The sequence below is a fragment of the Neomonachus schauinslandi genome, chromosome 12 (genome assembly GCF_002201575.2).
Source record: "Neomonachus schauinslandi chromosome 12, ASM220157v2, whole genome shotgun sequence".
NCBI classification, from domain to species: Eukaryota; Metazoa; Chordata; class Mammalia; order Carnivora; family Phocidae; genus Neomonachus; species Neomonachus schauinslandi.
The window spans coordinates 28,991,953-29,064,041 of record NC_058414.1 but is presented as its reverse complement, the minus strand read 5'-3'; positions in this window follow the sequence as shown (position 1 = coordinate 29,064,041).

Here is a 72,089-nt window from a genome sequence, read left to right as displayed (position 1 = left end):
ATATTTAGATTGGGTGTCAGGCCTCTTGTTTCTAGACCAACTCTGTAGTGCATGCTTCCTATACTAATCACATGTGACTAAGCTTCAACTGATCTAATACAAAAATTATATTATTTGAACTCTAAGGCCCTATTATGTATTAAAATTCTAGACAGCTATGGTTTTAAGTTAATAAATAACTGTGACTTAGGCTGATACAACCCAAATTTATGTAATTTTGACCACACCATTTCCCTTTTATATCTGATAGATTTTTGGATTAAAGAAATTGAACTCACCCTAGACAGTTACTAAAATATCATTAACATTCACATCAATTCTGTCCCCAAAATAGTGAGAATAAACCTAACATGATTAATATAATTTGAAGTAACTAGAACATTCTTTGCTACATGTAAAAGAACTAGACCTGGGCCTATGGAAGTGGGTCCTATCACTTCTCTTCTCATTTTTAGATAATAAGAGAATTGCCATTCCTTTATGTTATAAATACAGTTTTCATTAGTGATTTGAAATATCAAATTCCGTTTATTTATTGATATTTTAATCTTTTTTAAAGGGTAAAACTTCTCCCTAATCAGGGTCAGAAACAGGAGGAATGTAGAAAATGCTGGGGTATTCTTTCCTCTTTCCCTGCTTACCTATCCCCAGTTAGACATCACCATTTGAGACTCTGCCAAGGTCAAAAGGAGAGGGGGAAACAAGGTGATGAGGGATTTATCTGTGGATTCTTAATTTAAATTATGTTCCGGTTATTGATAACTTGTTTACCTTCAGTCTCTAAATTTACTATTTAGTCTTTTTTGGGGGTTTAGTTTTATTATTTTTGAAGTATGTTTTGGAAGAGGAAGTCTACTACAGACCCTGAGCATCCCTGCATGCTCTTGATTGTGTCAGCCTGCAAGGCTTGTCTTCATGCAGAGAAGTTTCATACAGAAACATAGTCACATAGGTACCTAAGTAGGTTAAGAAGATCACGGAGTGACTACGTGTATCTGTTTGCTCCAAAAGGGGAGGCAGCTGGTTTGGTTATGGCTTACTATAATGTTTGCTGCTTGAGAAAAGGAAGACCTGGCCATTGGCCCCAGGTTTCTTTCCTGTAAAGCAACTCACTGTGTGTGCAGGTATCCTCTTTCTCTCCATGTACATGGGCCTGTGGGAACTGGGGCTCTAAAGACCCACAAATATGCTGACGTGAGGAATGCTGCTTTGGTCTCCTTTCTGATTCAAGAATTCCCTGTCTTTTGTCAGTTTCCATGAAACTGTGGCAAATTAGCTTAGTATCTTGCAAGTAGGGAAAATCCCACAGTTTTTCACAATTCTTTTTTTTTTTAAGATTTTATTTATTTATTTGACAGAGAGATAGAGAGCACAAGTAGGCAGAGAGGCAGGCAGAGGGGGAGGGAGAAGCAGGCTCTCCGCCGAGCAGGGAGCCCGACGTGGGACTAGATCCCAGGACCCTGGGATCATGGCCTGCTGACAGAGACATAGCTTTCTGGAAAAGGAGAAGATCTGGGTCCTGTTGGCCAATTGATGGATTTAAGGGAAGTTCTTGGGAATGTGCAGTAAGTTTATTGACTGAATGGTATGGTCAGATGAACAATAAATGTTTCTGAACCATGTTGTTGCCTTCAATGACAAGCAATTAAGCAGTTCTTAACAGTCTATTTCTTAAATATTTAATTGGCTGTGATTAAAAATCTTCAAAAAAAAGTTAATAAGGAAAAGGGAGTAGCTAATTTTAATTACGCATTGCTTGAATAAATATATATTTGAGAAGAGATAGCAACTATATTCTAGATTATCTCTCATTAATTAATTAGCATTTCATATCCATATACTCATTATCAAAATTGTTACCCTAAGAAAACCAGTATCTGATTAAATACTTTCCTATACTAATGACTAATTAATGAGCTAGTTTAAGATTAAAAACCAAAGATCCTAGGAATTATTTACGAATTATTATTTACAATCTCAATTACATAAATTAATTTTAATCTCTGTATTTTTCATCACATCATCTGCCCCATTTTCCCAACTACTTCACTATATATTAATAACAGGGTTACTGTAACCTGTAATAAAAGATAATTTTGCCCCTCACAAAGTGCCTATTTGAAAAGTATCATAAATGTCTTCATTAAACACTGCAAGAGAGAAAACGTGCTAGAAAAGATTAAGAGAATGCACTTGAGTAAAGACCTGAGTAGGACTTGGAATTTCCATAGCAGAGGTCATTCTTAACGAGTGGTTACTTTGTAACCGATATTGTTCTAAGCATTTCACATTCACTTATTTACTACAATGATGCCATGGTTAGGCTTCACCAATAACTACATTTTACAAAAAAAGGAAAATAAGAAACAGAATTCCAGTAAGAAATAGAGTTCCAGTTCCTGTTTTAGAATCAGGTTTTTAGCTGCTATGCTAGGTCAGGTAAGCTTAGGTCTGAGTTTTTCTAGGTCTGAGTTTCCTCATTCTGTGAAAATGTGGACAGGTTAACATTGAAGATGCCTTTCACGGATAAGAATTTTTACATCATCAGAGGAGAAATTACATTTACGTGATTAAATTTTATTAGGAATGTAATTAACTTTCTGATTATAAGCTTGAAGTTCCTGAAATTTCATAACTGCTTGCAGACTTTATATTCCAAGTTTTTGTTTTAATTTCAGATACAGTGTTATATTAGTGTCAGTTGTACAATACAATTCCATACATCACCCAGTGCTCATCATGACAAGTGCATTCCTTAATACCCATCACCTATTTCCCCCATCCCCCCCACCCCCACCCCTCTGGTAACCTTCAGTTTGTTCTCTATAGTTAAAAGTCTGTTTCTTGGTTTCTCTCTCTCTTTCCTTTTGCTCATTTGTTTTATTTCTTACAGAATTTTTATTCTTACCATATTAGAGTAGACAGAGTCTGGGTGATCATATTTTCAAATATGATCTAAGATTCACTATTAGTAATTCAAATGTTTCCTTTGCTATGCAGAAGCTTTTTCACAGCAAAGGAAACAGTCAACAAAACAAAGAGGCAACCCACGGAATGGGAGAAGATATTTGCAAATGACACTACAGATAAAGGGCTGGTATCCAAGATCTATAAACAACTTCTCAAACTCAACACCCAAAAAACAAAGAATCAAATCAAAAAATGGGCAGAAGACATGAACAGACATTTCTCCAAAGAAGACATACAAATGGCCAACAGACACATTAAAAAATGTTCAACACCATTAGCCATCAGGGAAATTCAAATCAAAACCATGCTGAAATGCCACCTTACACCAGTTAGAATGGCAAAAATGGACAAGGCAAGAAACGACAAATGTTGGAGAGGTTTTGGAGAAAGGGGAACCCTCTTACACTGTTGGTGAGAATGCAAGTTGGTACAGCCACTTTGGAAAACAGTGTAGAAATTCCTCAAAAAGTTAAAAATAGAGCTACCCTATGACCCAGCAATTGCACTACTGGGCATTTACCCCAAAGATACAGATGTAGTGAAAAGAAGGGTGACATGCACCCCAATGTTTATAGCAGCAATGTCCACAATAGCCAAACTGTGCAAGGAGCTGAGATGCCCTTCAACACGTGAATGGGTAAAGAAGATGTGGTCCATATACACAATGGAATATTACTCAGCCATCAGAAAGGATGAATACCCAACTTTTACATCAACATGGATGGGACTGGAGGAGATTATGCTAAGTGAAGTAAGTCAAGCAGAGAAAGACAATTATCATATGGTTTCAATTATTTGTGGTACATAAGGAATAGCATGGAGGGCATTAGGAGAAGGAAGGGAAAAATGAAGGGGGGAAATCGGAGGGGGAGACGAACCGTGAGACACTATGGACTCTGGGAAACAAACGGAGGGTTTTAGAGGGGAGGGTCATGGGAGGATGGGTTAGTCTGGTGATGGGTAGTAAGGAGGGCACGTACTGCATGGAGCACTGGGTGTTATGCACAAACAATGAATCACGGAACACTACATCAAAAACTAATGATATACTGTATGATGACTAACATAATAAAAAATTTTAAAAAATAATAATTCAAATGTCAATGACTTGGGAAGTACTAAGTACAAAAAAATTAATGTTCTCCAAATAAGACACTTTCATATACATTTTCTTAAAGATGCCATCTTTACTAAAATCTTGTCAGAGCAAAGACTACTCAAGGTCGTGGTATCTCTTTTCCTTAAACAAAATTTAAGTACCCCTCCCTCCAAATTCCTCACTTTAAATATATATTAACAAAACCTATTTATTATTATCTTTTGGGGCAAAAGCAAAGACTCACATCTCAGATCTTGAACTAAGATATAAACTACAGAGTATTGTTTGGCCAACAGTCAAATACTACGGCATTTAACCCTTAACCTTTCCTGTCTCTAAGACATTTTCTCTTTTTATCAGAATATTAATCACTCCATGTTAGCTACTTCTGCCTTCTCGGCATAGTTAACCTTAATTCATGGTGATCTTGTCAAAATAATTCTATTTCACCTTTTAGAGCAATTCCAGCTGTTTTTTTTTTTTTTAATATTATTATGTTATGTTAATCGCCATACATTATATCATTAGTTTTTGATGTAGTGTTCCATGATTCACTGTTTGCATATAACACCCCATGCTCCATTCAATATGTGCCCTCCTTAATACCCATCACCAGGCTAACCCATCCCCCCACCCGACTCCCCTCTAGAAGCCTCAGTTTGTTTCTCAGAGTCCATAGTCTCTCATGTTTCCTCAGCTGTTTCTTTTTGTAACAGAGTTTTGTTTTTACTGAAAGAGCATGCAAATCAGACAAAGTAAGTCAGAGTTTATTCTTTTCTTGTAGATAAAGTGTTTGCATTGTGAGCAAAATATTAATTCTATCTTTAAAAGGTAAGTAAACCAGTTTTTCTTAGCATAATTACGATGCATTGCTTATATATTTAAGACCAAATGCCTTCAGTATAGCCCTCACTCAGTATTTCATTTGTAACAAAGATGACTGTTGAAAACTACACCAAACAAAAAATTTATATAAACTTGTTCCACATTTCTTATATTTTTCAAATGTGCCTCTCAAAATATGTGGTACACATGAGCCAAAGATCCACAGGACTTTCAACCAAGGTGATCATTTTTCCCAAAATATTAGGGTATATTGAATGAGTATGTGGGAAATACTGCATTCGTATATTTTAGCATATTATTACCCATTTATAACAAGAAATCGACTATACAAGGCGCAGAGGTTGGCAAGTGGTTGTTCATATTCTAGGTTTGTTCCACTGTAGCCTTGTTTCTTTGTCATTAATCACTCTTTTGTGTAGTATAACATTATTAGAACAGCTTCAAATGAGACAATATAGGGGCTATGTATTTCAAGAGTTTGGCTTGGCAACCTCAGAAGTTTAGCTAAAGTGAAGCAGTAAAGTCCTCAGTTATCTTTGGTATTTCCCTTCCTAAGTTTTATGTATCTTTCCCACCACAGGTCTTCCTTACCTCTTATCTAGAGTATGACAACACTCTCTTACCTGGGCTACCAGCCCACAACCTGCCTACTTCTTGCCCTTCATACCATATAAATATCATTGACAAATTATCCTTCTAAACATAGTTCTGATGATATCATTTGGAATCAAATTTTTTAAACTATAATTTACATTAAATGATATGCCCCCATTTTAATTCTGCACTATGATGTTATGACAAGTATATAAACCTTTAAACTATCACCAAAAATCAAGATATTGAGAATTTCTTTCACTCCAGAACATTCTTTCATGTCCCTATTCATTCGGTTTTCTCCTGAACTCTAACCCCAGACAACAACTAGGCTGATTTTGATCACAATAACTTATTTTTACCTCTCCTAGGACCTTATATACAGGCTGTATGTCTAGCTTCTTTAGCCAGTCACGCTTGTTGTAGTCTTATCTGAAGTTTGCTCTTGTTAACTGATGAGTAATACTCCACTGTATGCTTGTACTAGTTTGTTTTTCCACTCACATGTTTACATTTATTTGGGTTGTTTCAAGTCAGAAGTGAATATAAATAAAGCAGCTATGAACATTGGTGTATGTCATTGATGGACGCAGGTTTTTATTTCTCTTGGGAAATTATAAAATATGTTAAACTTTAACAAGAAACATCAAAATATTTTTCAAAGTCACTCTTAAGAAATATAAGAACTCAAATAGCTCATATTCTGGTCAATACTTGATATGGTAAGTATTTTTAATTTTTGTCATTTTAGTGAGGGTGCAGTATCTCATTATGGTTTTAAGTTTAAGCTCTTGTCTTATGATGAACATCTCTTCATGATCTTATGAGTCACCTATATGCCTTATTTTGTGAGATATCTGTTTGAGATTTGCTCATTTAGAAAAATGTTCTTTTTTTTTATTATTAATTTGTAAAACTCCATATATGTCCTAGATAGAAGCCTTTTGTGAGATATATGTTTGGAATATACTTTTTCCTCCAATGTGAGCCTTTTTTCAAAAGCAGAAACCTTAACTTGTTCTGAAGTCCAACTTAAAAATTAATGCATTTATGGCTAATGCTTTTGTGTCCTCTCCTAGAAATTTTTGCCTACACCAAGTTTGTGAAGATTTTTCTCTAAAAAAAAAAAAAGATCTATTTATTTGAGAGAGAGAGTGAGCGTGCGCAAGCATACACAAGTGGGGGGGGGAATGGCAAAGGGTGATGAAAAGGGAGAAGCAGGCTCCCCGTTGAGCTTGAGGCTCAACTGGGTGGGGGGGGGACGTCTCCATGAGGGGCTCCACGAGGGGCTCCCTGTGGGCTCCAAGTGGGGCTCAATCTCAGGAGCCTAAGATCATGACCTGAGCCGGAGTCAGACGCTTAACCAACTGAGTCAGCCAGGTGCCCCAGATTTTTCTCTATATTTTCTACTTGAAGATTACAGTTTTAACTTTTATGTTTATGAATAATATTCATTTTGAATTTTTAGAAATAATAATATAGAGGGGTCAATGTTCATGTTTTACATACAGATATCCAGTTGTTCCAGCAGCATTCATTGGAAAGACTATCTTTTCTCCATTGGAGTATCTTGACATCTTTGCTGGAAATCAGTTGACCATAGCTGTATAAATCTACTTCTAGACTGTTATGTTCCATTCATCTATGTATCTATCCTTATGACATGCTCCCCTCTCTGCTTCACTGCAGCTCTATAGTAGGTCTTGAAAGAGGACAGTGTAAGTCATTCCATGTATTTTTCCTTCTCACTACTGTTTTGAATTTCTAGATTTTTTTATTTTTCCACATAAATTTTAGATCAGCTTATCAATGTCTACAAAAAAGCTTGCTTGTGATTTTGATTAGGAGTGTATTGAATCTACAGATCAATGTGGGGAAATTTGATTCTTTAACATTAATTTTTCCAATTCATGAGCCTGTATACCTTGTCATTTATTTATTGTTTCTAAATTCCTCTTATAAATATTTTGTGTTTTCAAAGTACACATTTTATAGGCCTTTAAAAAAATATTCTTCAGGTGTTCTACTTTAATGTCATTATAAATGGTTTGTTATTACTATTTTCCAATTGTTCATTTCCAGTCTACATAACTCAATTTTTTTATAAGGTTATATACACTGATTAGTTGCTTTAGATCTAAAATGTATTCTTAAATTATCAGAGTTTACTTAAGGTAAATATTTATGACTTCCTACTTTGCATTTCCCATTAAATATTATAACATTATATAATTCTACTTCCTTAGCTCTTATTCTTTTGACTATTGTGATAACTTTTATTTTTACCTAATTCATAAACCCTTATCTACAATGTTTTCATTCTGGGTTTAAAAAGTAATTTATCTTGTATGAAATTTTGCTAAAAATTAAACATCGTTTCTATATTTATCCAATTAATTACCATTCCTTGCGCTCTTCATTCTTTCCTTCAGATCTGAATATATCAGTAGGTATGACTCTACCCAATCTATCTGTGAAGGAAGTACCATTTCCTTTCATCCTGAAGAGGAACATCCTTTAGCTTCTCCTGTAGTGCATTCTGCTAGTGATATAACCTCAAAGCTTTCATTTATCTGAAAATGCCTTTTTTTTTTAACATACTCTTTTTAGAAGCATGCTTTCATTGGGTTTAGGATTCAGATTGGACCAATATTTTTTTGGTTTTTTCAGCACAATAATGAAAAAAAATTTAAAGTATAAGTATAGAAATTTCAAGGTTGGTTCAGTGCCTCAACAATATTGAAGATTCAGGTTTCATTTGCATATCAGCTTCACAATTTTTAGCATATCATTTTACAGTGCTATGAGTCCAAGAAGGTTGTTATAGTGGCAGAAATTATGTCTTTAGTGCACAGAGTAGGTGCATTAAAGTAGTAGCTTCATCTGAAATGGAATGAAATTTTTCTAGAAGGTTTTGACCCAACTTCCACTTAAATTCATAGACTAAAACAGAATTTTGTAGTCACCACAAGCTGTAATATGAGGCTGGAAAAGTGAGTATAATCCTAGAAGGTGGAGAGACATAAAGAGGAAGAAGAAATATTTGAAAAATATTGTGACATCTATTGATGTGTGCCTTAATTATTGCCCTCCACCATTTCCTGCAAGATTTACTGCTGGTTCACCATACTGGGTAAGTGATGTTGATTCTATACCTGAAATATACATGTACTTGTTACAAGAAGCCATAAAACACTATTTCAAACATTTGCTTTCAGACAAGATCTCATGGAGATAAAATGTGAAATTTCAACCAACTCTATAAAACCAGTGATTTACATGTTTGGTTTATTTTTTTTTTACTATATCTATATACTTTGAAATACATGGCTTTGAAATCATTAATTTATATTTTGGAAAAGAAATCTGTTGGACTATTGTAGCAATTAAATTTATTAGGGTACTGATGCACTAAAATTTTATTTGGAATGTAAATTTTTACTTTTATAAAACCAATAAAAAGTTTAGTTATTAGAAGAATATGTAAAGGATAAAAGAAGAATGTTGCCTTTACATTTGAGTCATTTTGTAGAGTAATATGCGTACCATACAGCACCATACCCTACAATTTTGACCACTAAGTTGAAACACAAAGTTTAAAGTAAAAAACAAAAACAAAAACAAAAACAAAGGGAAAATCTTTATTGTGAGAAATGAAACCATAAAATTCCCAGAAAAAAACATAGGCACTAATCTCTTTGACATTGGCCTTAAAAACATTTTTCTAGATATGTCATCCTGGGCAAGGGAACAAAAGCAAAATAAACTATTGTGTTTACACCAAAATGAAAAAGTTTTGCACAGTGAAGAAAACTATCAACAAAGAAAAAAGACAAACTACTGAATGGGAGAAGGTAGTTGCAAATGATATATCCGATAAGAAGTTAATGTTCCAAATATATAAAGAACTTATGTAACTCAACACCAAAAAGACAAATAATCCCCTTAAAAAATAGGCAGAGGATCTGAATAGGCATTTTTTTCCACAGAAGACACACAGATGGCCAACAGACATGAAAAGATGCTTAACATCATTAATCATCAGGAAAATGCAAATCTAAACCTCAATGAGAGATTTCCTCACACCTGTCAGAATGGCTAGCATCAAAAAGTCAAGAGAAAACAACTGTTGGCAAACATGTGGAGAAAAAGGAAGCATGGTGCACTGTAAATGAGAATGTAAACTGGTGCAGCCACTGTGGAAAACAGTATGGAGTTTCTCCACATAATTAAAAATAGAAATACCAGATGATCCAGTTATCCCACTACTGGGTATTTATCCAAAGAAAACTAAAACACTAATTTGAAAAGATGTATGCACCCAGTGTTTATAACAGCATTATTTATAATAGCTGAGATATGGAAGCAGCCCAAGTGTCTATCAATAGATGAATGGATAAAGAAGATGTGCTATATGTATATATACATATATATATGAATATTATTGAGCTATAAAAAAGGATGAGACCTTGCCATTTGTGACAACATAGATAGACCTCAAAGACCATATGCTAAGTGAAATAAGTCAGACAGAAAGACAAATACATATGATTTTACTTATATGTGGAATCTAAAAAAACAAAACAACAAACAAGCCATAAAACAGACTCTTAAATATAGAGAATAAACTGGTTGTTGCCAGAGGGGAGGTGGGTGGATGAATGAGTAAAACAGATAAAAGGGATTAGGAGGTACAAACTTCCAGTCGTAAAATAAATAAGTCACAAAGATGAAAAGTACAACAAAGGCAATATAGTCAATAATGTTGTAATAACATTGTTGGGTGACTACACTTATCATGTTAAGCACTAAGTAATATATGGGATTGCTGAATCAATATATTGTACACCTGAAATTAATATAATATTGTATGTTAAATGTATTTTAATAAAAAATAGTAATAAAGAGCAGACTACTGCAATTGATTGTTCACAAATAATCAACACGTAAATTAAAAAATAGTTTTATTTAAAAAATGCATAAAGGGGACATATATAAACTTAACAAATCTGTGTGAAATCATTTTCAATTTTTCTTCTCTGACTTTTACCCATTCTTAGTACCAAGATCTGCTATCTTTGAAGAATAAAGTATTCTGCTAAGTTCAATGGTTTAAAATAATACAATTTAGGGCGCCTGGGTGGCTCAGATGGTTAAGCGTCTGCCTTCGGCTCAGGTCATGATCCTGAGGTCCTGCGATCGAGTCCCACATCGGGCTCCCTGCTCCTTGGGAACCTGCTTCTCCCTCTGCTTCTCTCTCTCTCTCTCTCTCTGTCTCTCATGAATAAATAAATAAAATATTTAAACAAAATTAAAAAATAAAAATAAAATAAAATAATACAATTTACTAGCATCACACATGAGCTATTATTTTTAAAATAATACAAATATACTTTACAATTTGTAGTTTTAACAGGATGCAGTTAAATCTGTCTTTTTGTCTCAAAATTTCTAAAGAGAATGAGAAGCAAAATGCAAATTTCTACCTTTGATAAACCTTACAGAAACTACCAGCCTTGTATCACAAGTGAATAGGAAGGGATCCCAAATGTAGCAATGGTCGAAGGGGAGTGTAGGAAGACACAGCAAGCTCCCTTTAGGGTACACTGAGTGGTAGGTAACACTTCTCCAAAGTAAGAGACACAGGCAAAGGTACCAACTGACAGGTCCCTGTTTCCAGTAATGGGAAATAGGTCCCTGAGGTGGCAGTGGGAGCTTCCGTGGACTTGGTTTGATTTCTAGTCACAGAGATGAGCAATATTTTCATAAACCAACTTATCAGTTAGGCAGCGTAGAGGACAGTGATTGAACTGGAAGCAATATACTCTGTTGCCTGAGAGAAGTAACAGATGAAAGAACTTGCCCACAAAATCCTTTCCTGTAACTAATTCACAAGAACTTGGAAATGACCTGGACTTGCCAATGGGGAAAGCCAATGGGACAGTGCAGTTCCTCAAGGGAGAGAAAGTATGACTCAATGACATGATACACGATGCAGTCATCATTCAAATGTAAAAGTAACAGACACATTTTTGTAATAACACAGGGGATATATTGCTCCTATATTGCTTATAAACTTTTGTTTAATTCACTACTTGAGGCTGAACTTCAGGCAACATTGAAATGATGATGAATTTATGGCAAGAAGAATGTGTGACTATAAATAAGTTAACCATGGGGTTTAGCTTATAAATTACCATATGAATATCATACACCCTAACATCTTGGAAAAGACAAAAGTAAAAAGATTTGTCACAGAAAGGAGAAAATAAATTGGGTAGATAATGTTATTTCCCCATTTTTTAATGTGTAAAAAAATTATTTAAGACTAACAAAATAACAGATGTATGGGTAATTTAATTATTTGTAAGTAAATTATCTTCTCCTTCTATGAAAATGATTTATTTATATAGTAAAACAGTAAAATATATAAAATGTTAACTAAAGTAAATCAAGATTAAAAGGAAGATAATAAAATTACGTAAAATAAGAAATACTAAGTGGTAAGTTGCCATCGATATATAGGAAATTATTATAAGTATTTTAAGAGTTTTTTGTTCAACTGCATGAAATAAATTTGTAAATCTGGATAAAATAGATGCTTTTCATGAAACTGTAAGATACCAAAACTGACATACAAGTTATAGAAAGTCTAAACTGAAAAAAAAAAATGGCAATGAATAAATTATATTTTTGAAGAGATTCTCCACTCAAGAAAACACCAGGCCTAGATTTTTCCACAGGAGTACCTCACAGAGATATAAGTCACAGATTTGATACATGTCCTTTAGCATTATCTTTGAAGTTCAGCACTGTACATCAGTAAAAAGAATCAATGTATGAGTAAAAAGAAGTAACATATGCTGCTATCTGAACAGATTCATTGAACTTATGCAGTCATCCTGACGAAAATAATTTAACCAATAACCATTGTTTTGGATACTAACCATTGCAAACATAAATTTTATGATTTAATATTTTAACATCAACACACAATGGACAATTAATTCACTTGCATTGATTTACTTATAGTGCTGCCCAAAGCAATACTGCTGGGAGGGGGAGAATATAAAAATGTAAGAAATAAAAATGTAATTTTAGTTCTTTAACAAGCTTGAGCCATGCAGAACCTTATACCTTTTCTCATATCACTGAAAATTGTAGTCTAAACTATAAGCAGTGTCTGTGACTGAGTCATCTTTGTTTTCCATCATCAAACAATAGATGACCCTTAAGTAATTATCTTTTAAGTATATAATAACAATTCAATTTGGTGCAACTCAGACCATTTTTATATAAGGTACTTAAGTTTTCTCAGATTATAGGAGCCTCCAATTTGTTTTATTAGAATCAGGATGTGATTTCATGTAGACAGTGAAATCTATGGCCAATTGACAAAAACCAAGCAAATAGCATTTTATTACATTTTGTCCATATGAAGCCAAATAACCATTTAAAATATCTTGTTAAAAATACTTAATTTATATGAAATCAATGAGTAAATGCCAAAATTATTTTAAAATTTCCACTTCGCTCAATGACCAATCTCAAATCAGCATTAAAAAAAAAAAAAATCTGCTGGAAAATTGCATTTGGCACCACTCGGTGTTTGTTACTCCTATAAATACCTTCTTATACTGTATCTCAATAGCATCTAACTCCATTTAGAAATGAAATGGTGGGTCTTCTAGCCAGTTGCATTTATTTTTAAAAATATGACTATGGGGCATTTCGGTGACTCAGTCGGTTAAGTGGCCGACTCCTGATTTTGGTTCAGGTCATGATCTCAGGGTCTGGGGATCTAGCCCCAGGGCATGCTCCACACTCAATGAGGAGTCTGCTTGAGGATTCTCTCTCTCTCCCTTGCCCTCTGCCCCTCCCTGGGCTCATGCACGTGCACACGCATGCTCGCACATGCACTCTCTCTCAAATAATTAAATAAATCTTTTAAAAATAAAATAAAAAATAAAAATCCAACTAAATTTAACATGAACAGAAAATACCAAAGAGTGGATGTAGAATAGCTTTGACTTCATCCTTACATGAATGTTGCAATATACTTAATCACATAAATAATAATATGATGAACATTGAGGATAGCCATGAAAAAAAATGTCAGTATTACTAAGGATAAAAGCAGATGTAAATTACTATTTCTGACTTATAAATGGAGAAATTGAAGTTTATATAGAACCACACTTAGAAAAGAGTCAATAACTGAACTAGATCTTTATAAACCCCAAACTCCCAAGCCACTCACATTCCTTGAAATCACACTTCTTCCTTTATGTTTTGGAACTGTATCTGTTATGGGTCTCTTTCTTTACAAAGTTGGCCAAGTGGAAAACTCCCTTAAAATCCTAAGGTTTTGCATTCAGTGGTTGTATTTTTTTTTTAAGATTTATTTATTTATTTGAGCGAGCGAGAGAACAGGTACAAGAGGGGCAGAGGAAGAAGGAGAGAGAATCTCAAACAGCCTCCACACTGAATGTGGAGCCTGACTCAGGGCTCAATTCCATGACCTGAGATCATGACCTGAGCCAAAATCAAGAGTTGGATGCCCAACTGACTGAGCCATCCAGGTGCCTCTGGTGGTTTTATTTTTAATTACCTCAGTATCTTTCTTTCACTAACATTTGCCTTATTTTTCTTATGTATTTTACCTTCAAATTACAAAAGTACTTTTGCTTGCAATTTCTAACTTTTTCTTGATATTTAAAATATAACATCTTTTTTCTCAACAAAGTAAAACTTACTTGAAAACTAATTGCCATCATTTAATTTAGAGAAATCCCAGATAACTCATGTTATGACCTGGAATTGACCCCCCAGCGGTGGTTAACAAGTTGGTGAGCGAAGTGTGTTGTACATGTGTTAAATGAATGAGTGTCCACTTGATGTACATAATTCTCTGGCTGTGTTATTTATGCACAATGTGGTAACATGAAACAGATTTTCAGAACGTAAAGAGAGATGAGTTACAGTGCTGTTGTCCACTGAAATTTTAGTTTAAAATCTAATGAATGCAGGTACGTTGGAATAAAACCAAGCCTAATCAATGTCAACTAAAAAGATGATTAATTGCAAAACCTGGCTTCATTGGTCAGCAATTTTCATTACATTTTTTTCTTATATGTGAAATTCTATGACTTAGGCATCACAGTTTCAAACACTGATGAATATGTTGTTGGTAAAAACAGGTGTACTCAGCTTACAATTTATCTTTGCATAAAAATTTAGCACTATTGTAATTCAAGAGTATTTAAATTTATTACATTTTAAATAGGTATGTAATGTAGAAATTTCAATTAAGGGCACAAGAAAAAATTCACTATTCATATTGAGCAGAGTCTGGAATTTAATGAAAAGAGGAACTTTGTCACCAAGAGAGCTGGAAGTTATTTCAAGATTTTTTTGAAGTCATGAAAGCATATGACCAAGAGTACAGTGACAAAGGAAATGGGACACTTTGGGGGACACATTTATTAAGGAATTGTGGAAAACACACCAGGAAAAGTGACAGAGAAAAAAAGAAGACAAGAAAGAAAAGAGACAGGGCGCCTGGGTGGCTCAGTTGGTTAAGCGACTGCCTTCGGCTCGGGTCATGATCCTGGAGTCCCTGGATCGAGTCCCGCATCGGGCTCCCTGCTCGGCGGGGAGTCTGCTTCTCCCTCCGACCCTCCCCCCTTTCATGCTCTCTCTCTCTCAGTCTCTCTCTCTCAAATAAATAATAAAATCTTTAAAAAAAAAAAAAAGAAAGAAAAGAGACAGGAAGGTAGGAAAAGGAACTAAATAAATAATGTTGCATAAACTAAAACCAGAGACAGAGTTTAAGAAAGAGGGCTAGCAATATGGAACAGAAAATCTTTGTGATTGGTCACTGGAAAGACATTGATGACCCAAAGAAAGAAATGGTTATGGGGTTAGGGCAGGAGTAGAAGGCAGCTTACAAAGGGTTATGTAGTAATGGGGAAAAGAATCAGCAAGTATCAATTAATTTTGTGAAAAGATTAGTAGCATTAAGAAGGAACTCTAAAAACCTGGCTTGATTTCCTTGCAATTTATGTAGTAATTAATTTAAAAAAAGATGTAAAGAAGGAAAGATGGCTGGAGAAAAGGGGTGGTTGACAGAAAAGGTCAAAGCCACATGTTAAATGAAATATTTTCTTGGAGAAATTTTTGCATACAAGAGAAAGCACTTGTTTGATCATATTATCCCATGAAAGTCTCCAAAGAGCAGCAGATAAAGGGATACAGGGCATTTGTACTTTCTTGCCAGATATTTTTTCTTTGTTGTCTCTTCTGTCTCCTTAAGTGAAGGAATTTTTGGCAAACAATTATGACATGAACTTATAATAACAGGTAGATGCTGCCACAAAATTGTGTGCAGGCATTCACGGGAGAGGGAGAGAGAACCTTCCATCATCTGGAAGCTAACTCCGCTAACATTCCCATCACCTCTCTTCCAGCCATTAAAGTATTAATGATTCAAACCACTGCACTCATACATCACCTCTGTAACTCCACGGCAACCACTAAAATGTTCAATTCTGTCTCAAAGGAATTATTTAGGCCGATGGAAGATCAATATTTTCAGAATTTATCCATTTCCATCCCTCTTTGTCAGGTACTGAGACTGCTTGACAGAAGCAGATATTAAAATTTCTAATTAAGTTTAAATATTAAATTTATTCTCAATAATATCAGCTCAAAGAAGTCACCAGTGATCATACTGCACTAAGAGAAGCATTGTACTTAATAGTCAGTAAGCTAAAAACATCCATACATTTTTTTTTTTTCTCAAACCCTTACACAAGCATAGAGGTTTAACGTTCAGTAAAGTAGGCAGCAACAGAAATAGACTTTTCAACATCTAAGCTGGGGCCATTTTACCACATTTCTATTTTTTTTTTGATTATTTATTAAAGTTTTAGAGAAAATGAAGGACGTTTTTCACATGCTTACCTTAATTCACTATATATTCAATCTCTCTGTCAAATAAATAAATAAAATTAAAAAAATATATATTCAATCCAATGAATGACTTATGTTCACTATTTGCATAACTGTTTCTTCACGATGCCTGAACATAACTTGATTTCGTTTTTAAAAATCACATCTTTGTCTGATCTCCATGCTATTCAATTTATTATAATTTATAAATTTCTATGCCATGCAGATCTCTGTTTAAGAATGGAGATTATGAAAAATGTAATACAGTGTTAACATACAGTAATATATTGTATAGTAATTATATAGTACTATTATATAGTAAAATAATATAGTATTAAAAACAGAGTGGAAATAGCCATCACAAAATGATCAAGAGACAAGTTTTTTGTGTCACCCATGATTTCAAATGCCATTTGAGCTGCTGAGTAAACACGGGGAATAATCCACATTCCCCTGCAAAAATCAAAAGACTATCATTGGAAAGGTATTTCGAAAGTCAGCTTTTTCACCACTCACCAAAACTGAAAAATATACAATTTAAAAAATTCTTCCATGCATGTTGTATTTAATGAATTCCAGATAATAATGCTAACAGATTTGGTACTATTTTAGGGTTCTTTAAAAAATAAGTCAGTGAAGAGCTAATAGTCAACCAATTAGAAGTTCAGTACAATTTAAACTCTCAGGTTCTAGAATCCATGAATTGTTCTTGAAGTTATAATCAGTCAATATACCACGGTGTCTGTCTATGGATGGAATTGTGAGGGACTGATGGCATCTAATGTGCACAGTCGTGGACTTTAAGAATGGTTTTCCTTAAGTGTCTGACAATCTAGAATTAATGTAGTTTAGAAACATATCAGTGCCAGATGTGTGACATGGACCTTCTCCCTTAAAATGTTGGTCTGACTTAAAGATCACTGAATGGGAAACAGGAAAGTAAACACATTACAATGTGCATGTATATCTTGTATTTTTACATATTTTGTATGTAAGATAAAATTGAAATACTTATTTTTTTTTTAATTTTGAGAAAGAACTTTATGTGGATTTTTTTGGGGGGGTTACAGCAGGGATCATGATTTAAGGCCCAGAGTACCCAAAAGCCCAAAGATTCATGTCATCTCTTGATCTATCACCAAGGCCTCTGACTCCACTAAGTCCTCAAACACACAAGCCAGGACTTCCATCTTGGACCTTGCTCCTCTCACTTTTGCTAATACATTTCACACATGGTATTTTCCTAAGAAAATAATTTTATGTGAACATATATTTCACTTTACATTCTTAACCTCTGTGATGGTACTCCTTCAATCACATGAAATTCCGCCGTCTGTCATGTTGTGGGACTCAGTTCTCCTTAATTTGACACATACATCAGGGTTCAGGGGGAGAAAAAAAAAAACAACAACAAAAAGCCAGAAAATGCCTTGGGTATTTCAGCAGGAAGATATTTGATACAGGGAATTTAGGCCTTAGAAACTCATTCTAAGGGCTGAAGGTGTGTAGGGGATGCCCTGGAAGTTCTCCATGAGTAATACAGCCCTGATCCACTGAGGGAGTGACTTCTGAGGCTGCTGCTAGGGTTATGCTGAAAGCAAGAAATAGCCACTGTTACCTTGTAAGTACCTCTCACACTGGTGAAGGAACAGTGAATGCTGCTATAGGGAAGTCCTGTATATCCATACTGTTAGACTTTGGTAATAGTCAAGAGTTCAGGAAGGTAAGCGTCCCTTCATTTTTGCCTTCCAAATCAGCACGTATATCCAACCGGCCAAACACATTTCACAGCTAGAATCTGAAAGTGACTCTGGGAAATCTTGATTTTTAGCTTTTCATCCTCCACAAATAGAAGTGACATTCAAGTGACAATCTGAAAAACCCAACACTCATCTAAATGTAATAGAGTAACTCAACCTCAGTGGCAACAAACCAATTAGCTATTCCAGTGGTGAAGTCTACAAATCTGATCCTCATCCATCATGGTAGCACTCACACACAGGCTAAGCTTAATCATATCAAAGGATTAAGTGGTAGAATTTCTCATGCCCTTACATCTGACTAAAGAAAGAAAAATTATTTAAGGATTAAAAATGTCTATAGATTCTCAATAGTAAGTCAGATATGACTGCCAAGACCCTTTGCCTAGAGTTATTTATGCTATAACAATAAAATTGTGGTTTTCATGGCCACAAAGAAAAACTTGTCCATTCTCATCTGCATGAATCCACAGCAGCAGTTTTTGCCAAGTATTCTGATTGCATATTCTCATTGCCAAATGCTAATGTCTAAACTTGGCTCTGTTGTGTTAATCATACCATTTTGGTTCAGCTTTATTTTGTCTTACGAATGATTGATATCATAAAACTGTACCCATTAAGCCACAGACTAAGAAGAGTTACTTAATGTACCCTGCAGCTTTTCAATCAAAAGCACATAGTGACAACTCCTTTCAGAGAAAGAAATCCAGGGTCTTTCTGCTGGGCTATTATGGAAAAGTTAGATTTAGAATATGATTATCTTTAGGAAAATTAATACATTGCCAGAGTTGGTAAGGACCTTAGATATTGTCTTATCCTGTGTTTCTCAGAAAATAGTGCGTGAGACAAAGGATGATGTATGAATAGTTTACCTGAGACAGTGATCCCAGGAACCAGGAGTGATGCATGGGAGAGCCAATGTGTTATCAAATTGGCCACTACTATGGAAACAAAATGCTTAATTTCTGGGGGCCATATGAGAAACCTCATGAAAACACTTACTTGACAAAAAAAAAAAAAAAATGTATTTTTTTATCAGTTCCTAACCCCATGTTCAAAGATTGTTCCAAGAGATATTAACTTCTTTGTTGAGGAAGAGACACAAGAGCAAAGAAGTCCTAGGGCACAAACATAGAGTGGCCTGATACATGCTTTCCTTATAGATATCTATTTCACACCCCAGAAGACAAGCCCCAATTTTTATAGGCTATTTCATCATTTCATTAGATCAGCTTCTTCTGAGCGATTGGATATGTGTTATACCAGCAGATCCCATAATTATGTACCCAACATTGTACTTCTTTTGACATAAAGTGGGTCCCTTGATATGAGCCAATACTGTACAATATACCATGCTAGTAAAGCAAGAATTTCTATGGTGACATTTTCGAAGGCACTGTACACAGGGAAAGCAAACTCATAATCCAGCTTTGGTGTCACTTCTGGTAAGAAGGATCTACTTGCCTCTCCAGAATAGAAGGGATATGAGGTCATAACTTGCAGGCAAGAGGCTAATTTTTGGCAGGAATTATGCCATATCGAAGACAAAGTATCAAGAGTTTTCTAAAGCTTCAAGAGTTTCCCAGATATATAAATTCTGGGTAAAGTTCCAAGTACATTGCCCGGGTAGTCCCATGCCAGAGAAGGCCAAGGGCAAGAACTAGGAAATCTGAAGTTGAAGACTGGGGTAAGGCACTTCTATGCTATACCTACATGAAGCTGGATATATCCTGGGGAAACATATCAACAGAGCAGTCTATAATAAGAGTTGAGACAAAGAGGATTTGAAGTGGGCACAGATTTCCTATAAAATACTATACAAATAATACAGTCCGAATAATATATTCTCACCTCCCGCTAACGTGGGAATTGCAACATTCCTAATGGTTGAGCATCTGGCCTCTGCTAAAATGTCTTAATTAAGGTTAAAGGTTCCCCGTGCTGCCCAGAATGACATTATCTGGTGTTCATCCTAGAAGGCATTCTCATGGAATTTGCATTATGTACAGGCATGAGGAATTATAGAAAATGCTTAGAGGATGGGATCATTCACTGAACTACTGGAATCCAAAGTAAGATACCATTCAAAATTCAGAAATTTTGAGTGCTTTGAACAACAACTGTGCTTTAGACCAAATATTCTGTCACTTTTGGACCCGGCAATAGAAGAGAGACATGAAAGTGAATGGCTGAAGATGGTGATTAGATCCCACAAGGGATGACGAAAGGAGGTGCAGGAAGGAAGAGTATGGAAAAGTGTACATGGCCTCACTGGCTGAAAAGGGACCCAAATAGTATTTGTCCCCACATCATGACTGTGGGGGTCACTGTGCTTTTCGAGCCCAATACGCCATACCTGGAGCTGGGCTGAGGCGGCAGGGTGGGCGGGAGGTGGGGGGGGGCAGGTGTAAAAGATGTCTGCAGATGTTGAGTGACTGAAATGGGCGGCTGGTACAACTGCTCCTCAAAATGACTTATATCATACTCCAACTGCTCCTCGCATTTTAGCTGAGAGAGGGGAATCTCCCTTTTCATAATAAAGACTCAAAGATGTTTCATAAAGTAAAGTAAATCTTGAAAGCAAAATATTTAAAGATGTGTAAAGAACTGTATATTGAAATGAATTCTGCCTGTTCCATGTCTTGCGTTTCTCGAATCAGTGTTTCTTGTCTTGATCTCTGGAAAGACAGAAAAAGTACTCTAGCTTCTGGCTGCCAATTCTTCAATTTCTTGAAAACTAGTACCACCATCTCATATCCTATTTCTTTCCTAGCTTCATCAAAATCAACAACTGGTCTTCGCTTTACAATGTTTCCAGGCAGTTTACCATCATTGTCATGTTTCTCAGATCTCTTTCTATACATCCTTCTTCAACCGAGTTTCCTAAAATAGGACATCTTCTAGGGCTAAGTACATGGCCAAATCTTCAAGCAAAAGTGGAACAAACAGGAGGAATGATCAGATTACTTGTGGAGGTCAGGAAAGCAAAATCAGGCCCTGGTAATAAAGCGGGTATGGCAAATAGAAAGGTCAAGTACACAGAAATTAAAGTGAGGTCAGTAGCAGTAAAAGAAAAAGAGAGAGTAACACACAGTTTATGGTTAAGAGGTCAGTAGCAGTAAAAGAAAAAGAGAGAGTAACACACAGTTTATGGTTAGGGATAAGCCACCATGAGAGATAAGCATCTGGATTCCCGGATAATTGCTGCTCCTGATGTTGCCTTGTAAATTATTCCCAACATTCCTAGCCTACTAGCTTCATCCTGGATCTTATATATGTTGCTGTAGGGTTTTATTGCTGTAGAGTAACCAGTAAACATCTATAGATCCAAACAATACATGGGATCCCGATATCTTTATATAAATGCAGAAACTATAACAACAGCAACAACAAACTTTAATTTTGGGGTACAAAATTCCAGACAGGGTGCCAAAAAATTTTACATATGCTTCATATTAAATAACCACCATTACCCTTACGGTAAGTATTATTATTTAAGTGGTAGGTATTTAGGTTTTTTGCCCAAGGTCACATAACAAACAAGTGTCAGTATAATGTAAAATTCAGCAATTTTAAAGTTTCCACTCTTTACAAAGCGGGATGATAAATGTTTTTGCAGGAAAGTCTCTTATATCAAGGGGCTCACACTCTAGTAAGTGACACAAACATACTCCAAACAATTGCTATAAAAGATCACCTTCTTCTATGCATCATAACAGAAATCAAAGCATAGTATCATATGCTCACATAGGAAGGAATAACTAATTTCACCTGGCCCTCCTGGGGGAAGGATTGGTTGTTGAAGCATTAGCAGATTTCTCTAAGTGGAGAAATGATAAATACATAGAAACTAAATAAAATAAACCCAGTAGGAGACTACTGGAATTGTCTAGATGAGATATAACAACAACCTCAACAAAGCTCAAATTGTACAAGTGACTATTAATTTGTTCTCTTTGTGCAAATTAGAATGTTAAAGATAAACCCAATTCTTTAACAATCCCTCTTTTATATTCTTATTGCCACTGAAATGAATTTTCTTTCCATATCTCCATTTGCTTTTACATACACTCATATATATACATAGAGAGTGCATGTGAAATATCTAGTTATATGTAATTATAGGCATGTATATATATATATGGTTTATGCATATACCATGGTATTATTATATTAGTTTCCTATAGCTACCATAACAAAGTATCACAAACTAGATAGATGGTTTAACTACAGAAATTTATTGTCTCAGAATCTGGATGCTGTAAGTCCTAAATCAAAGTGTTGGCAGGGTTGGTTCTTCCTGAGGCCTATGAAACAGAAGCTGTCTCATGCCTCTCACCTAACCTTTAGTGATTTGCTGACAGTATTGTGCATTCCGTGGCTTATAGAAGCATCACCCTGATCCTGCTTTTGTTTTCATTTGACTCTCTCTCCCCATGTGCATGTTTGTCTCCAAATTTTCCCTTTATATAAATACAGTTGTCATTTTATATTTGGGCCTACTGTTATTATCTCATCTTCACTTGATTTTCTCTGTAAAGACCCTTGGTAAGGATTGAATGTTTATGTCCCTCCGAATTTTTTTATGTTGAAACCCTAATCCTCAATGTGATGATATTTAAAGATGGGGTCTTTGAGAGGTAATTAGGTCATGAGGTTGGAGCCCTCATGACGAGATAGTGCCCTTCTAAGAAGAGACAGGAGAGCTTGCTGTCTTCCTCTCTCTACACCATCTGAGGACACGGAGAGAAGGTGGCTGTCTACAAGCCTGGAAGGGGACTCTACCAGAGATTGGATCTGCCAATACCTTGTGACCTCCTGTTCTTCAGAATTATGAGAAATAATTGTTTCTTGTTTAAGCCACCGGCCTATAAGTATTTTTGTTATGGCAGCCTGACCTGTCTAAGACACCCTATCTCCAAATAAGGTCACATTTTGAGGTATGGAGGGTTAGGACTTCAACATATGGATTGGGGGAAAGACACTATTTAACTAATAACAGATGTGAAAAACGTTGTGATTGTTTCAGATTTAACATTCTTGGATACATGAAATAGCTGGATACAAAGACCAATGGAACGTACAGATTTCAAATTTTTAAATGACCCAAATTTCTATCTACGGTAGTTATTTCTTGAAGATGATAATACAATTTTGTTTATTTTTACTAGCTTTTTTATAATTGATAAACTAAGGAGCAATACTGGTAGGTATATTTTTATTTGCATGTAAGTTCTATAAAAGCATTTTCAATGGCAATTATTATCTCTTATGACTATATTGTGCAATAAGTAAACACAGTGTTTTTATTAACGATAGTTCTTAAATTGGAATATATTTAGAAAAGATGACAGCATCGATGATAAATTGTTAAAGATATTTTTTCAAGGTTTAGAGAATGAATATCCAAAAAGTAATTTTGGATAAGGCGATTCTGAACTAAAGACCTGTTATTTCAGAATAAAAACAAACGTCATTGAGGTGATTCATTTTTAATGATGTCACATTCATTTGTAAAATATTAATTTTGTTGCTGATTTCCATTAGAAAATCTAGTAATTTACCCAGTGACAAATTTGGAGCATGTTATTTTTTTCTGTTGGTTTAATATGAAATGGCATTAAAGAAAGGGAGGAAATAACTATAACTCAGACTTTCCCCTTCAATTTCAGTAAAATTTTTGGCCAATATTATATCCAAAAGAGGACTCTACAGCGTAGCATGCTTTCCATTCCAGAATAGTTTCTTGTTCTAATATTCTATGTTTCCTAATTTTATCCACATGGTTTCGTCCATTATATAAAGTCAAATGAAGAAGTGGAAGACTGATCTGAATCCCTCTATTTGCTCAAAGGCTGTGGAGTGTGCCAAGTATTCCACACAGTACTTCAGAAATCTAAGATCAACACTGGGGTACTGCATATCTCCTCATCACTTGTTTATAAGGCTGTGTTAGCAAGGAAGCCTGAACTCAGTTCCGAAATCAGCAGACTATCTGGAAATAAAGAATGAGTAGGCCCAGAATAAACAGACCCAGAAGTTGCAAAGAATTCTAGAAACAAACAGGCATCATGGGCACTGTGGTCAATTACTCAGAGCTGTTAATTTCTACCACAGTATTTAAGCAAACACAATGCATTATTTAGGACTTTTCACCGTATAATGTGAGCTCATTTACGCAAGAACGGATCATATTATACCATACCTGTCAGTCAGCCTCTGACTAAACGACCTGTGACACTTTGGGAATAGGACGAAACTTACTTTTTTGATATTACTGGGTGCTCCATCTTTAGTACAACAAATGTGCTTTCTGTATCACTATAAAGATAAATGAGGACGTTTCTGCAATGCATGACTCTCTTATTGTAGTAATACTAGATTTCAAAAAGCTTTTGTAGATTTGAGAACAAATATTGATGTTTGCTACTATGCTCTGAAATATATTGTAAGTTAAACATCAGAAAGTGGGAGAATTGAGGAGGTGGGAAGGGAAATGGGATTATGGGTTATACAGCAAATGCCAAACTGAAGAGTGTCAAAAAAAAAAACCCTATTACCAAGTTTGTCAATGATATATCCTGGTCTTTGCCATTGCTTTGCTTCAGCCATGACATGCATTCCTCTGTAAAAACTTAAGACCACTTAATTATAGGATGCTGATCCATCATGATTTCATGATGCAGTCCTGGAATGTATAAATCATGATGCTCTCCATTAAGTAAGTCAATAATTATTAATTTTGCTTTAAAATTTTAATTCTCAAATTTTGAGGTAGGCATTTTATGACTGGGTAATCAACCATCATTGTGATTAAATATTCAAAAATATTCACTTTTGTTTATATAAAATTTTAGAGTTGGGAGTTCAAAAGACATCTAAACAACTCCATTATGTTACAGATATATATATCTGGCTAAGAAAAATTAAGCAAGTTGTCCAAGATCACACAACGTAGAGCAATAGAAACAGAACTAAAAGTCTGACCCAGCTTATGTTTACACGCTGTAGCATAGCTCCCTGAGTGTCTTACAGGTGGGCTACCCTGATGATTTTTAAACATACAGTGTAAATTATTTGTAGCAGGATATGATACCAGGGGGTTGCCACATGGCATCTAAATAAAAAGTTCAGCAGTATAACAGGTCCATGTGTGGGAATTGACAGACATATACACTGTATATATGGTGGACCACCTCTCTTCTCAGGGGTAGTCCTAAAAAAATTAAAAAATTTCCCAATATTAGATCTTTGAACAATACATTTTAAAGTTTATTCTGGCTGGGTAAGACTATAACCAGAGGCAGGATTTGAAATAATTTCTGCATCTATGTAAGCCAGCTATATAATTTCCATTATCTAGTGCAAAATGAAAATGTGGGGTCCTTTGCTCAGTACCTTGTTATTAGAAGTGCAAAAACATAAAAATCTTTCCTTTAAAAGATTTTTTTACTAAACAAAATTCTAAACATAATAAGGACACTAGTACTGCAGGAAAAATAATATTAATTTACAAACTGCAAATAAATTTTGTTATAATTTTACACAATACCTTAAATAGTAATAATTTCTTACTGTAGTATCTTGATTAATCATATAATTTTTGTCTCAGTTTTCATTTACAAGGTCATCAAAATTTATATTTATAGTGACTTTATTTATAATTGATATAACTGAAAGCAATGTTAGTCACTTCTGGTAAATGCACGATTGCAAATAATTTTGATAATTTCTAATTTTGAGAGGGATTTTTCTGCTGATACTAGTTTCTGGAACCAATAAGAACGTTTATAAGCTATAATAACACTGGATAAATTTCTTTTTTTTTTTTAAAGATTTTATTTATTTATTTGACAGAGAGAGAGACACACACAGCGAGAGAGGGAACACAAGCAGGGGGAGTGGGAGAGGGAGAAGCACGCTTACCCCAGAGCAGGAAGCCCGATGCGGGGCTCAATCCCAGGACCCTGGGATCATGACCTGAGCCAAAGGCAGACGTTCAACGACTGAGCCACCTAAGTGCCCCAACACTGGGATAAATTTCTAATAAATTATTTCAAAATATAAAATTTAGTACATCAGGACCTGATGTTTCTCATTGGAATTTTTTTTTTAAAGATTTAACTCTTCATACAAATCAGTTTATTATTTAACTTAAATGTAAATTTGTATAATGGCATTTTAATGTTTCCTTTGGCATTTTCTATAACTTGTAGAGGTCATATAAGAAACAAACCAGCTTCATGATTTGCACATAATTCAAAATGCCTGTCTATGTATTCTATTTTGGTATCTTCAATTTAGAAAAATAAAATAATTTAATTTAAAATTGTCTTCCTTGTTAATAATAGAGTCATCCAAAACTTCAGATGAAAATTGTGTTCTCTTCCAATAATTCAATGATATTTAAATTTCTTTTTCCAAGCCTGTGGGAGTTTTCTTTGCAATATTGCATTAGTAATCAAAACTAGAGATTCTAAACTGTTTGAAGTGTTGTCATAGCTGCCAGTATTCTCTATTACAATACCCATGTATAAACTTTTATTTTGCAATAAGTGACTGACATACTTTGCTGCTTGCCTGCCAGCAGGTTCTGTCCCAGCACACAGACTGGAGAGTTAAGATGCCTGCAGGTACCTCAAGGATAGGTTCTATAGACAAACGAGCAAGCAGCCTCACACCTCAGGTCCTGACACCCATTCAGAGTCCCTCCTCCCTCCCACAGCCACTGCTGCTGGCAATTTTTCTGCTGTTGTAGCCATTGCTACCTCCAGTCTGGCCTCCAGTCCTGGCTCGGCAGCCCAGGCATATGATTCTGTGCCACGCCAACTGCTGTGCGTTCATGCTTCCACTGTGAAGAGAGGCTTGAGCCAACAGGTGTTGACTACTGCTGAACCACAACCATGTGAGTGCCCTGCCACCCAGCGTGTCTCCTCGGCTCACATGTGTGCTCTATTGTTCCAGCAGACTTCGCTTAAAAAAACTCAAGTCCAGAGAATTTCAAGATGGTGAAAGCAAAGCATTAAACAAAGCATTGGGCCATTCTCAGCGTGGGATCTGTTCAACTAGACAGATCACATGCCAGTGAAGCTGGCTGTAGGAGTAGGTAATAGTTTGGCTACATAGTCAGTGATTTGGAAGTAACAAGATCGAAAGATTATATAGCAATGAATTTGGGGGAAAGACAATTTTATGACTGAATGCTCACCAGAGAGGCTTCACTAGAGGAAAAAAAAAATTAACAAATAATTGATTAAACTATCTAAAGTGACTGACTATTTTTATCCATTCTAATAACACAAAACTAAAGCAACTATGGCAGTGGGCATGAGAGTGTTTGAGAAAATTAAGAACATGAATTTCTTACCGTGTTCTTCTGGGATTAAATCCCAATTTTCCAGGAACAAATCCAGTGCTTATTTCATGATTAGTCACTGGGGCACCCACTTGTGTGGTAGGATGTGAGTCTGCCACAGACCTAGAATTAAAGACAAAACAATAAATTATCTACCTACAGTAGAGAAAGAAATTGTTTCATGTGGTAGTGTTGAGACCTTTTAATGCTGACATGTCAAAATGATACCATAAAAGGCAGTGAGCCTTTTCAGTGGTTAAGTAGTTTGTCGAAAGTCAGACAACAAATAAGTGGCAGAAAAAAAAGGATTTGAACCCAGAGCTCCGGTTTAAGAGCGGCAGTCACAACCTCCTAGTCAACACTGGCTCTCAGTATTACCTGGTCTCCCTTCAAACTTACAATCACACATCTCAGATAAGTACTCATCACTGCCGACCCCCATCCCAAAGCCAGAACCCTAGTAGATAACCTAGAAGATCATTGTCCCACTCTACATTATTTCTTCCAAATCCTTTCTCTTTACTGAGTTGATGATGTCAGTTTATGTCGTAAGGAAAACAGACAGTATCAGATGGAGTCAACCTCATTTTCCTCCTCTAATATGATGTAAGAATTCTCTGATATGATATAATTCTCCCTTTTCTAGTCTAAGGATAAAGGTGCCAGTTGTGTTATGGAACATATATCGCATGTATCAAAAACTGAGTAAAAAGCACCTCTTTTCCCTAGCACATGATCAGTATCTCATTTTGTATTGGACCACCAAATCAGAATAGAAATATGCCTTAACATTTTTTTTTTACCTTAACATTTTTAAAGAGCTACTTCTTGAGAAAATTCTCTAGACTTTGTGTCCACTCTATTTTATTTCATTATATCCCCAATCCATTCCACTAAAATAGCTCTTATTAAATTCACAAATTATGGGCGCCTGGGTGGCTCAGTTGGTTAAGCGACTGCCTTCGGCTCAGGTCATGATCCTGGAATTCCGGGATCGAGTCCCGCATCGGGCTCCCTGCTCAGCGAGGAGCCTGCTTCTCCCTCTGACCCTAACCCCTCTCCTGCTCTCTCTCTCATTCTCTCTCTCAAATAAATAAATAAAATCTTTAAAAAAAAAAATTCACAAATTATCTCCCTAAGGTCAATGGCCAACTTTCTATCCTCGACCTACTTGATTTCTTAACAGCATTTTAAACTGAAGGACCCTTTATTAAAGCATGCTATTAAATGTCTCTCATAGTAGCTTCCAGATAAGCAACACCTGTGACCACCCTGAAGCAACAGGATGGACATTGCCCAAAGTTTGGTTCATATTTTGAGACTGGTGATGCCACACGCATACGGAGGGATATGAGAAGGTTTATTATATAATAAGGCTTTTTAGGAAGAGCAGAACCGTTTCTAAGCAAGTCCAAAAATGGCTTGTGAGAGCAGGGAAAGGAGACTGGTCTAGAGTTTTTATTGTCTTTAGCGGGCAGAGAGAACTAGGTAAAGGTTCCCTCACACTGGCAGAGGTTACTGAGGGTTTGAACTTCTCACCAGAATCAAAGGAGGAAGAAGCCAAGCTTTCTTATCATCTTACCTAGACGTGGGGAAAAGAGGAAGAGGGAGGAGTGATGCCTGAAGGCTGTCAGCAAACATAAAAAAAAAAAAAAAAGAAATATATATGTATATATATATATATGTGTGTGTGTATATATATATATATATATATATATATATATATAGTCAGACCCTTTATTATAAAGGGAACTTATAAAATAAGCAAATGATTGGGCCCATCTCATATCTCCTGAATCAGAAACTTGGAGGGTGTGGCCGATAGTCTGTGTCTGAACAAGCTTTCCAGGAGATTCTGATACACCCTCAAGAGGGAGAACTATGCTCTCAGTTCCAACAAAACAAGGTTTATCTGTGTTTTCTCCCATCTCGTGAGACCCATTTTCTCAGGCCCTTTTACAAGCCTTTATTCTACCTGGTCTTTAAATTAACACAATTTCAGCCTTCTCTACTCTACTTAAATTGGCTTTCACAGCTTTAAAATCCATCAGGAAGTTGTGACTCCCAAATCCTTAACCCCAGTCTGGCTTCTTTCCACTGTGTTCCAGTCTCACTTTTACAAATGCCTTCAGCAACTCTTCTTGGATTTATAATGGGCATACCAAATTTACCATGGTTAAAATAGAAAGCTTGTTTACCCCTGGCCCCTTAGAAATTCTCCAGATAGATCTATTTCTTAGTAAATATTTCCTATCTCAGAGGATCACACTACCATCCCATCAGTTACCCAGGTCATAATTCTTGGAGCTATTGTATAAAACCCACATAAAAACCAATGGTAAATGTTGTTGGTTCTTCCTTTAAAATGCCTAATACAACCTATATTCATCATATTCTGCTCCAAGTACAGCTGAAAACACAATCATTTTAACTGGACCAGGTCAGGAATCTCTTATTTGGGCCACGAGGCCTCCATTTTTAATCCCCATTGAGAACATTCTTCAGGCAATAGCCGAAGTGCTTATTTTAAAAGAGAAATTTGACTATGATACACCCTTGAATAAAAAACAAAGCAAAACACAACAAAACCTCCAAAGGCTTTCCATTGTAATGAGAGTAAAAGTAAAACTCCTTATTGTAATACACAAAGACCTCTGTGATCTTTCACAGGCTTGCCCTTTTTATCTCCCTCATTTCTCAACTGTCCTTAATCATGCATGTTAATTTATCAAAAGTAATTGATAGTCTTTCTAGCTCTCAGAAGCAACTTGTGAGCAAGGATTTTTTTGGTCTTATTTTTCAGCTCTCTATCTCTAATTTATCCTCATATGAGTAAACATGAAAGTCTCCTGACACGTATTAGGTTACTCAAAAAACACTGACTATGACTATATGTGTGCTAATTGGCCAACTTTAGTGGAACACTTTTGGAAATGTATGCATAAGAGTGATGTCATGTGTTTACTGCATCAAGAAATAGAAAGTAATGGAGATAAGTCAGTGCTTGTCCTGTCCATGCCCACACTCTTGGATCAGGGGCCCTGCCTGACCATGGGATCTTGCAGAGTGTCTGGCCAAATTTCACTATTGGTTGGATCAGTGGCAGACTTCTAACCCAAGAGAGCTCAGTCCTAGGCAGACCAAAAGCCTAGAGTATAGTCAGACATAAAAAAGTTTGGCTTAATAGAAATGTGCAAGTAGTTCAGAAAATTATATAACCTTTTCTGGAAATTTAAACTAAAAATAGAGGGAAAGTTCAGCAATTGCTACCATTTCAGAAAAAAAAGAAGGCATGTATGCAGGATGTTATATTATTTGTTAAACATGAAACTGAAGATTCATAAGCTATTGTTCCTGAGATCCCTAGTGCTCATTTGAATCAGGAGCTACCCTTCTGTTCTTCTCTGGAGCAGACCAGGGTTAATGTAGCTGGTGTTCTTAAATTGTCAAGAGCAGCGTGAGTGATTTGGCACCTGACAAACTGGAAATTATGTGAGCTACATAGACAGGGAATGAGACGGAAGGTGGTAAATAAGCATATTTTATTCAAAAAGAGCAGGAGGTACAAAATACAGAAGCATATTTGCACTGAGCAATGCTACTATGATTTCATTGCATTGGAATAAAATGTGATGTGAGAGCAGATTTGAGAAAACTGGCTGACCTGTATTTCTAAACAAATGGGGCACATAAGAAAGAAGAGGATAAAAATGAGAGGGCAGTTTAAAAGGTTTCTAAGTAGGAGATCCAATACTTGCTAAATGAAGAAAAAATGAAGAGAAAAAAATTCCACGTCAAAGTCATGGAAACTAAATTGAACTAACTCAAAGTCAAGTAAAAGTGAATGAAGGTCATATAATAAAGTTGACAGACTCCCTCCCGGTCATTTATTTGTCAAAAAAAAGGAACAATTTAGCCCACCAGAGAAAATCTATCAACATTTTGTCTTTTATTATTTTTCAGTAATAAAATCTGTCTGTTAATAACATTTTGATAGACAAGGTCCAAACTGAACAAGCACTCAAATGTTTTTTTTGTTGTTGTTGTTGTTTTTGTTTTTGTTTTTTTCTTGTACGAATCACCTGGACTCCCCTTAAAAATGAAAGAGTATTCTCATTAGACTTGAGGTACTTTCGTTTTCAGTTATATTGACAATACTGGCTGAGTCTCTGCTACTCGTAAACAGCCACACAAGGAAACCCACTTACTTCTGACTATAACACACATTATAAGGGCTTGTAAAGATGTAGACAAAAGAAAAAGAAATAAACAAAGCTAGTTGACATGCACCAATGTTTTTTTTAAGAACATCAGCTCATGGGCTATTTCATAAACAAGAGTCAGTAAATTTTGTTCAAACAAAGATGTGGCTCAATTCTTTCCCCCCAAATTGGTTTATTTCTAGCTGTCATGTGTCCGTAGTTATAGAGCTCCCCACAAACTGTAGCCTGCCCCCATGTGCTTTCAAGTACTCATAGGTTTTGGGTCTGAGTCAAACTAATCTGTAGGTCTGTGGTTTAAGAAATAAAGAAATAAATTCAAGAATGCTCATCGTTATGTGGCTTATAAATGGAATAAAAGAGTGACTTTTCTCACAGTAATTTGAAGCAGACTAAGTAAATTTACAGAAAAAAATGAGCTCTTTTTCAAAGATATTCCCAAATAAAAATTAAGTTATTAAATTTGTATAACACATTAGTATTAGCACCCACAAACACACACATAGGCAAACACACCAGAATATATACTTGTCATAAATTAATTTAGTCTTAATGTAGTTAATCAGTCAGCAAAAACTTACCAAGTACTTCTCTGTGCCAGGGACTGTGTTAGATATTAGGGACTTATTAAATAGTGTTGTTTCCTCTCTTTGAAATCTTTACATAGTGCACTCATAGATAGAACACTTAGCATAATTCTGATAGGAATAAAAGGAGGCATAAATTACAGTCCCCTTGTTTCAAGGAACTTAGTCTAGTTGTATGGATAAAATACTTGCAAAAAAATGGGTACATCTTAATAACAATATGTGTCACCATGTGGTAAGACGTAATCGAAGTGTTACTGGCAGAATTACTCTTGAACATAAGAGAAGAGTAAAATGTCACTATAAATTTGTGTGTAATACAAGAAAGCCATCTGGAGGATTTATTTCCTAATAAATCTGGGTTGAGCTCAGAATGTGAAAGGAAAAAAAATGATTAAAAAGAGCATTCTTGGGGCACCTGGATGGCTCTGTCAGTTAAGCCTCCAACTCTTGGTTTCGGCTCAGGTCATGATCTGAGGGTCCTGGGATCCAGGCATGCTTTAGGCTCCAAGGTCAGCGGTGAGTCCGCTTGAGATCCTCTTCTTCTCCCTCTCCCCCTGCCTCTCCCCTACTCAGGCTTTGGCACCACTGACAGATTCTCACCTTCTGCATTCTAACAGGAGACAGAGGGGAACATCTGGACCTGGAATTGGAAGAGATAGGATCCTAAGACTTTGAATGGGGACATCTGAGGATCTCAGATACCTGGGTTTCCTGAATCATGTAGGGCAAAAGAAGGAGCCTACTTCTCCTTGTTTGAGAAAAGCTTCCCCTTACAGGACTATTTGGATGTCTCCAGATGGCAAGAGCTTTATAAAACAATGCTTTTTCTGGATCTGTTCTCAGTTCCCTTTCTGAACATCACACCCATTTGTAGAGCCAAATATCAGCATCATCCAATTGGAAAAGTGCTGTGTCTGCTACAGGCTGAGTGGGATTTACATCAAAAGAGCTGCTGGATCTAGCTGACATGCATGAGCAGGAGTATATAAGAGTGGATAATAGGGATGCTGTGTCAAGTGGAGTGGACTGTGAAACTAGATAAGGAGCATTAACTGTATGGAGCTACTCTCTCCTGACACAGAATTTAACAACCTGGCAAAGGTCCCTGGGAGAAAATTCTAACAGGCTAATGGTTTAGCTCTCAGCAGCTAGAATAAAGTGGTAGCCAGATATTTCTGCTTGCACTTAAGTTTTAGAAAGATGGAAAGACTATCACTTCCATCATAGTTAAGACATTTTTTTGAAGCAATCAAATAGTTGTAGTCACAGAGTCACCAAGGAGGCTGAAACCAAAGGCTCCCTCACCACCCCCACCCCACTTGGGTAGGTAGGGAAGAATCTGATAAAATGTTACTAAATTACTAAAGGTGCCGTGTGGGCCAGAAAGACTATATATAATACCTGGGAGCTCCAGAGACAGGGATAGTTTTAAACCACTCACTGTCAGGAGCTCTGGGTTTCCTGAATCATGTAGGGCAAAAGAAGGAGCCTACTTCTCCTTGTTTGAAAAAAGCTTCCCCTTACAGGACTATTTGGATGTCTCCAGATGGCAAGAGCTTTATAAAACAATGCTTTTTCTGGATCTGTTCTCAGTTCCCTTTCTGAACATCACACCCATTTGTAGAGCCAAATGCTGGAATGAAAGATCTGGGCAGTCAGGTGTGGCAGCAGCCAGCTAAAGTCACAAGACAAAAATGAAAGTAACCCTGAAGTCTTGAATCACTTATATTGATATGAGCAAGAATCTAAAATCAGAAGAAGTCTCGATTCTTCCCTATTTATTTCCCCCCACCAATAGATGTTCAGGTGGTAGACATGGGAACCCATCTCACTTTTAAGAGAGCCCTGAACAATAGCTAACAATCTTCTGGAGATTTAGTCTGACAAGAGGGAGAAAGACAAGGGCTAGGAGTGGAAAAACATTGAGTACTAAGTTAGAGTGGAGAAAAATTACCTTTGTGGTTCCTTGATAGAGAAACCTCTAAATGGAAGCACCAGGGTCAGGAATGCAGATATTCATAAAAACATGGCCAGTTATGGGGTCCTGAGTCCTTGACCGCAACTCCCTTCAGACATTGTAACACACTGACTATGTCCCAGGTCTTGGATGGAGAAGGGAGCTTTCCACCCATGAGTCCTGCCAGGTAAAGCTTTTGTGACTGCCTGTGGACTTGAACGATCATACATAGCTTTGTTTTTGTTTTTGTTTCTGTCTTTTTATTGACAAGTGCCAACCTCCTCACTCACAGGGTAGTTTCCATGGACTTTCACTGGAAATAAAAGTTAGAATAAATAGGAGACAACTTCCAAGATGATAGGTTTAATTCATTTAGGTCAATAATTACATTAAATCTAAATGATCTAAGCATCCCAATCAAATGGCAGAGATTTTCAGACTGGACTTAACAAAAAAGTAGGAACTATGGTGTCTATAAGGATTCCACTTAAAATATAAAACCAAAGATAAGTTTAAAGCAAAAGAAGGGAAAAAAATATATAACATTAAGAGATTAACCAAAAGAATGTTGAACTGTTTATATTACCACAAAGTAGGCTTCAGAAAAATAAATATTTCCATAGGTAAAAATATTATAAGATGATAAAGCCAATTTAAGAAAACGTAACAATCTTAAAACATGTATGCTACTAACAATGGGGATTTATAAGTGAAGAGGCAGATAACTATGGAACTGAAGAAGAAATGTCCAAATCCATGATTATATACAGATATATCAAAGCCATAGTAAGTGGGAGAACAAGGAGACTAAACACTAAAAGATATAAAATAGAAGTCGGAAAACTATGACCCGTGGGCCAACTACTTGATTTTGTAAATAAAGTTTTATTGAATCACCATCTCATTTATATATTTACATATTATTAATAGTTGCTTTCATGTCACAACAGCAGAGTTGAACACTTGTGACGGAGACCCAAAAGACTAAATTATTTACTAACTGGACCTTTAAGAAAAAGTTTGCTGATTCCTGATAGGAATACTAAACAACACTATTAATCAACTTGACTTTTATGAAATATTGCCTAACAACAACCAAACCTAACAATGCACATTTAAGAGTGCACATGGAACATTCACCAAAATAGATTGCATTATAGGCCATAAAACAAACAAAAACAACACAAGACGTAAAATCACACAAAATGTGCCCTCAGCATACAGCAGAATCAAACCAGAAATCAATAAAATAAATAAATTGAGAAAATTCCAAAATATTTAGAAATTAAGTAATAACCTTTTAAATAATCCATGGGACAGATTGGACATCGTAAGGAAAATCAGTACACAATTTTAACTGATTGAAAATGAAACTGCAACATTTCATAATGTTGGGATTTGCACTGTTTATAGAGCCACTTAGAGTATTACATACATGCATTAGAAAATAAGAAAGGCATTAAATATATGACCTAAGCTTCCAACTCAATAAATAGAAAGAGTAAATTAAATCCAAAGCAAGTGGAAGAGAAGAAAAACTTAAAATAGGAGAATAAATTAATAAAATTTAAAGAATGTTTTTAAAAGATTGATTTATTGATTGATTTTAGAGAGAGAGCAAGCAGAAGGGGCAGGGTGAGGGTGAGAAATCTTCAAACTGACTCCACACTGAGCGTGGAGCCAGATGCAGGGCTTGATCCCACAGCCCTGAGATCAGGACCTGAGCCAAAACCAAGAGTCAGATGCTTAACCCACTGCACTACCAAGGCACCCCGAAAGAATGTTTTTAAATCCATAAAACCAGAGGTAGTTCTCTGAAAATACCAACAAATTGGTAAGACTTTAGCCAGACTAACAAAGTGAAAAAGAAACAAGACTTATATTACCAAAATCAGAGATGAAAGTTGTGACATCACTACAGACCTTAAATGGTCAATAATGGAATATGATGAACACCTTCATGCTCCAAAATTTGGTAACTTAGATGAAATGGACAAATTCCTTGAAAGGCACAAACTACTGGCTATAGAAGAAGAATAGAAAACATAAATAGTCCTGTATCTATTAAAGCCTTTGATAACTTCAGTGAAAATGTTTATCAAATATTTAGGGGAAAATAATATAAGTGAAAAAGAAGAGGGAAATATTTCTCAAGTCATTTCATGAGGTCTGCATAACAAATATAGATAAATTATAAGAAAATAAAATTACAGGGGCTCCTGGGTGGCTCAGTAGTTAAGCGTCTGCCTTCAGCTCAGGTCATGATCCCAGGGTCCTGGGATCGAGCCCTGCATCAAACTCCCTGCTCCTTGGGAAGCCTGCTTCTCCCTCTCCCACTCCCCCTGCTTGTGTTCCCTCTCTTGCAATCTCTCTTTCTGTCAAATAAATAAATAAAATCTAAAAAAAAAAAGAAATAAAAGAAAAGAAATAAAACTCATTAACAAAAAGAAAAAGAAAATAAAATTACAAACCAATATCCATCATGCAAATACACAAAATTATCATTCTAAAATATTAGCAAATATAATGCAGAAATGTATAAACATGCTAATATCTAATGACCAAACTGGGGCTTATCCCAGGAATTCAAGGCTGGCTCAACATTTCAAAGTCAAAGAACTCAATTCATCATGTCAACATACTAAAGAAGAAACAGGATGTGACCTTTGCAACAGATGCAGAAAACATAATTGGAAAAAATTGAATTATCATTCATGATAAAAATTCTAAGCAATCTATGAATTAAGGGAATGTGTTCAACCTGATTAAAAGCATCCACCAAAGTTCTGTAGCCAGTATCACACTTGATAGTAAAATGTTGAATATTTCCCCCTATAATCAGGAACTGACAGGGATGTCCACCTTCCAGAACTGTATTTAACATTGTACTGAAGGTTGTAGTCAGTTCTGTACAGGGAGAAAAATGTATATAATATGTACAAATTAGAAATAAACACATTAGGGGTACCTGGGTGGCTCAGTCAGTTAACCATCCAACTCTCCATTTTGGCTCAGGTCATGATTTCAAGGTTGTGAGACAGCCTCTCGTCGGATTCCACACTGAGCAGATCCTGCCTAAGATTTTCTCACTTTCCCTTTGCCCTTCTTCCTGTCACCAACACCCCCAAATAAAGAAATAAAGAAATAAATAGAAATAAATACATTTAGAACTCTATACTTACAGGCAATATTATTGTCAATGGAGACAATTTGAATGTTTGAAAAAGCTACTAAAATGAATAAGTGAGTTTAGAGTGGTGATAGGATGCAAGTTCAATGTAAAACAAGGCAATTCATTTCTAATTATTATCATGAATGACTGTAAATTAAAATCAAATTACTTTTTACTACAGCATCAACAAAATACAAAATGGTTTTTTTTGCATCTAAAAAACTGCAAACTGCATGCAAGATCCATGGCTAAAATCTATGAAATATAAATGAGAGTAAACAAAAACCTAAATAATGGAGAGACATAATGAATGCATGTATTTTAAGATTCAATATTGTTAAGGCACCATTTATCAATTTGAGCTACAGATTCAAAACAATCTCAGTCAAAATGCCAAAATCTCTTAGCCAGATTAGCCAATGCTATTTTCTTAAAAAATAACATATTGGGATAACTCACACTACCTGATTTAAGACTTATTATAAATGTCCAATAATAAATTCAGTATATTAATGAGCAAGGAACACATGCATAGATAAACGAAAGAGAATAGGATGCAGAAATATAACCACACAACTCATTCTGACAAACTGCAAAAGCAATCAATGGGAAAAGAATAGTCTTTTCAATAAATTATTGAGCAATTTGATAGCCTTATGTGACACACCTTTCACCACATAAAAATTAAGTTGGAATGAATCATTGATATAAATACAAAATATAAAACTAAAATTTCTGTTAAAAATATAGAAGACAAGTTTTTCAGCCTTGAATTAGGAAAACATGTCTTTGATTGGAAATCCAAAGCAGAAGCCATAAAAGAAAATACATTAAACTTCATCAAATTAAACTTCTGCTCTTTGAAAGACATTAAGAGAAAGATCAACCACAAACTGAGGAGAAAAAAATTTTCAAAATGTATTTCTGAGAAAAGACTTGTTATCTCAGATATATCAAGAACCCTTATGACCCAATAAATAAGAAAAGAAACATCCCAATTTTTTTAAAAAAATGGGCAAAACATTTAAAGAGATACTTCATCAAAGAAAATACATGGTAAATAACTTCATACAAAGATGTTCAACATCATTAGACATTAGGGAAATGCAGGTGAGATCTACCAGGAGCTATCATACACACCTATTAGAAGGGTAACATCAACAATAAGATCTGACAATGCCAAGTGCTGGGAAAGATGTAAAACAACTAGAAATTTCATCCACCGTTGGTGAAAAAAACTTGCATTTTTTGGTGGAACCATTTTGCATCTCTCCTTAAAAAATTTGGGCTATTTCTTTTTTAAGTAAGCTCTACACCCAACCTGGGGCCCAAACTCACACTGACCCTAAGATCAAGAGTTGCATGCTCCACTGACTAAGCCAGCCAGGTGCTCCCAGTTTGGGTATTTCTTATAACAGTGAACATGTACTTACCATATGTCTCTGCAATCCTATTCCAAAGTATTTACCCAAAATAAATAAAACCTGGACACAAATCTGTATGACTGTTTTAATCAGAAGGACCCAAAATTTGCAAATATCCTTCAAATAGTGAATTAATTAAACAGTTGGCACATCCATGCCATAGACCACTTATCTTCAATATAAAGACAAACTACTGATACATGTAACAACATGCATGAATCTCAAAAGACTTTTGCAAAGTGGAAGAAGCCAGACTTAAGAGACTACATATCAAATGATTCTTTTACTTGAAATTTTGGCAAAAGCAAAATTGTAGAACAGAAAATAGACCCACTGTTACCAGAGGTTAGGAGTTGTGTGAAGGTCATGAGGGAACTTTTTTGGGGTGATGACAATATTCTGTATCTTGATTATCACGGTGCTACACAGCTATGATCATTACCATTTATAGAAATAAATACCATAAAGAGCTAGATTTTACCACACATAAATTATACCTCAATAAACTTGTGTCTTAAAAAAAGTGATGATTGACGTTAAATGTCTGAGACATGGCCCAGCTGGCAAGGCAGACTGTGGAGGAAGAGAGCAAAAGCCTTGCTCATAAGGTGATTATCCGCAATAGGTCTGCTATGAGACTGAAAAACCCAGCAGTTGCCCATAGGTTTTGTATGAAGGTTAGGAGAACACTTGGCTTTTCCAAGTGGTAAATAATGTTCTATGAAGGAGGATACAAACATCTTCATCATTGCTAAGCTCAGTAATGGAAATAATAAGATTCAAGAGTAGCGTTGGCTATGTGGCAGCCCTGAACCATCAGAAGCCAGTGAGCATATTTGCTGATGAGCAATTAGGTCAGAATAGTAGCCGGGGATTGGACCTTCAGAGAGCTAAAGCGATGTCTAAAGGACTAGTTTTTTGTTGGTTTTGTTGTTGTTTGGTAGCAAGGTTTATGGGGAGCCAAAAAGTGTGTGTATGTATGTATGTATGTATGTATGTGTGTGTGTGTGTGTTTATATATAAATTTGGAGGGACAAAGGCCAAAGTTATAGAAAGTCACAGCCCCTTTCCTAGTTTCCAGAGCATAGTCTGTTCTCAGATCAGTACTCATCAAACTAAAAATGATCCTAAGTTCTCATCAGGAAAGACCTGATGCAACCCTGGGTCAACCCTGGGTCACATGATGTAATGGACATCACCGTAGTCTTTCACCAAAGGGACCTCAGGGAAAATTTTATCGGGTAACTTTACCCTGGGGAAAGAGGGATACCAGATCACCAAAGTGATGTTAGATTTAGAGTCTCAATTGACATTGATAACCAGAAATCTAGAGTGGAGTCCTAGGCCCATCAATTTCATAGTGGGCCCACTAAATCCATGGACACTTCAAATATTAATTACCCCCGTTTCTAAATATGTAACTGAAATATGCCTAACTAGCAGTTGGCAGAAATTTCACATTAATTCCTCAATCTCTGGAGAAGGAACTAAAGTGTAAGGCAATAAACCTACCTTCAGCCTTCACCTCCTGGGTAAGAAAATAAATCAAAATCGATATTGCATAGTATGGTGAATGACAGAGATTGGGGCTAATCTCAAACCCTGAAAGGATCCAGGTACAGATACAGTGTGCGTAGAGGTGGCCTCCTTTCTGTTTCCATGCATTTCACCAACATGATCCCTGAAAAACTAAAGGGAGAGTGGGGAATGGCAGTGGACTGCAAGGAGCTTATAAAGGTGATGAGAATTTCAGCTGCTGTCCGGACGGCAGTGTATTTATTAAAGAGGATTAGCCACAGGTCCTGGTACATGGTACATTGCCACGGATTTGGTACGTGCCTTTTCTTCAAAAGCCCATTGGGAAGAAGGGTCAGAAGCAGTGGAGGTGGAAAACTATGTACATTCAATGTCTTGTCTCAGATATATATTCATTCTGCTGCTATTTCTTACAACATAGATCCAGTGAAAATCCAGGAGAAAATAAAATTGATCCGCTGCATTGATGATATTATATAAATTCACACTGAATAGTAAGAAGTAGTAAGCACTCCTGCAAATCTTCAGTTAAAGTTATTGTCATATGATTTTTTCTTTTTTTTTTGTTGGTGTAGATATGATTTTTATCTTGAATTATATTTTAATGGAGACTTATAGCAAACTATACATGGGTATAGTAATAGTATTGTAATTGTGTTCATCAAACTTACTGTACTGTCTTCTGAATACTGATAATGTTTCTATTCTTTGATTATTTTTTCTATTCAGATCATGGCAACAGTAAGTAATGTCAGTTTGCTTCATGCTTCCAATGTGGTATAAGTTTATTTATTTTTCTTATTTTGCTCCATAGACCAGAACTCCTAGCACAATGCTGAGTGAAAGTAGTGAGAGTTAGAAGCCTTCTCTCATCTCTGGTTCCAGAGAAAATGCCTTTAACATTTATTCATTATGAATGATATTGCAATCTTAATCTTGATATCCTTTATCCAGTTATGACAATTCTCCTCTTGTCTACATTGACTGCTTGATGTACCATCTATTTCTCAATATAATAGATTTTTCAAGTTGACTTTGCAGTTCTTTTTTTTTTTTTTTTAAGGTTTTATTTATTTGACAGAGAGAAAGACAGCCAGAGAAAGAACACAAGCAGGGGGAGTGGGAGAAGGAGAAGCAGGCTTCCCACGGAGCAGGGAGTCTGATGTGGGGCTCGATCCCAGGACTCTGGGATCATGACCTGAGCCGAAGGCAGACGCTTAATGACTGAGCCACCCAGGCGCCCCGACTTTGCAGTTCTATCAATTTTTGGATTTATGTACTTTAAAGCCATATTACTAAGGGATTCATTTATATTTATTAGATAACAGATATATTTGAATTTATTCGTTCCATTTAATGTTGCACATTTGTTTCAACTTTTGTCTTTTACTTCCTACATTTCTTTTTTGCTTCTTAAAAACTAAAAAATAATTTTTTCCCCCACACATTCATCTTTATTGATTCTTTTAATCCTTTGAATTGCTATTCTTTAAAAGTCTAGCACATACACTTAAAATTTAAACCCAAGCATGTCTTTGGCACCAATTTCTCTTCAAACTATGACTTCCTAGTTATTAGCTATTCTTCACCAACATTTTAGTGTCATTCTGTGTTTCTAACCCCACAGATTAAGTATTTTTGTTGATTTACACAGTTCTATATGTTTAGATTTGGCTTTGAATTTTTTGGCACAGTTCTTGTTTGCTTCTCAGACCTACTTCTAGGATGTTTTTTCTACTTCCTAAGGCAACATTGTTGAGATTATATTGATGACAAACTCTATTTCTATTTATCTAAAGATATTTCAATTTTACTGTGAAACTTAAAGAATAGTTAGTTGGATATTCAATTTTAGAACACATGTTATTTTCTACAATGACTTTGGTTTCTATCGTTGGTCTTATGAATTCTGTTGTCAATCTTGTACACATCCTTTATAAGTAATATTTTCTTGGTAAAATTTTAAATACTCACTTTGTCTTGGTATATTGCTATTTCATTACATATCTTGAGTATCAATTTATTTTTATTTGTCATAACTGAGATCTATGGTATTTCCTGAATCTGAAAATGTATGCATTTTTAACTCTGGAAAATTTTTATATTCTCAAACATGATATTTCATAATATTGCCAACTTTCCTTCCCACATTCCTTCTTAATTATTTTCTGAGATCTGTTAAAATATACATTAGTCATTCTTAATCTATCTTCCATGATTTTATTCTCACTCATATTTTTTTCTTTCATGGTCTTTCTCTACCAGATTGTGATATATCTTCTTGTCATATATAACTTTATATCTGTATTTGTATCTCTCTCATCTTCTCAAACATTTTGATCTGAAAAACACTTTTCACACTTTAAAATTCTTGAGAATCCCTCTCTAGGAAAACACATCTGTGTTTCACTTTTACTCACACACTCACAAAAGTTCTGACACCAGATGTAGAGGGTTTTTTTCCCTCCATACCAAGCAATTCTCTGTGACACCAGCTGGAGGTCCAACAATTCAGTTCAATTCAATTCTAACACCAACCCACCTTACAGTACTGAGTTTTCATCCTAGGCAGGCCCCATAGGTTAAAGACTCAGTCCCACAAGACTGCCCCCCACTTTCACATGTAGTAGGTCCTTTGGTTACCCATAACCTTTGTCTGATTTTGCTAAAAACCAAAGGTTTCCTATGACCTCTTTGGATTGATCATTTGCCAAAACAGTTCACAGAACCCAGGAAAATACTTACTTATGTTTACCAGTTTATTATATAACAAAGGATATAATAAAGGATGGAGATAAACAGCCATATATTAAGAGATATATTGGGTGAGATCTGGAAGTGTCCTAGCATAGGAGCTTTTGGATTTGGGGTGCACCTATCTCCCTGCACATGGATGTGTTCAACAGGGTGGAAGATCTCCGAATCCCGTACTTTTGGGATTTTTATGGAGGCTTTATCACAGGCATGAGTGATCTTTGACCCCTCTCCAACCTCTCTCTCCTTCCTGGAGAACAGGGCGAGTGTAACTAAAAGTTCCAAGCTTCTAATTATGGCTTGGTCTTTCTGCTGACTGACCCCCATTCAAGAGTCCAAGAATCATGTCATCAGAACAAAAGATATTCCTATCGCCCCCCCAAATTCCAAGGGACTTAGGAGTTGGGTGTTGGACATTCCTATCACTCAGAAAACTGTGATGCTCTTAGGAGGTCTTTATATCAGAAACCAGAGTCAAAGAGTACATGTTAAAATAAAATATTTTCCTAGCACCCCTATTGACAAGGGTTTCAGAAGCTCTGTATGAGGAATAGGGCCAGAGACCAATATATATATATTTCTTATTATTTCACCATCCCCAAAAGCTTTTGTTCATCCATATAAATATCTATCAATATTGACTGATTAGAAACTGAAAAATGTTAAGATACCTACTGACTTAAACATAATTTTAAAATAACAGTAATAACTGTACTATCTATTAGCATAAGGGAAAATATTGTTAAAACTATTTTATTTTATTAAATGATTATATTTTATGTAAATAACTGTATTTCCAAAAATGAAGAAATTCAGTAAGAAGTGGCATTTTTGTACATTTCTTTAATATTTGTTTTAATAGAAGATAGCTGTTTTATCTTGTGCAATCAGATTTTTGCAATATGATGTTTTGGTTGAAGTGTATGAAGAAAACCCAAGCTTACACAAATACATAACTGAAAAAGGGCAGACAATTTTAAGAACCTTTTCAGATAACTAGAGATATTCTATTTTGTCACTACACTAAAATTTGGCAAGTGGTAGGTTGTATCTTAAAGGATAGTAGCAGTGAGCAATATGAAAACATGTCAATGAACATCTTATACTCTGTTACTTTAAAATCCAATAGTTTATCTTGCATTTTAAGTATATTCCTTAGCTAAGTATGATTTCATAACATCATGAATTGATCACTTGGAAAATATTTGTTCATGGAGTTATGCAGATCTCCCAAATTTTGGCACATCTTATAATACAAACCAAACAATAACTTTTGTTATTAGCACCACAGAGCTCATCAGATACATTTTTAGAAGTGGGAAACTGTCAAGTTTATGGTTATGGAGACAAGTTACCCAAAATTCTAACTTTTGCTACAGGGTGCCAATTTTATCTTTGGCAGTAAGATCATTGGCTGTTTTCCTTGATATGACAGGCTCATTTCGTTCATTTTCAAGAAGATATCTGCCAAGTACCAAAGTAGGAATAGACATGGTTTGTCTGTTAGTTATTACTTCAAGTAAAAATATTGTGTTTCATGAAAAGGCGGCTGGTTCAACTAACAATTCAAATCATCTTGTAAGTTATTTTCCCTGAAGTGGTGATCATTGTTCCATATGCAGCATGAGGGCTTTGTATATACTCATGCAATTACAGAAAATACTTTAAAAAGCGTACCCGAGGGTACAGGTTACAAATAGTCCTTTTTACTGCTTCTTTCAGGACATTGTGAAGTATACACTGGTCTTTTTTCCACTTTCTTCACTGCAAATGCATGGTGATTAAAAAAAAAAAAAATCCTAGTATAGTTTGCTACCACTGCCTCAATCATTCAAGCTTCCAGCAGTTTTGTCCCATTTTTAATTTTGCAAATATCAACAAGGTAGAAAAAAGCTATTAACTTCCAACTATTATTATGAAAATCATTTTGACTGCATGGACCCCTTGAAAAAGTCTTAAGATTCCCCAGGTATCCACAGACCACTTCACGAATGGCACAAGATGGAGAGTGGATAGCTTTTTTCCAGTTTACATGAGTTGTGTACTATCTATCTGGTTTAACCCATCAAATGAGTTTTTATCTTTGTATTATTTTTTTTAATCATCTTTTGTTGTTTTCACATTTTTCTTTTATTTTAATGATCTCTTATTTCTTACCTGCTCTCAATAATACATTTCATATCACAATTTCATCACTTTAATACCTGAATTATTTGTGGGTCTTCATCTGTGGGTCTCATGCTGCTAGCACTCACTCATTTGTGCCCTCTTTCTTTGTGTGTGTGCTTTGCTGTTCTATTAAGAGTTCCTGTTCATCTGAATTCCATAGGTGGGAATGCTTTTTAAGGCCTGTGTCCAAGGCGCCCTCCTTCAGAGAGGATTTGCATTAGCTTTTGCTGAGTAACGAGGAACCTTTACAAACCCCAGTCAGCACGCTCAGATCAGCTGTAATGCTTTCATATAAATTTGCTTCATTAGGGGCATTTTGGGGATAAGTGGATGATGCTGGTATCGTGATGTCAAACCACAGACCTTCCTGAGCATCCCCACATGGTTACAAACATTCAGAAGAGAGATTTTGTACTCTCCGCTCAGAGCCAGATTTGAGGAAGGTGACTGTGCATCCTGTCTCCCCTTGCAGAGCAGGTTTTTCTGTGCCTCGCCCTTTTTTTTTTTTTAAAGATTTTATTTATTTATTTTTATTAGAGAGCGAGTGAGAGAGAAACAGCATGAGAGAGGAGAGGGTTAGAGGGAGAAGCAGGCTCCCCGCTGAGCCGGGAGCCCGATGTGGGCCTCGATCCCAGGACCCTGGGATCATGACCGGAGCCGAAGGCAGTCGCTTAACCAACTGAGCCACCCAGGCGCCCTGTGCCTCACCCTTTCATGGAGAGTACAGCTTCTTGAAACCCCAGCTTTATGGGACTGTCTCTCTCCAGACTCCTCGTCATGTGTAGGATCTGGATTTTATTTGTACTCTTGCTTGATCTGAATGTTTCCCGACTTTCTTAGCAGTTCAGCAATGCATATAAAGTGATTTTTTTAAAATTTTGTATAGCCTTTTTTGGTGTTTATGGAGGTTTATATGAGACTCCAAAGAGTCTCCATTCACTCTTTAACTCACTCCAGTCTGGATTCTGCATCTAGTACCCCATTGCTCTTGTCAGTTTGCAAATTATAGATTTTTGTTTCTGGCTCCATTTTGAACAGCTTCTTGGCCAGAATCTATACAGTTCTTGTTCCCTCCTTCTTAAACCATCCCCACCCTCTTGATGGCTCATTTACTTTCCACCACAACTGTCAGTCCTTCTCAGAATACTTTCTCTTCCTCCACCTAATTTATGTGTGTGTGTACAGATTCCAAATAGATGTATGTGGAATTGCAACATTTTTTAGGAGTCCCAAGACTTTAAATTCCAGATTTTTCTTTACTTGCCAGACCTCTTTTCTTTGTTCTAATTAATATATCCAATTGTCTATCTGATTCAAACACTTGCAAATTTTCCCAACAACTCAAATTTAATATTGCCTCCAAAACTGACTTCCTCTATTCAAGCTTAAGCAATGTTTATTATGTAATATCTTATATATGCAATATAACATATGTACACTTTGAAACATACTAACAAAATAAACACCTATTAGCCTATCAACTGACAAAATCACTAGAATATTACCAATAGCAGTGAATCTCTACTTGTGTGCATCTCTGTAGCCTTACCTCCTCTTGGCTATTTTGATTTTGTTCTATTAATCATTCTCCTGTCTTCCTACAGTATTTGAACATATATGTATCTCTAAACAATGTGTATATTGTGATTTATAAAAATATTATCACAATATGTGCGTATATATGTGAGTTAACCTTTTCATTTAAAATCTCGTTTTTAAGATTTATTTATGTTGTTGGTATAATACTAGTTCATTTTTTCACACTTTTTATACATACTATCACACTATGTGAATATAGCACAATTTATTTGTACACTCTCTTGCCAATGGACACAGGGTCGTTTCCAACATTTTGCTATTGAAAGCAATGCTGTAAGATGTCCCAGGCCCATCGCTGGTCACATTTCATGCTTGGTGGTTCGATGAACCTCCTGAGAATGTGCCAAGTTCCTCTCCAGAAGCCAATCCTGTGCAAGGAGTTCTAGTTTCTATAGAACATATGCCTAAAAGTACAAGGAAGTTGTAGGGAATATACATATTCTACTTTATAATACTAAATTATTATTCAAATGGCTTATTCTAGTTTACAACCCGATCAACAGTTTATGTAAATTCTGGTTGTTCTACATGCTTGAAAACACTTGGTATAATCAAACATCTCTATTTTTGCAAGTTAGAGCATGTAATAATACATCTCATTGATGCCTTCATTTTTATTTACGAAGAGTTCAATTGACCAAATTTTATTCCTCTGTTAAGAAATGCCTGTTCATATTTTTTTTCTATTTATTTTATGCTCTGTGTCTTTCTTTTGAAACAAGTGATCCCAATGAGTATTTCATATATTCTGGATACTGATTATTTGGCACGATAATATGTGTTGTAAATAGCTTCTAGCTTGACTTTTTATTTATTTTTTTAAGCTATTTGTTGCTGATAAAGGACAAAAATTCTCTGGGGCCATATTAGTAAATGTGCAAATTATTTTTGTAGATTCTTTTGGATGGTTTTAAATTGATTTTTTAATTCTTTTTTATCCATTTTCCCCATTAGACTCTAAACTCACAGACTCTAACACCACGCTTATATTGCTCAATGTAGTATCTTCAGTTAATGTCAGAGTTCTTGAAGCAGTCAGTAAGTATGTGTTGATTGACTGGAATGAGTTAGTCTTACCCTCTGTAGAAAACTACAGGTGAAAATTAGCAATCATTGGCCTTTTCAGTCATCATGTAAAAATGTTTTTGTGCACAGAGTACACACCAGGTGCTTCAGAAAAATAAAGAGATATGCAAGATGTGGCTTTTACCTTCCAGACATTTTTATAGCCACAGATTCCTTTCTTTTCACAATTGGAACCATAATCCCTTTATTTAGTCTACTTTGAGCAATAGACTGTTCTCTTTAAGTATTGTTTTTCAATATATACAGCTGTTTTTAAAACATTTTCAACATTTGTTTCACTATGTGGTATTTACCATGTAAAACAAATTTAATGTAGCTTGTATCTCCAGGAAATTGTTTGAAACACCTGCATTTAACTTTACTGAGCATTAGAAAAATTTGCCACATGTTCAGATTTCATAAACCACATACATTGAATATCTTAAAAAACACTAGTTGTACAAAAGCAAAAAAAAATTACTTTTATTTATAATAACTAAGGTGTGGAAAGTATATCAGCACAGTTTGAGTAGAAAACGAATTTTGTTCTTTTAAACATGAGAGACATCCTCTTTTACTTGAATTTTTTAAAAACTCAATAAATTATTATATATTATATATTCCCAGGGAGAGCTGGGAATAATGCCAAATGCTATGAGGTAGAAAGTTAAAGAACTTAGAGCAGATGGAGAGTTTTTGTTTATAGAACTTTTAATATTGCCCAGGAAAGACAGACAAAAGCTCAGCAAATGTTGTTCAAAGAGCGAAAATAACATACCTGGCAATCTACACACTAGAATTATCTACTCGCTAGAACTCATCCACTGTGTATCACAACTCAGAATGACTTCTACCAAATTGAATGATACAGATATATTTTAAGAATATTCTAAGAAGCTAGATAGTATAAGTGAATTTTTTTATCATTATCTAAGCATAGGACTTAGTGTAATTTCAGTAATCACAAGGCTGCATTTAGCCAGAAACACCCCATAATCTTGCAACTTAAGTTTACCATACCATACAATTTAAGTCAATACTGATATTTATATTTTGATATTCTTTCACTCAGATGTCTGCCACTCACATTTGGAGTTCTGATAAAACTGTTATATATTAAAAATAAGATGAATTTATTTAATTGAATACAGTTTTAATTGATTTGCTCTACAAGAATTATTTAAAGAGGGAATAAAAAGGAGGGTAACAAATATGTTTAAAATAGCAGGCTGTTTTCGGTAAGTCTAGCATTTGTCAAATCTTTAAACAATTAACTTCTTTATAATTTTTAAGAGATAATGGCAAATATAGTCATCTGGGCAAAGACAGTCTCAGAATAGGAGTGCTGATGAAATGAAAGATGTTAAACATATATAATATGAATTATATGCATAATATATAAAATGTATCACGTGCATATGCCTACATATACACATTTGCATGTATGTATACAATTTCATGTATATGTGTATATATTTGTGTATGTGTCTCTTTCCCTTCATTTTTTTTAAAAATTCTTTGCATTTTCAGGGCACCTAGGTGGCTCAGTTGGTTGGGTGTCTGACTTATTTCGGCTCAGGTCATGGTCTCGGGGTTGTGAGGTCAAGCCCCAGGTCGGGCTCTGTGCTCAGTGGGGAGTCTACATCTCTCCCTCTCCCTCTGCCCCTGCCCCCATTCGTGCTCTCTCTCTCTAAAATAAATAATCTTTTTAAAAAATTATTTTCATTTTTTTCTTTGACTCTAACTGAATTCTTTGTTTCTAACACCTTCCTCAAACCCACTTCCTGTCTGTCATTTTCTTGCCCTCTTTCCTTTCTTTGTCTCTGAAAAACAGAGACAGAATAATTCTGAAATAAAGAAGTGCAAAGATTATATTTCCTACAATAGCATATTCTGTCAGGTTATAGTCACCATTATTCTTCCCTAAATTAGCACTTCCAGGGTCGTTGGTGTTAAATAAACCCACCCAAATGTCTCCCCCAGGTGTTAGAGCTAACAGTCAGTAGACCTAGTGCTTGAATCCAGGCCTTCTGGATCAAAACTCCTTGATCTTTACCACGGCATTTTGATTGACATAAAAAGGACAAGATATATTTTTTTTGTGATACTCTATGACTGGTAGTTTTTGGAGATCAGTTGAATGTGGAAGAGAAAGAAATGAGAATAGGTAAAGGAAATGCCAAGAAGAGTCAAAGAAAGGAATCAGAGTAGTCAAAGGAAATTCTAATACATGATTATAGTATTGACACACTGGTCAGGAAAGAGAAACCACAATACACATTTGAAAACTGATGGAATTTAATATAGGCAATTAGTTACACTGCTCTTGGAGGCTGGGAGAGTTAAAGGAAAGATGAAGAATATAATTGCAGGAAGCAGCTACAACCCTAAGCTCAGGGAACAGAGGGAAGAAGTTGCTGTTACCAGAATCTAGAAACTCAGAGAAGGCACTCTTCTGGCTCACATCCCTGAGGAGTGAGGACTGTTGGCAGGGACACAATAAAGCTGGTTCTGTGTATGCAAAGAGAAGCTGGATGCTGGAACCAACTATTTTTAGGAGATTCTGACAGGAATAGCAAAGAAATTGCAATAAATTATTCTCCCTTAGTCATGCTTGCCAGTATCATTGAATCACTACCCACGGGTACTGAAAGGAAGCCCAATGGTAAAGGAGAAATGCCTCTTGCAGAGTCTCCACAGATTCTGGTCTAGTAGATTTGTTTCTGAGATAGAAAAGGGTAAAAACCAACACAGTTATATCGAGACCATAGATATGGTGAGTAGCTTAGAGGTGTTAGTGTTGATGTGGTAAATAATAAATTCAGGATTGAAAGAGTTCATTTTGGGGTCGCCTGGGTGGCTCAGTTGGTTAAGCATCAACTCTTGGTTTCTGCTCAGGTCATGATCTCAGGGTCCTGAGATGGAGCTCCCCATGGGGCTTTGTGCTCAGCGGGGAGCCTGCTTGAAGATTCTCTCACTCTGCCCCTACCCCAGTTCATGCGCTCTCTCTCTCTCTCTCTCTCTCAAATAAATAAATAAATAAATAAATAAATAAATAAATAAATAAATCTTTAAAAAAAGAAATGGTTAAATTTGAGGTGTTTGTGAGACATGAAGAGATGGCCCACATAGTTGGATCTTTATGTATATTTGTAGCATAGGGGAAATGTTATTATTGAAGACAGATACCATTCATTCATTCATTCATTCATTCCTTTACTCAATATCCCATGACATATATGCAATAGTAGAACCGTGGACTGATTCATAGCATGAAGATACATAAATACAGAGAAAAGATAAGAGCAAAGGATATAAATCCAAGGATCTCTATTTGTAAAAGGCAATCTAAAGAGGCTCAGGATATTTATTACTCACGAGATGTTTGACCTTGGCTACTTAGCCTCTTTGTATCTCAATTTTCCTTTCTGTAAAATAAGGATAATAATATTCACTTCATAGGATTGTTGTGAGGATTAAGAGAATCAAGGACAAATGCTTAGAAAACCGCCAAGGATATTGTAAACATCCAATAAGTATTAGTTTTTACAGTAATTACAGGAAAGCCTAAAAAAAAAGTCAGCAAAAAAATTATCACTACTATTGTTAAAGGAACAACTGGAATTATGACATATGTATTGAATCTCTACAACACAGTTTTTTTTTTTTTTTCTGTACTACTTTTTGTTCCTACATATGGCTGCCCAGATTATGCATTCTACAACCCCACGTAAGCTGTTCACATAATGGCATCTTGCAATGAGACAGTCGAAGCAATTTTCCACTTAGGTAAAATATAAAGCTCGTTTTCTGCTTTAATGCATCTAAATGTTATTCAAGTCTACTGGAATTACAGCAGCTGCTTTCTGATTTATAGGTGAGAGAATCAATTGCAGAATAAATGACAGCAGAAGAACGAGGGAAAATGTAGGCATAAACTTTAAACTTAATTTGCAGAGTTTAAAATGGCAAAAGACATGATTTGGGTGTCAGCTTTTTTTAAACTCAGTAAGCATCTTCTAGTTATGTAAACACTTATGAAGAAAAATGCATATGGAAAAATGTATTATACAGTGAGATAGTTACTGACAACAAAGCGAATCAACAGTACCCGAGGTGAAAAATTAGTAGTTGGAAAATGCAAGGTGGGATTACTGAGCTGATAGGGAGTTTCAAAACACTGGATAAGAATTGGGATGTTTCATAATTCATTCTATTTTAGACTCTGCATTTATAAAAGGAATAACTTGATACATCTCATAGTGAAATTCGTTCTCTCTCATCTGATTATCAGAATTGAGAGTTACAGTTGTATTAGTTAATTATCATGTCTTTCAGAGCTTCTCTACAGAGATATGTATAAAAAGTCTTCTAAAGAGAGATTGCCGTAATTCAGATATCCTGCACATTAGAACTCTGAAAGCTTTTACTTATTAATTTGTTCATTTATGTAGTACAGTCCACTCACAAAAACTTTTTTAGATCCCCTCTCAAATGAATTCCTTTTATTCCAGACATTTGGGAATGGAGTGTATTTAAACTGCTAGTAAACGTCCACTTGCCTAGAAATGTCTGGAAATGTGATTTTTGAAGATGTTTATGCTTGAAAAATAGAAGCTACAACTATTTTTACCTGTGATGATTCTGTCTTTATGCAAATGAAATATAAAAACTGGGTCAAATTTAGAAACATGTGAGTAAAAATAATTTGTGTTATCACTCTTTGCCTCAAAAAAGAATTTTATAAACACCCGAGGAATAAAGGATCAAAATGACAGAATATACGATCCTTGAAAAGAAGAGAGCCAGGTCAAAATGCAACTCCTTTAAAAAAAAAAAAAAATTCCAGGGGGGGGGGTGGGGGGAGGGCCCACAGATTTCACTTTCCTTGAGACCTCATAATCGAAGAGATTCTTTTAACAAATGCTTTAAAGCTTGAGGCTGTTCTATCATAATTTAAAAGTCTTGAAATTCATGTTATGCGGAGCTTAGAGATAAGGTTAATTTGCCATCTACTATAAGGGGCAAATGGCTAACTGTGTTCTACTTCACTTACAACATGTATATGTATATATTATGACCAAAATCAAGAAACAAATATTCAGTACGACTTGCTGTTCTTATTCTGTCTTTACTTAATATAAATAAAATTTAACTTTGCTACATTTACTAGCAATTGGGATATTTTATTTTTTTTAACCAAAAAAGCTATGACATATGTTTCTGAGAATTTGTTTTAGAAATTAACATAAACATCTGTATTTTTGTGTAGGGATAGCTATCTCATAATTTTATATACAGGTTAAGTGATAATTTTGGAGAAAAAAATTATAAAAATGATAAATAAGTTTATTTTGGGGAATGTCTATAATGTGTTAACAAGAGTCTGAAAGAATATAATTATAATAAGGGAGCATTAATAATATTTCGTCAACATTAGCTCTAATGTCCTTTGAGAAGAGTCTATAAATGCCGGAAAGAAAATGCAATAAAATTACTCAAAATTGATATTGTAAGGAAAAAAGGTTAGGTTGGCTTTGATTCAACTTGACTCACACGATGAGATTAAACAATAACACATTTGAAGGTATAAAGTGAAACTTGGTGAAATTCTTATTACTAGAATGTCAACTTGATTGGTATAATCGTTATCTATGTATAAATACAGAGTTTCTGAGAGCTACAGGGCTTGGCTTCGTGATCTAAGAATCCAAATTAAAGAGCCTAGACTGCCTGGAGCCACAGGTTTAAATCCTGTCAACCAACCCCTTCCTCTTTTTGAAGCAGATAAACCAGGTTCCCCAAAGCCAGCTCTGTGTCTGGGGTGGGGTGGAGATCGCTCAACGACACTTTCAAACCCTGGCCTGATTGTACTTTGGGGACACAACAGATTATTTTGTCTGTCTTCTGCAGTAGTGCAACTTTGTATTTGCCACATTTCTGGGACCTAGACCAAAACACAAGGTGGGCCAATAACCACCAGATCCCCATAGGGTATTTGGAATTTTAAACTGTTTTTATTTCTTTTATTGCCACGGATGTATTTTCTAAAGGAATTAAGGATAGGAGAAATAATTTTGTACGAACCCCAGGAAGATGACCTCTGATGATCAGATATTTATAAGCTACTTTGATCATCCAGTTAAGACTTGAAAAGGAAAAACAAAGCATGAAGCGGAAACCCACGATGGAACTCCCGGGTCAGAAGGCTGATGGAATTCAGGGAACGGCAAAGGCTATGGAACCCAGGGGAGCCTTCAGCACTCAGTCATTTGTTTCGAAGCAAATGCAACCAGGCCCACGCACCTCATTCAAGGCAGTCTTCGGGCATCCGATGGTCCAGAAATTGTAAGAAGAATTTAATCAGTGGATGAAAAGACCTTGATTTATTTTTTTAAATATTTTTAAAAATCTGAAGGTGATGGCATGAATATAACAAAATTTGTCTTTTTTCACAAGAAAAGTAAGAATACCATTAGCGTGAAAAAGCACGCAGCTTATTTCAAGAAGGTAAGCGAAGTGATTCAGCAACTTGATTTAAAAAGGAATTTCAATTACGAGGAAAATTAATAAAGAATAAAGAGAACAAGACCAAGCAACAGAATTCTCGTATGATGTTGACAAAAAGCAATAAAAAATTCCTTGAAGAATTCAACCAATAAAAATAGCAAAGCAGAGAGATGAATGTGTCCTTTTTTGTCAGGACAGAGCGTTAAATCTGGATCAAAATATTTGTCTACATATTTTTTATTATTTACATTAACCAAAAGAATTAACAGTATTAAAATTATTAAGTAAAAGAGATGCTAATTACCAAAGGATTTAGAAGCTTCTCCATTGTCTTCTGATGTACTGAGTTTATTGAAAGCATGAGAATTACAGACCACGCAGAAGCTATCCTACCTGCTTTAAAATAACTTACAGACCAATTAAGTGTCATTGCATAGAACAGGATCCACTGAAAATTTTGTGGACAATGTATCATATTTAATTCAAAGTCATAAACAATAGCTTCACAGTATTCTTAAGCTGGGGTCTTTACAGAGTTCTTTGGCTATGTACAGGTTACCTCTGGGAAGTAAAAAAAATGTCCCTGAACACTTCTCAGCTATACCTGAGAATAGAACCCCAAAATAAGGACACTTTTCAGGAGATTATCGGCAAAGGAGGAGCAAATAAATCCTTTCTTGAAGCCTCGCACACCCATCTAATGGCAAAATATTTTTGAAAGAACGTGTTTATTTCAGGAATCAGTAACTGGGATAGACAATTATTCTTTTATTCTCCAGAAAAAAGGTTCAAAACACATGGCAACAACAGCTGCTCTCTCTTTTGACTGCGAAAAGTAGCCAGGATTCAGGCTATAATTATGTATAATGGACGTTAATTTGCCCGTCTAGATTTTTCAGTTTACAATATCCCAGGAATTTGTAGGTGTCACAACTTTGCCACATTCAGCCCCTGAAAGCGGTGTTAACTGTCAAGTCTACTGACTTATTATACAGAAAAGTTTGAATAGGCCCCTGAGGTATATCACTAAACAGATGACTTGTGCTCACAAAAGGCAGCCACCAGATCCCTGGGACAATAAAGAATGTCGCAGCAATCGAAACAGAAGTTCCACCAAACAATATATTCCAACAACAGTGCTCAAAAAAATTCCAGTTTAGAGCAAAGATAATGAGAGGTCATCTGCTCTATCCTTGCTGCCCTAAAAAAAAATACTTTAGTTGAGAAAGCTGTCTGGGATTTACTCTTTTATACAACTTACTACCCCTGTTAACTTGTACAGACCTCAAGGGCAAGGGGTAAGTTTTACACTGTGGAGACTATATTTATGAGCCCAAAATTAAAATACATAGTTTTGATATAGGGACAAACTATTTTAATTTGGTATGTCTTAGGAAACTTGGAATGCATATACATTTTAAAATTACTCATAAGTCCTAGCACCATCTCTTCTGTCATAGATGTTATTTAAAAAGCATTACTGAATGAGTGATGGAATTATTAAAGCTGTAATTAATTTAATTGTATTAATTTAATAGGAATTAAAGCTTTCTTCCAGGTTCAGGGCTATGTCCCGTGTACACAATATGGCAGTTTTTTCTGGAAATCTGAGTGTTAAATTAGTGTTGGTACCATAAAAGAGTTTATTCAGCATTTTGTGTCATCCTGTCAAAATAAGTGAAACTACAAAGATGAAGATATAAATCTCTTTTAACTAAAATTTCAATAGCTGCACGCATATAAAATATTTACATCATGCAATCTCATTGAAATCTCATTATAAATAGCAAAAAGATCTATACTTCAACAAAAAAGATAAAATGTGTTTATTTTTCTACAAATGTAGCTCGAATTAATATCTCTAAGGTGGTTGAGCAAAGAGTGGCACAAGCTTTTCCAATTTTTGGTAAAATGAACTATAGCTCTATCTATTATCTAAATAGTTATGTAAAATTGGAAAAAGTAATTTACAGATATCATTTCCTCTACTCAAAAGTAAGCGTCATTTGTTTAACAGTTTCTACTTTAACCTTTATGTTTTATTGATCATTATTTTAGTTGAGTACGAGTTACACAATAGATTTTAAATCTCAATAAACTTTGTTATGTCACATAATGCCCAAATAACTAATTAATTGAGTCACTTTCATTAATTGGTCAATCAGTTTTAGTAGTGAAAAATAATTGGGTGGGTCAATTAACTAGTCAGTGTAGCTGGAACATTCCCAGTGCTGTACAACAAGGTTGTGTAAATTTTATTGCGTTCATAGAATCACCTCAATTATAAGTAGCTATTTTAGTGGGTTTCTACTACAATAGTTCTTTTCTTTTCACATGAGAGGAGTTCTGTGTTCTGCTTTGGTTTTCATTAAATTGACCATTTATTTTTAAAAGCATTTGCTTTACTGTGTATTTTAGGATTTGAATCTCCAAATAACTTACTGGCATCAAATTGGTAAACTCATGCCCATTAGTTGCTAATATTCCATGATGGAAAATAAAATTAGCAAGTTTAGGAAAACAGTTGTATGACCATCTGTACTTGCATGTATAGATGTATGTAAATTCTATGGGGTGAAAAACGAGTACTCTTTGTATCAGGGCTTCAGTTTTCATTTAATAAAAAGAGTTGGTAGTTTTTAATTGTTATTTAGCATCTAACTAATAAATAACTCCTTATTCACTATAATGATGAGGGAGTTAAACTTTTTTCTTCTTTGAGATAAATATGCTATAATTTGAAAGCCATTTGTAGAAATACAAACCTCAGAAAAATGCCGCCTTTGTTTTTATAATTCAGCACAGCTACTCCCTCATTTTGAATGTTTACTTGTACTCTAAATCATTGTTATGATTGTCTCTCCATTGTGCTGGTTAGTAAGCTATTGTATTTCAGCCTCAAACCCTTCCTTCTGCATTTTGCTCTGAGAGAGAAAGCCTGGGATTTGAGAACCACATTTCTCAATGACCAGCTGGCTCCCCATTAGGTTTACTAGAGGGAGAGGGCAGTGTGGAAGACAGAAGAGACTTATTCCTGCCATTTGCTTCCTAATCTGCCTGGTCAGCACTGCTCCAGCCTTGGTTCTGCACCCTGGTGGCCAAAGCTGGTTCCAGTTTGCAGCTTGTCTTTCCCGCTCCCAGAATGCACCACATCATGTCCCCTCCGAAATACCTGTCTCACATGAAAAGATGCTCATCATCACTTACCATCATGGAAATGTAAATTAACAGTACAATGAGATATCACCTCACACCTGTCAGAAAGGCTAAAATCGATAGCACGAGAAACAACAGGTGTTGGCGAGGATGTGTAGAAAAAGGAACCCTCATGCACTGTTAGTGGAAAAGCAAACTGGTGCAGCCACGGTGGAAAACACTATGGAGGTTCCTCAAACTGCTAAAAAGAGAACTGCCCTATGATCCAGCATTGCATTTCTGGGTATTTACCCAAAGGATACAAAAATACTAATTCAAAGGGATATATGCATCCTGATGTTTATAGCAGCATTATCTACAATAGCCAAGATATGGAAGCAGCCCAGATATCCATCCATAGATGAATGGATCAAGAAGATGTGATATATATAAATATAAACAATGGAATAGTATTCAACCATAAAAAAAGAATGAAATCTTGCCATCTGCAAGGACATGGATAGAACTAGAAAGTATAATGCTAAGGGAAACAAGTCAATCAGAGAAGGACAAACACCGTAAGATTTCACTCATCTGTGGAATTTAAGAAACAAAACAAATGAGCGAAGGAGAAAAAGAGTAAGAAGCAATCCAAAAAACAGATTCTTAACTACAGAGAATAGACTGATGGTTACGAGAGGGGAGGTGGGTGGGGGTATGGGTGAAAGAGGTAACGAGGATTCAGGAGGGCACTTGTGATGAGCATCGGGTGTTGCATGGAAGTGTCCAATCAGTAAATTTTACACCTGACACAAATATTACACTGTATGTTCACTAACTGGAATTAAAATAAAAAAAAGAATAAAAATAAAAACTTAAAAATAAATAAATAAATACCCATCCCTATGAGCTGGCACCTTTTCAGCAGAGTCTAAGCCTCAGATGTGCAGGGGCCCTCCTCTGCACAGCCCAGGTGTACCAGCACAGGTGAACAGTGCCCTCTCCTCAAAGGTCTGGGGCCCATTGCTGAGCGTGGGATCCCTTTTTTAAATTCCAGGCTGCAGTCTGGTCCTAACCTCTTCCTGGTGTCTCCTGGCCCCAGTAGTGGTAAGTGCTTCCTTTGGTTCCTACCCCTGTGATAACTCAGTGTTCTGCATTTGCCTTTTCACTTCTCCAATACCCGCAAACAATTTCTTAAATTATTTATTTTTTTCTCTGTTAAAATGACTGGTGTTTCTTTTCCAGGTCAGATCCTGATTGACTCACTAATCAGGACCCATCATCATTTAGGTTATCTTTTTTAAATGTAAGACAATGTAAAGAGTAAAATCTAAAATAGACTCTACTTCAAACAGTTTTTAAACTCAATAATTTAATTTAAACTTTATATCATGTTTTATTTCATTTTGGCTTTGGCTACATTATATCTGATTTTGAATCAAGTAATTGTGGAAATGTAGAGCTGGAATAGATTTTAAAGATCATCTGGCCCAGTACGAATATGGAAAACCACCTGAAGTTATAATGTTCTTTGGGGATTTTCATACCTATAACAAAAGACCATAAAACACTGACATATTTAATTCTCTCGTATGAACTGGAAACACTTTTACCAGCAGAAATATGACTATAATATAATCATGCAAAATAAATTATACCCTGAAGTAAAAAAACGATAAAATGGTGGTATAGCATGATTTACCATTTCTAAATATTTCCATTAATATTACTTAAGTACTGATTTGTATGTGATAATAGTTTGCTAATGTTTATTAGCTGGTAAATTGTAGCAGAAGTCTAAGGACCACTGTTGAGGAAAAAAGATTAAAATTGAGAAAACTATATGTAAGATTTGACTGTAGTGATGGAATAACCCAATCTAGTCTCTGGAACTGAAGAGTGTTTCAGATTTAGTCTAACACCCTCATTTGATAAATGATATATAGTCACTAGATTATAAAGTCAAAATCCTCTGATAAAAAAAGGCTACTTTTTATAATGCTGCAAATATTTATTATTAATATGGAATGTGATTATAGTATTTATTTTTTCTGATTTTAGATTAATTATAAAAGTAACATCAATTTAGGACTAAGTCTGGATAAAAATTGGGCAGCATGCAGAAAATACAGCTTTCAATTCATAAATGGTGTTTTTAAAATTATGCCTGAATTAAAAAACAAGTCGGTTTACTTGCAGAATTCTTTTCCAAACGCTGTCAAAACCCATGATAAAGAAATGAGAATTTATTTGTAACAATTCATAAAATCTCAACACATAACTGCCACTAGAAACAGTTCTAATATTTGAAGGAACATATTTAAGAGTTTACCCCTCACTGACTTACAAACAAAATTCAAATTTGCCATCCTAAATTTTGACAAGTGATCAATATAATTCAATATAATTCCACGTACATCATCTCATTTGACCCACGGGACCAATCAAGGAAGAACGGGAAGGCACCTTTTCTTGAGAGGATCAGAAAGGCTACCTCAGGTCCTATATCAAGAGAGTCAAGACTCTAGTCCTGACTCAAATCAGTGTCACAGTTAAATTCTCCCTCTTTTTTTATCCTGTGGCTTTATCCTTGAAGGTACTTCTAATATAGCATAATCTAAAACCTATATATTTTGGGTTTTTTAAAGGCAAAAGTGTTATTTTTCTCTCAGGATCTCTTTTTCCTAGAAAATAGTATTGAAAAAGAGAAATACGTTAAGAATGTTACCATGATATCTGAAATAAAATAACTTCTGAATGCTATACTCCTTTTAAATAAGTCTTGCCCATTAAAATTTTGTTCATGAGCCATGACAAGCTATTATCTGAATGTGTCATCATGACCAATATAGCCTAAAGAAAAATTTCTATTTTCCCCCTTTGTTCTAATAGAAGCAATATTGAACACAGGAAGAAAGAAAGGAGAACCTGTCAATCGTGAGACTTCTATTTCTCTCAGATTTGACAGCTGATGCTCTCAAGGCTTGATTCACATTCTTCCTAATCAGATATGCAAGATTGATGATTGCTCTTTAGACGCATGACTCTCAAAAGATTAACCCCCAAAATTAGCACTTTAGACTTTTTGTTTATAAGTATAAAATTAAAATTTACTTAGTTAAAGGAATATCAGGCTTCAGTTACCAGGAGGAAGAGAAACCCAAGAATCGATAACGGCTGTCTGCTTGCAAGGCAAATGTAACCAATCACTTAACAGTGACTGGCAGGGAGTGGCAGAAGGGATTTGCCTTCTCTCTTCTAATCTGCTGACAGTTGGATCCCTGCTTCTCCAAGGAGATGGAATTCAGACACAGTTTTTTCTGACCTGGGAACTGATGAACAGGGTAATCAGACACCTGCCATGCCCAATCGTGAGACCATGGGTTTATCCTCTCAATGAAGACCCCTCTCTTCACTAAGGCAACTTCTCTCTATCTCTGTCGACATCAAGTACAAATTTCAAGTGTTAAATGTTAACCAACACAAAATGAACAAAGATAAAAAGACACACTCAAAACAGACTCTTAAATACAGAGAACAAACTGGTGGGTTGCCAGAGGGGAGGTGGGTAGGGGGATGGGGGAAAGAGATGAAAGGGGTTAAGAGATACAAACTTCCAGTACAAAATAAATAAGTTAGGGAGATGAAAAGTAAAAAGAAACAGACAAATAAATAAATACACAAAGGGAAAATATGCTAACACTATTTGTTACTTAAAACACATTTTTGACAACTCTTTATTACCCAGTGTACCAAAGCATATATTTATGAACTTCATCTTAATTTTATCAATCATTTGTTGTATCAGTAAAAGATAACCTCTTCTTAAATAGGCAATAATGTGCTATTATCAAAATTAGTGTTCTTCATTTGCTTTTATAAATGCTACCAACACACTTTCAAAAGTTTTTAAAAAGCACATTGGATCACTTAGTCAAGTGGATACTAGGTATGAGCATGTTGTCTAGATATTAGTAATAGCACACTATCATGCTTAAGAAAGAAAAGCCAGGGAGCGGAGCAAGATGGCGGAGGAGTAGGAGACCTGGATTTCGTCTCCTCTCAGGAATTCAGCTGGAGAGGGATCAAACCATTCTGAACACCTACAAACCCAACAGGAGATCGAAGAAAGGAATAGCAACAACTCTCTCATCAGAAAAGCGACCACTTTCTGGAAGGTAGGATGTGCGGAGAAGTGAATCCGAGGCGATATTCGGGAGGATAGACGGCGGGGGAGGGGCCTCTGTCGGCCGCTTCTGGCAAGTGATAGAGCCGCAGAGCACAAAATCGGAACTTTTAAAAGTCTGCTCCACCGAGGGATGTCGCTCCAGTGGCTAAACGGGGGGTGGAACTCTCGCAGGACAGTGTGGTCTCAGGACCCTCGGGGTCACAGAAAGACCGGGGGTGCCTGAGTGTGGCTGAGCTCCCAGGTAACAGAGCAGGGAAGCCGGCTGCAGAGGCGGAGCCCGGGCGCGGGCTCTCACCTCGGGGTTGCCATAAACCGTGATCCGGGGCCCAGTCGGGCCCCTGCTCCTCCAGCAGGGACCCAACAAGCGGCAGATCCGGGGAGACTCACCTTCCTCCCCCGGGAGGAGCCGCGCGGGAGTGCACCGCAGGGATCTGCTGGGTTTGGAGACTCCACCCGGGGTCCGGTGTCAGAGATAGAAACGCGCGGTCACAGGCCGGGTGAGCACGGAGTGCGGCCAGAGACCGGGGAGATGGGAGTGACTGACAGCTTTTCTCTGGGGGCTCACTGAGAAGCGGGGCCCCGAGTTCTCGGCTCCTCTGGGGCGGAGATTGGGAGGCCGCCATTTTCACTCTCCACCTCCAAAGCTGTACGGAAAGCTTGCAGGGAACAAAAGCCCTGGAGAGCAAACCCGAGCAGATTACTTAGCTGGGAGGGGGCAAGGGCGGGGCAATTCTGCCTCCGGCAAAGACATTTGGAAACCACGGCAACAGGCCCCTCCCCAGAAGATCAGCGAGAACAGCCAGCCAAGACCAAGTTTACCGATCATTGAGAACGGCAGAACTCCAGCGCTAGGGGAATACTGCACATAGAATTCATGGCTTTTTTACCATGATTCTTTAGTCTTTCAAAGTTAATTTTTTTTTAACTGTCTTTTTTTCTTTTTTTTTCTTTTTGAATTTTTCTTTTTCCCTTTTTCAAGCAACATCTTATCAATCCCTTTTTTTAAAAAAAACATTTTTATTTTTCATTTTTAGAGTCATATTCTATCCCTTCATAGTAGTTACCCGTATTTTAGGCTTATATATATAAATTGTTCTCTCTTTAAAATTTTGAGATAGTTTCTTCTAACAGATTAAAATATACCCTAAATCTCTAGTATATGGTGTTTTCTATTCCCCTGCCTCATCACATCCTCTCCCTTTTTTTTCTTTTTCTTTTTTCTTTTTTAAAATCCTCTTCTTTCTTTTTTCAAACAACTTCTTATCAATTCCTTTTATAAAATTTTTTATAATTTCCATCTTTACAGTCATATTCCATCCCTTCATCATATCAACTCTTATTTTTGTACATATATAAGTTTTTCTTTCTTTAAAATTTTGGGAGGCACTTTCTTCTAAAAGACCAAAATACACCCCAAATCTAGTGTGTGGCACTGATCTATATACCAGCCTGATCATATTTGATCACATTCTGTTTTTTTGTTGTTGTTTTGTTTTGTTTGTTTTTGTTTGTTTTTATCTTTATCTTTTTCTTTTTTTTTTCTTTTTCTTTTTTCTCTCTTTCCCTTTCTTTTCCCACTGCTTCAGGTCTTTTCTGATTTGTTTAGAGTATATTTTCTGGGGACGTTGTTACTCTGCTAGCATTTTGTTCTCTCATTAATCTATTCTCCTCTGCACAAAATGACAAGATGGAAAAAATCACCTCAACAAAAAGAACAAGAGGTAGTACTGACTGCCAGGGACCTACTCAATACGGACATTAGTACGATGTCAGATCTAGAGTTCAGAATCATCACTTTAAAGATACTAGCTGGGCTTGAAAAAAATATGGAAGTTATTAGAGAAACCCTTTCTGGAGAAGTAAAAGAACTAAAATCCAACCAAGTAGAAATCAAAAAGGCTATTAATGAGGTGCAATCAAAAATGGGGGCGCTAACTGCTAGAATAAATGAGGCAGAAGAGAGAATCAGTAATATAGAAGATGAAATGATGGAAAATAAAGAAGCTGAGAAAAAGAGAGATAAACAACTACTGGATCATGAGGGCAGAATTTGAGAGATAAGTGATACCATAAGACGAAACAACATTAGAATAATTGGGATCCCAGAAGAAGAAGAAAGAGAGAGAGGGGCAGAAGGTATAATGGAGCAAATTATAGCAGAGAACTTCCCTAATTTGGGGAAGGAAACAGGCATGAAAATCCAGGAAGCACAGAGAACCCCTCTCAAAATCAATAAAAATAGGTCAACACCCTGACCTCTAATAGTAAAACTTATGAGTCTCAGAGACAAAGAGAAAATCCTGAAAGCAGCTCGGGAGAAGAGATATGTAACCTACAAGGGTAGAAACATTAGATTGGCAACAGACCTATCCACAGAGACCTGGCAGGCCAGAAAGGACTGGCAGGATATATTCAGACCACTAAATGAGACAAATATGCAGCCAAGAATACTCTATCCAGCTAGGCTGTCATTGAAAATTGAAGGAGAGATAAAAAGCTTCCAGGACAAACAAAAACTAAAGGAATTTGCAAACACAAAACCAGCCCTACAGGAAATCTTGAAAGGGGTCCTCTAAGCAAAGAAAGACCCTAAAAGCAACATAGACCAGAAAGGAACACAGACAATATACTGTAACAGTCACCTTATAGGCAATACAATGGCACTAAATTCCTATCTTTCAATAGTTACCCTGAATGTAAATGGGCTGAATGCCCCAATCAAAAGACACAGGCTATCAGACTGGATTAAAAAACAAGACCCATCCATATGCTGTCTGCAAGAGACTCATGTTAGAACCAAAGACACCTCCAGATTGAAAGTGAGGGGGTGGAAAACCATTTACCATGCTAATGGAAACCAAAAGAAAGCTGGGGTGGCAATCCTTATATCAGACAAATTAGATTTTAAACCAAAGACTGTAATAAGAGATGAGGAAAGACACTATATCCTACTTAAAGGATCTATCCAACAAAAAGATCTAACAATTGTAAATATCTATGCCCCTAACATGGGAGCAGCCAATTATATAAGGCAATTAATAACAAAAGCAAAGAAACACATAGACAACAATACAATAATAGTGGGGGACTTTAACACCCCCCCTCACTGAAATGGACAGATCATCTAAGCAAAAGATCAACAAGGAAATAAAGACTTTAAATGACACACTGGACCAAATGGACTTTACAGACATATTCAGAACATTCCACCCCAAAGCAACGGAATACACATTCTTCTCTAGTGCCCATGGAACATTCTCCAGAATAGATCACATCCTAGGTCATAAATCAGGTCTCAACTGGTACCAAAAGACTGGGATCATTCCCTGCCTATTTTCAGACCACAATGCTTTGAAACTAGAACTCAATCACAAGAGGAAAGTCGGAAAGAACTCAAATACATGGAGGCTAAAGAGCATCCTACTGAAGAATGAATGGGTCAACCAGGAAATTAAAGAAGAAATAAAAAAATACATGGAAACCAATGAAAATGAAAACACAACTATTCAAAATCTTTGGGATACAGCAAAGGCAGTCCTAAGAGGAAAGTATATAGCAATACAAGCCTTTCTCAAGAAACAAGAAAGGTCTCAAGTACACAACCTAACCCTACACCTAAAGGAGCTGGAGAAAGAACAGCAAATAAAGCCTAAACACAGCAGGAGAAGAGAAATAATAAAGATCAGAGCAGAAATCAATGAAATAGAAACTAAAAGAACAGTAGAACAGATCAACGAAACTAGGAGCTGGTTCTTTAAAAGAATTAACAAGATTGATAAACCCCTGGCCAGACTTATCAAAAAGAGAAGAGAAATGACCCAAATCAACAAAATCATGAATGAAAGAGGAGAGATCACAACCAACACCAAAGAAATACAAACAATTATAAGAACATATTATGAGCAGCTATATGCCAGCAAATTAGATAACCTGGAAGAGATGGATGCATTCCTAGAGATGTACCAACTACCAAAACTGAACCAGGATGAAATAGAAAACCTGAACAGACCTATAACCACTAAGGAAATTGAAGCAGTCATCAAAAATCTCCCAAAAAACAAAAGCCCAGGGCCAGATGGCTTCCCCGAGGAATTCTACCAAACATTTCAAGAAGAATTAATACCTATTCTTCTGAAACTGTTCCAAAAAATAGAAATGGAAGGAAAACTTCCAAACTCATTTTATGAGGCCAGCATTACCTTGATCCCAAAACCAGACAAAGACCCCATCAAAAAGGAGAATTACAGACCAATATCCCTGATGAACATGGATGCAAAAATTCTCACCAAAATACTAGCCAATAGGATCCAACAGTACATTAAAAGGATTATTCACCACGACCAAGTGGGATTTATCCCTGGGCTGCAAGGTTGGTTCAACATCCGCAAATCAATCAATGTGATACAATACATTAACAAAAGAAAGAACAAGAATCATATGATCCTCTCAATAGATGCAGAAAAAGCTTTTGACAAAGTACAGCATCCTTTCTTGATCAAAACTCTTCAGAGTATAGGCATAGAGGGTACATACCTCAATATCATAAAAGCCATCTATGAAAAACCTATAGCGAATATCATTCTCAATGGGGAAAAACTGAGAGCTTTCCCCCTAAGGTCAGGAACGCGGCAGGGATGTCCACTATCACCACTGCTATTCAACATAGTATTGGAAGTCCTGGCCACAGCAATCAGACAACAAAAAGAAATCAAAGGCATCCAAATCGGCAAAGAAGAAGTCAAACTCTCACTCTTTGCAGATGATATGATACTTTATGTGGAAAACCCAAAAGACTCCACCCCAAAACTGCTAGAACTCATACAGGAATTCAGTAAAGTGGCAGGATATAAAATCAATGCACAGAAATCAGTGGCATTCCTATACACCAACAACAAGACAGAAGAAAGAGAAATTAAGGAGTCGATCCCATTTACAATTGCACCCAAAACCATAAGATACCTAGCAATAAATCTAACCAAAGAGACAAAGGATCTGTACTCAGAAAACTATAAAATACTCAGGAAAGAAATTGAGGAAGACACAAAGAAATGGAAAAACGTTCCATGCTCATGGATTGGAAGAACAAATATTGTGAAGATGTCAATGCTACCTAGAGCAATCTACACATTCAAGGCAATCCCCATCAAAATACCATCCACTTTTTTCAAAGGAATGGAACAAATAATCCTAAAATTTGTATGGAATAAGAAAAGACCCCGCATAGCCAGAGGAATGTTGAAAAAGAAAAGCAAAGCTGGTGGCATCACAATTCCGGACTTCCAGCTCTATTACAAAGCTGTCATCATCAAGACAGCATGGTACTGGCACAAAAACAGATACATAGATCAATGGAACAGAATAGAGAGCCCAGAAATGGACCCTCAACTCTATGGTCAACTCATCTTTGACAAAGCAGGAAAGAATGTCCAATGGAACAAAGACAGTCTCTTCAACAAATGGTGTTGGGAAAATTGGATAGCCACATGCAGAAGAATGAAACTGGACCATTTCCTTACACCACACACAAAAATAGACTCCAAATGGCTGAAAGACCTCAATGTGAGATAGGAGTCCATCAAAATCCTAAAGGAGAACACAGGCAGCAACCTCTTTGACCTCAGCCGAAGCAACTTCTTCCTAGAAACATCGCCAAAGGCAAGGGAAGCAAGGGCAAAAATGAACTATTGGGACTTCATCAAGATAAAAAGCTTTTGCAAAGCAAAGGAAACAGTCCACAAAACCAAAAGACAACCGACAGAATGGGAGAAGATATTTGCAAATGACATATCAGATAAAGGGCTAGTATCCAAAATCTATAAAGAACTCATCAAACTCAACACCCAAAGAACAAAGAATCCAATCAAGAAATGGGCAGAAGGCATGAACAGACATTTCTCCAAAGAAGACATCCAAATGGCCAACAGACACATGAAAAAGTGCTCAATATCACTCGGCATCAGGGAAATCCAAATCAAAACCTCAATGAGATACCACCTCACATCAGTCAGAATGGCTAAAATGAACAAGTCAGGAAACGACAGATGTTGGCGGGGATGCGGAGAAAGGCGAACCCTCCTCCACTGTTGGTGGGAATGCAAGCTGGTGCAGCCACTCTGCAAAACTGTATGGAGGTTCCTCAAAAAGTTGAAAATAGAGCTACCATATGATCCAGCAATTGCACTACTGGGTATTTACCCCAAAGATACAAAAGTAGGGATCCGAAGGGGTACGTGCACCCCGATGTTTATAGCAGCAATGTCCACAATAGCCAAACTGTGGAAAGAGCCAAGATGTCCATCGACAGATGAATGGATAAAGAAGAAGTGGTATATATATACAATGGAATATTATGCAGCCATCAAAAGGAATGAGATCTTGCCATTTGCAACAACATGGATGGAACTGGAGGGTATTATGTTGAGTGAAATAAGTCAAACAGAGAAAGACATGTATCATATGATCTCACTGATATGAGGAATTCTTAATTGCAGGAAACAAACTGAGGGTTGCTGGAGTGGGGGGTGGGGTGGGAGGGATTGGGTGACTGGGTGATAGACACTGGGGAGGGTATGTGCTCTGGTAAGCGCTGTGAATTGTGCAAGACTGTTGAATCTCAGATCTGTACCTCTGAAACAAATAATGCAATATATGTTAAAAAAAAAAAAGAAGAAGAAGAAGGTAGCGGGAGGGGAAGAATGAAGCGGGGGAAATCGGAGGGGTAGACGAACCATGAGAGACGATGGACTCTGAAAAACAAACAGGGTTCTAGAGGGGAGGGGGGTGGGAGGATGGGTTAGCCTGGTGGTGGGTATTGAGGAGGGCCCATTCTGCATGGAGCACTGGGTGTTATGCACAAACAATGAATCATGGAACACTTCATCTAAAACTAATGATGTAATGTATGGGGATTAACATAAGAATAAATAATTAATTAAAAAAAAAGAAAGAAAGAAAAGCCAGCCAGATTCATGTGCCCAAAATAATAGCTGAACTTTACATTTGGAATAACCTCAGCAGAGATTTAAGCACCTGAAAGTATATAAATATGATGTAACTCCTGTAAACAGAAATGATATCTTTTTAGCGACATCTCTCTGCTTTCATCAGCCCCAAGCATAGTGACTTATAAACAGCCTTTCTCTATCCATATTAATAATGGAATTCAAACAATAAATCAAAACGGATAAGGTATATCGGCATATTGTGGCCTGAAGGAACCAACAAATCTTACCTAAAAGAATGTGAAGGAAGAGGGAATATTTTCAGTTACGTGAGGGCATTGCAGGTGTGTGAGGGTGTGTGTTTGTGGTTATGGGAGACAAAGAATGAGAGGGGAGGGAGATGAAAAATGTGGAAGCCTACGATAAAATAATACAGACTTCAAAAAAAATTAAACGTTTTGTGGTCACCATGCAAAATATGGAGTCCTCCTGAATTCATTATAAAATTATGGATTTTTAATTTCCTTTTCCGGGCTTTCCCACAGGAAGCAACAGCGTGCAAGGGAAACTGGTTCAATCCTCATTCAGCAATTCTGGATCAATTCCTGGTCATTTCTGATTGCTTTGCAGCCCGAATGGAAATGCTGCTGGAGTGCCTGACAAAGCGTTTGTGGTACATCTGCCACATGGGATGATATCCTGCCACACAACAAGCGGAGCGTTTTAGGCAATAGAAATGCTAAATTAAATCAAGAATGTTTGTTTTCAGCAAGCGCAAGTGCCCCTTGACAGGTTTCCAGATTCAGGTGCTTATAAAAACAAATCTGAGAGGCAACCTTAATTTTAAATCCTACTGAGCTACATACATCAATTGCAAATTATGGAAATACTTCAAACTTTACAGGATTACAAAATGGAAAGTGATCAGGGTTCTGGGCATGGGTCCTTTAGAGGTATTTTCCAAATAGTTCAACACTGGAAAATAGGATCCATATGCTCTTATTTACCTGAACATGTTCCAAACAAAATTTAAGTGTTTACATAAGAAAATTCAAAATACAGTGATTTAATGTCTAGCAGACACAAAGAACATCTGTAGTATGACTATCTTGTGATATTTAATTTACACGAAATCATGAAAAATAACATAGTCAAGTGAATTATCTTCACCACTTCATCATGTATGAACATACATGAGAATATTTTGATTTTTATTAAAAGATCTAGGACATGTTACCGTTCAGAATCAAAAGTTTAATTCTGAAAAAATGGAAAGCAAGACAAAAAGGTCTTACTTTGTTTATTTAATTGAAAAGGGATGGAGATGTAAAGGAAACTTGTAAATTCAAAAGTAGAAGGAAACCGTTCCTAAATCTTGGCCCTGCACTAAGTCAATTTAGTCCTGGTGCAAAATGGTGAATAAGATGAAATCCTTTTCTTTATAGAATTTACATTTTATAGGAAGGAAGAAAGAATATACATGCAATAAATAAGTAAACCAATGTAAGAACAGAAATAAAGCAGGTGATTGAGGTGGAGCAGAATGAAGTCGTAGGCTCAGAAGGATGCCGGAAGGAGTGATCAGGAAAAGCCCCTTTGAGGGTACATTTCTGCGGAGAGAGGAGTGATGAGAAGTCACCAGGCCTGACCTTGAGGAACCTGAGGAATGTGACCAGCACTATGGCTGAGGGTGAATATTGCAAATAACTATTTCACTACTATACCTTATCGGGAGTCATCCTTTACTGCGATGATGGTATTGGTGTGCCGTGGAAGTTCTTTATTCTTAGCACATACAACATGAAATGTTTAGGTGTGAAATGTCATAAAGTCTGCAATTCATTTTCAAATGGCTCAGCTAAAAAAATGCATATAAATAGGAAAAGAATATGGAAGGAAAAAAGCACCTTATAAAATGTTAAAAATTGATTATTTTAGGGGCACCTGGGTGGCCCAGATGGTTAAGCGTCTGCCTTTGGCTCAGGTCATGATCTCCAGGTCCTGGGATGGAGCCCTGCGTCAGGTTCCCTGCTCAGTGGGGTGTCTGCTCCTCCCTCTGACCCCCACCCATCACCACTTGTGCCCTCTCTCTCAAAATGAATAAATAAAATCTTTAAAAAAAACTGATAATTTTAGGTGAAAGATAATGACTGTTAATTATACAATTCTATTAACTTTCCCATCAATTTGAAATTTTTCAAAATAAAAAATGGGGGGAAAGAAACTTACTAAAAAACCAGGCATTAAATCCATCCACTGGCTAATTGGGAATTTATATCACATTAATGGGTGTTTTAGAGTAAGTTTTCTTTTATGAAATTCTCTATGCTAGACTTCCATTTTAGAACAAACCGAATACAGTCACATGTCCAACAACATAACATATTTCACCATGTCCAGATAAGAGTGTAGCCGATGCTTAACATAAAGAAGAGAGCCAGAATTATGAGTCTGCATAATCTCTGAAGCTGACTCTGGTCTGACCCTATCTATGCTTCAGTTCTTCTTTGGTTCCTTTGTCTCTGTGTCTGGCCAATCCCACAATTCCAACCACATCTCTACTCCTAGGTCTGTCCAGCCTCCCCAGGGCTTCAGTTACAATCCTGGCCTACGGTAACCGTACATAGCTTTGTTTCTTTTCTCCCAGTCTGACCTCTTTTTTCCCTCCTCCCCCACCATTCTCCCCATAGCATACATGAGCCTGAAAAATCTGGTTATGCTTTGCCAAACTCATTTCTTGCAGAAACTCTCATTTTACTCTCTACCCTAACCATGCTGAATTACTATGAAGCTCCTATAAATGTCAAGATGTTTCACACTTGCATGACTTTGTTGAAACTGCTACTTACATTTCCAGCAATCTCCCGTACGATTCCAGAACTACCTACCTATTTTTTAGTTCCAAAATATTCAATAACTCTCTGTTAGTAAGTCTTGTTATGGATCTCTCTCTTTTGGAATAAAACTTTTTAAAGCAGGGATCTTGCCTAATTCATCATAAATGCAAAGCAGGAAGCACCCTGTGTGTCACAGAGAGCCACTGAACAAATGTTTGTTGAAATGATGAATGGATTCAATAGCAAGACTAAATTATCTAGTCATTGTCAATATTATTGCATTAAAATAGATTTATGTTTACCCTGAGAAATACTTTAAATGTATGACATTTATTCAAAAATATTTAACACCTTCTGTGTACAAGTCCAGAATTAATTGCTAAGTATAAAGAGAGAGAAAAAAAAAATCCCTGT